This window comes from Myotis nattereri (assembly GCF_964212035.1).
Source record: "Myotis nattereri genome assembly, chromosome: 4".
Classification (NCBI taxonomy): Eukaryota; Metazoa; Chordata; class Mammalia; order Chiroptera; family Vespertilionidae; genus Myotis; species Myotis nattereri.
In genome coordinates this window covers 28,817,711-28,886,504 of record NC_138079.1, presented here as the reverse complement: position 1 = coordinate 28,886,504, position 68,794 = coordinate 28,817,711, and the positions used below count along the sequence as shown (strand labels likewise).

Sequence of the window (68,794 nt, the reverse complement as noted above, 5' to 3'; positions counted from 1 at the left end):
GAAAAGCTGCAATAATGATTATAACAGTTTCTCCAAGGAATGCCTACATGACCCACGTATACCTGTGGCCCGGCGGCTCGCAGGCCCCACCTGGAAGAGACCGCATCATGTCAGCATTCACCTGAGGGACCATGAGCTCCTACACTTAGCAACTTTACCAGGGAGCTCATTTCCAAGCCCTGGACAATGCCGTCGGGGGAACAGAAGAAATTCCACAGGGACAGCTGGGAGCAAGCTGGGCCCTTGGGGCCAAGAGCGGCTTCAACTTTGACTTCTGGCATTTGGATCCAGCAGCATTGCTGCAACAGCTCACGCACAGGTGTGCGCACATCCGCTCGCTCACATGCGCACGCACACCGTGGTTGAAGCAGAAGCATAACAGGATGGAGTTTAATGGGAGTATTTTCCACTGTCTCCACGTTTGAACAAGAGCTCACAACTTACGGTCTTTATGCACCACTCCTCTGTGGCCCCTTCCCCTCTGGTGACAAACCCAACAGCAGCTGTAGAGGTGGCAAATTCCCGCCTTTTTGCTCTGACAAGGGCCCTTGCAGTCCAGTCCGGCCACCCGCCAGGGAAGCCCGCACCCAGCACTTGGGGTGAGCTGACCCACTCCTGGAGCAGTGGCCTCAGAATCAGGTCTGCGTAAGGAAAGCAAAACGTGGTCTCGCAGAGGAGCACAGCTGGCTCATACATGGCTGTGGTTCCCCAGTCCGTCCCTGTCTGCGCCTGTAAGTATCCTGGGAGCACAGCTCCGAGCCCCTCCGCTCACCTTCAAAATCAAAGACAAAACCCTGCACGATGGAGCATTGGCTGCGAACATCACCCGGATCGGATCCGGGGCGCTCTGCCCAGTCGGATTCGCCCTGCACCGCGTCCGGCTCAACAGGCAGGAGTCCGTCACAAACAGCTGGCGCCCTGGTGCCGGCGCCTCAGGGAAGCCGCGCCTTCCCGCTATCCCAGGAGCCGGCGCATCCCCGGAGCCGAGCGCGGCCGGGGAACGGGGCGCTCACCATGCAGGGCCAGGGCCAGGGCCAGGGCCAGGGGTCACGGGGCGCGCATCAGCCCGCAGGCCCCCTGGTGCACTCACCTCTCAGCCACCGATCGCCTTAAGGTCTCCAGAGGCACTGCCTGTCGGGGCGCGCTGTGCACCCTGGCTGTGAGCCACTTTTGGAGACGCAGTCGTCTGAGGAACGCGGCGCCTCCTGACGGTGCCCGTCCCAGCCCTGTCCTCCTCGGCTGTAACCTTGGGGTCCAGGGAGCGAACGACGAGCCCGAGGATGCGCGGGGGCGCCCGTGTGGGAAGTCACCTCGGAGTGCCCGGGCCTTACATGCCCTCCCGGCCTCGGCTCTGCTCTGGGGTCCTGCCTCCAGGCGCCCGCGGAAGCTCTGGCTCGGGTCCCGCTGCGCTGGGCGGTCTCAGCCTCCAGGCTCTTATCTTGTCGCCGCCCCGCCCCGCCCCGCCCGCTGTCGGGGGCGCACGCCGGCCCGGCTCGTTTCCCCGCTGCCCTGGGTGGGCGGGGGACGAGCCCTGCCTCACCCTCAACCCGCCCCTAGACATTGGGCAGGAGCCGGTGCCCACATTCCCTGTCCGCAGAACACTCTGCTCCAGATCTTGCCTGTCCCGGAGCCTCAGATGTTTGGGGGCCGGGACACCTGTGGGTCCAGGCATGGCCAGCAGGGGGGGTGGGGGTGGGGGTGGGGTGGCTGGGTCTGAGCCTGGCCAAGACTGTGCTCTCCCTCCCCCGCAGCCCTCAGCGGCCCAATCCCCACTTGATGCTACACTTCTCCCCAACACCCAGCTCCATAGACTCCTCTCCTGTGGGGGTCCCCTTCCGAGATCCAGCGCCCAGGGGACCTCTCCCATGGAGTCCAGGCAGGTGAGGTCCTGTCTGCATCCTCAGCCTAGCTGCAGAGATCTCTGCCTTGCCCTGACCTGCAGCTGAGCGCCGAGTCCCCCAGCCTGCAGGTACCAGGTACCAAGCTGCAGAGACCTGGTCCTTCTGTGGCCGCACTGCCTGGGCAGGCAGCATGGGGTGAGTAGCAGGAGGTCTTGGCGGTTTGTGCCTGCAGCCATCGATTGGCACCAAGGGGCTCGACTCCTGCTCTCGTTGCAAACTGATTTCCCCCGAAGGTCTGGTGGTCAGTGCTAGTTCCAGAACCGAACAGAGTCGGAACCTTCCTAGCCCAGATGCCCTCTGCAAGATTTCACATCATGACGCAGAGGAATGGAGACCCCAGGCCACCAGGCCAGGTCCAGATCCCCCAGGTGTAGGATGGCTCCAAGGTGAGTGGTGGCCTCCGGTATGGCAGCTGGCTGGTGACCTAAGTTCTAGGCATTAACAGTCCTGGCGTGTGTCCTTTGATTGTCCCACTGTGCACTCACTGTAGGGGGACATCTACATTCCGTCTAGACTGCAAGTTGCGCTCAGAACTGTCATGGAAGCAGTGTCTCTTAGTCACACCCTGTCACATTCTCAGTACCATTTCCCCCACTTGTTCTTGGCTTTCACTTGGAAACTAGCATCACTGCCTTACCCACAGCCTCAAGCTGGTGACAAAACAGGGCTGATACCCAGCCACAGTGCCTGGAACTTGTCTGCCGGCTGATTAGAATCAAGGCGTTAGAACTCATAAGGTGGTGTATCAGTCTCCTCCAGCTGCTATAATAAAAATGCCACAGACAGTGTGACTTATAAACAATGGACATTTCTTTGTCACAGTTCTGGGGGTTGGAAGTCCAAGAGCAAGGCAGGGACATACTCAGTCTCTGGTGAGGACCCACTGCCTGGCTCACAGGCATCTCCCTGCTGTAACCTCACAAGGCAGAGGGCCAGGGGCTCTCTGGGGCCTCGTTTATAAGGGCACTAGTTCCATCATGAGGACTCTACCTTCATGACCCAATCACCTCCAAAAGCCCACCTCTTAGCACCATTGCATTGGATGGTAGGACTCAATTTAAGGATTGGGGGGATGTACACAGTGCAGTCCATAGCACTCGGGGTTTCAGGAGATGGTGATGTGCCACCTTGTCTGTACACACCAGCGACCCTCACACAGGCTCTCTCCTCACACATGCTCATCAGCACAGGTTCCCTGGGACAGGAGTAATCAGTGATAGGACCTTCAGCAACAGTGTCCAGGAAATAAGTGGCCATCAAGGAAACCATTGTCCTTTAACCAGTGGACACAGGGTAGAACTCATGAGTTCAGATATGTATTAAACACACAAACACAAAGAGAGAACAAAAAACATCAGGCAGGAATGCAAGCCAGGCAGGGGTGCAACTGTGTGTCTCCAAGTGTCCCTAGTCCTATTGGATCAGGGCCCACGCTGACGCCCTCATTTTAACTTGGTCACTTCTGTAAATACCTCCAAATGAGGCCACATTCTGAGGTCCTGGGCTAGGATTTCAACATATGAATGGGGGTGGGGGCACAATTCAAGCCACTCTAAAGAGGAACCTTAGCAGGCCTGCTCTGGAGGGAGCAGCTCAGAACATGACAGGCCCCAAACCATGCTCTGCTGCTTGGCAGCCCCTGTCTCTGTGAAGGAAAGCCACCAGCAAACCAGGCACCCCACTGGTTGGTGCTCCTCTGCGAGCAAGAGGCCAGCTGCTGTCTTGCTCTTGGAGTCCAGTGCAACCCTGACTGCCACGTCCAGTGCATCTTAGGGCCGTCCCGTCGGTGACTGGGCTCTACTACACTGCATCCCCCGCCACAGGGCAGCTGGAGGCCCGAAGCTGCATTTCCCAAATGCCCTGGCCAGCAGGGCTCAGGTCAGGGTCTGCCACTAGTGGGCGCACCTGCTGCGTCTGAGGGGGAGGAGACCCAGGCAGCCGGATTGGGTTCCCTGAGGCTCCTCAGCGCTGGGTACCGACACCCCTCCCACCTTTGTCCCTCCAAACCATCTAACAATTTTTAACCGAATTCTCTGCATGAAATCCCTCTCTGTTTATAATTTGTACAGTGGCTGGTGTTCCTTAGTCAGCTTGGGCTGCTGTAACGAGCGCCCCAGGCTGGGCAGCTCAAACAACAGATGTTTGTTTCTCTCAGTCTGGAGGCTGGAAGTCCAAGAGAGTGCTGGTACGGTGGGGTTCTGGTGAAGACCCTGGGGCTGTGTCCTCACACGAGGGCGGGGGAGGGGGGAGGGGGGAAAGGGTAAGAAAAATGGGGGGTAGGGGAAGAGAGGGAGCCAGTACACCGCTGATCTCTCCTTATAAGGGCACTGATCCCATGGGGAAGGGGCACTCTCTTGACCTCTAAATGGAGTCACCTCCCCAAGCTCCACCTCCTAATACATCCTCCTTCGGAGGGACCCTGGGGGGAGCACGAACACTCAATGCACAGCAGTCCCAGACCATAATGTTTCAAACTGAGCTATAGTGTCCTAGGACTTCATTCTCTTACTTGGAAATCTTTTTGTTTTCTCTTGAGTTAATAATTGCCTGTTTTTCCATTGGTTAATTTTCTATGTTCCAATCATCCATTCATCTCCAAACTCTCAACAGAAGTATATATCTTCTCTCAGTCTGGAGGCTGGAAGTCCAAGAGAGTGCTGGCACGGTGGGGTTCTGGTAAAGACCCTGGGGCTGTTAGGAACATCAGTCACCAACACGCAGGCAGAGGCTCAAATAGCAACAACAATAAAAGCGAGCAGAGTGCCGCCTGGGCTGTAGTGCATCCAGAGGAGATATATACTTCTGTTGGTGAGCTCTTCAGAACCACTCACTCTGCCTGAGGGAGGCACTGGCTGGGCAGCCCTCAGCTCTAGGTTCAGCTGCTGGTTTTCTGACTGGAGAAAATCAGCGCAAACCCTGGTCTATGCCACAGCTGATGCAGTCAACACCCACTTCCCCACCACCCCTGCCCGCACACAGCTGTCTGGAAAGATCAGAAGAGACGCTTTCCATTAACGGACAGGGACAGCAGCACACCTTCACGGTCTTACCTCAGCACTGCGTCAACTACCCTGCTCCCTGCTGCCATTTCTCGTCCCAGAAACCTCTGTCATCCTGCCACGCCACCGAGGATCCCATCAGCCCACTGTGTGGACATGCGGCTGCACCAAGCTGGTGGGCAAGGAATACAAAATATCAAGATAATTGGTGAGACACCTGCTTGCTAAAGACTGAAAAAAGGAAAGATAAAAGGCCCAGGCTTGCCATTGGTGAGGCTTCGGTGAGTGCACTGGTCTGTGACCCGTCCACATGGAAGGCAAGTTGCATATCTGATGATCCCACTCCCAAGAAAGGATGTTTATCACATGCATTTGAAAACAATGTGTGTTCTGCTATTCTTGGGTGGACAATGGTATAACATCGAATAGGTCAGCTTAGCTCATATTGTTTCCAGTCTTCTATGTCCTTACAAAGCTTTCATGCTTGTTCTCAGCTACTGGGAGAGGCGTTGGTATCTCCCAGTATAAGAGTGTGGACTGGTCTCCTTCTGGTCTATCCTCCTGCTTCACCCTGTGGAAGCTGTTTCCAGGGGCATGTGCACTTAGGATCGCATGTCCTCCTGGGGACCTGAATCCTTATCATGTAGTGATTTTGCTGGACCTGCTCACAACCTGTGCTCTGAAGTCAAATTTGCTGTTAAAACAGCCACTGCATGTTTCTTTTGATTAGAGCGAGCACCCATTCTTTTCCTTTTAGCTGATTTGTGTTTTCATATGTAAACTGTGTTTCTTATGCGCATGATATAGTTGGGTCTTGCTTTTATATCCAAGCTGACAGTTTCTACTATTTGGGGTGGGGGTGGTGGAGGCGGTATTTAGACCATTTACATTTAATGTGAATATTGATGTGGTTGTGTTTAAATCTAAATTGACTATATGTTTTCTATTTTTCCAATGTGTTCTCTGTTCCCCTTTTCTCCTTTTCTGCTGTCTTTTGGATTGAGTTTTAAAATTTTTAGTTCCCTCTTCTTTTATTAGCCAAATCTCTGTTGTGTTATGTTAGTGGTTGCTTTTGACCTTTGACCAGCATCGAACCCGGGACCCTTCAGTCCACAGGCCGATGCGCTATCCACTGAGCAAGACTGGCTAGGGCTCAATCTTCTTTTGAAGAGATTTAAATAATGCTCAGTCAGTGTGGCTCAGTGGTTGAGTGTTGATGCACAAACCAGGAGATTATAGTTTGATTCATGGTCAGGGCACATGCCCTGGTTGTGGGTTTGATCTCCAGTAGGGGGCGTGCAGGAGGCAGCTGATCAATGATTCTCATCATGGATGTTTCCATCTCTCCTTCGCCATTCCTGTCTTGACATCAATAATTAATAAATAAAAAATAGATTTAAGCAATAAGAAAAAGTGCTTATATTTGCCTATGTGATTACCATTTCTGGTCCTCTGCATTCCTAGTGTAGGTCCAGATTCAAAGTGCTATGATTTTCTCTCTGCTTTAAGGACTGATTCCAACATTCCTTGTAGTGAGGGGCTGCCAGTGATGAGTTCTTGCAGCTTTTGTATGTCCAAAGCAGCTTTATTTCTCTTTGGAAAAATATCTTTGCTGAGTAAAGAATTCTAGGTTGGCAGTTGTCTTTTTCTCTTCCTGTTTTGTAGATGTTGCTCCACTGTCTTCTAGTTGCTCTCATTCCTAATGAGAAACCTGAATATTTTTGCTCCTTGCATGAAATGTGTCTTTTCTCCTCTGATGTGCCTGGTGTGGTTTCCATCATGGTTCCTGTGCTTGGAGTTCCCTGAGCTCCTTGGATCTGTGGATTCACGGTTTTCATCAAGTTTGGAAAAGTACTTCTCTAAATATTTTTTCCAGTTTGTCCCTTTCCTTGGAGAAAGTTCCACAGCTCACTGATGCCCGGTTCACACTTTCATCTTTTCTTTGTTCTGAATGGTTTGTACTGCTGTGCCTTCAAGTCCACTCACCGTCTCTTCTTGTGATGTCAAACCCACCCCTATTCAGCCTGTGTATTTATTTTTTATTTTTTAAAATACATTTTATTGATTTTTTACAGAGAGGAAGGGAGAGAGAGAGAGAGTTAGAAACATCCATCAGCCGCCTCCTGCACATCTCCTATTGGGGGTGTGCCCGCAACCCAGGTACATGCCCTTGACCGGTATCGAACCTGGGACCTTTCAGTCCGCAGGCCGACGCTCTATCCACTGAGCCAAACCGGTTTTGGCAAGCCTGTGTATTTAGCATTTCAAACATTGTAGTTTTCATGCTGGAATTTCAAACATTGTAGTTTTCATGCTGGAATTCATTGATCCCATAAAAGACCTCGCATGTCTCTACTGAAGATATTCAATCTTGTCTCTCACTGGCTTTCTAAACAAGGTAATACAGTGACGTTGTATAACAAATGGACTTCACCCAATTCCATCATCAGTCATTTCTGGGTCTGTTTCTACTGATTACTGATCATTGTTTCCTGCCTTTGTTGTTGTTAATGCATCTAGGGATTGGATGCCAGGGATTGTGACTTCTACTTTGCAGGGTGCTGGGTAATTTTGCATTCCTGTGAATATCCTCGAACTTGGTTTGGGGCTGCAGGTGAGTTACTGATATACAGCCTGGCCATCCTTTCAGGTCTTGCTTTGAAGCTGTGTTCAGCTGGACCAGGGCAGTGTTTTGCCTATTTCCTCGCTACTGAGAAAAATACCCATCAGTTTCCCACTGGGGGGGGGGAGGGTGGATCCAATCTCTGTTCCTCCATTTTGATTGGAAACAAAATTTTGGATTCTCACTCTTTTATTACATGTAAGAGAAATAATCAGAACCTAACCAGCTCTTGACAATATTAAATGGCAGAGATGGCCCTGTTGTCAGTACTGAGCCAGCCCGTGTGCATGGGTCCCATCACAGCCTGTTCCAATCAGAACGCAGGAGAGCTGAACACATAGAAGCGACATTCCCATCCACCTGCAGCCATCATGCCCACTTTCATGCCATTCAATGCCCATGGCTGTGGTGACCTTTAGTTTCGACTGCAAAGCTGTGTCCATCTCTGGATGTAAAATGTCCAGATCCTGTCTTTGCTTTATCCCTTTCCTTTACTTAAAACAATTAAATCAATTTAACCAATTTCAAAGGCAAGACTCATTTATTATGTTAAAAAGGGCCTACCAAGCACAAAGAAGCAACAGCGGCTGCTGCGTGAATGTAGTCCCTGTGCGTGTCCTCCTCCTGTCACTTCTGTGAAGAAACCTCGTCCCTGAGTGTTGCCCGAGTCCGGAGCCAGTGGTCACACACCCTCGAGGTTCTCATGCACAGTGTTTGGGATTGTAATACAACAGTTCTACCTGCTTTCCTTCTATTTATAAATCCTTACGGATTTAAAAGAAGGACGGCAAAGTGTGTTTAAGGTGTATATGCTCAACATACAGAAATTACAGAACCAGGGAGACAGCTACGCAAGTCTGAGTTCTAGGAAATGCCACCACTGCCCACAGGGTATCGAGCCACTCCACAGTGCCCCTTCGCTATCGAGAAACTGCTTCTACAGAACTTCAATCACTGTGCTTCCCAAACATGCTAGAATCTCATCTTGACCGCCTCTGCTGTCACAGCCTAAGAAATGTTATCTTTCTAATAAAAAAAATTCACGTAACTAAGAGCATCTTCAAGTACATAGGACTACATTTTATTCATTCCGTTACAAACCCAAAGTTCTTCACATGGCACCCTTTCCAGCAGGGCCCCACATTCTAGCAGGACCCCCCATCCCAGCAGGACCCCCATGTCCCCACAGGGCCCTGCAGGTGGAGGGGCCAGGGCTGCACTTGCCCGTGTCCTCGTCTCATACTAATGGGGTTTATTCCGACACTATGTACATTCACAGTTCCGAATGCCATTGAGTCACTACAAGAAAGAAAAGGGATCAGGAGGAGCAAACATCCATTCAAAGTCTGCTTATCAGAGATTTTTTTCCTGAAAACGCACTGTGGCATTTCATTCAAAAAACCCTTCATGCACAGACCTGGAGGATGGAGGCCAAATTCAGGCCCCCTCCCTCAGAACATCTTAGTTTATTCACCTCCTTCATTGGTCATTGGTGGGTTTTTCTCTTTGAAAAATGAATCTTTATACATTTTATGATTATAAAATTAACCACCGTTAGCCACCGAGGCTGCATCTGAGTTTCTGTGGTGTCCAGCAGCCCGAGTGCCCCGGATGGCCCTCAGCACCCGCCCCTGTGTGCGTCCTGGCTGGCAGTGAGCAGCTGGAACAGGGGGAGGGGACAGCTGAACCGGAGTTAAGGGTTTTCCTGGCGTCTACTGGTAGAAATGCACGTCATGGATGCCTCGGGAAATCAGTAAACATCTTCCCTGTGCTTCTGGCCCTGGTGGTCACTTTCAGTAGAGATGCCCCAAATACAAAATTCAATTCATTTTAGAAAAAAACATAAATTCCCCCAAAGGAACCCAGAGGCTTTGCTTCAGGACACCAACTGGAGTCTGTGGTTTTGATTGTGCTTTAAGGACAGGTTCCAATTCTGTCCTAAACAAGTGAACCAAGGGGATTTCAGGAAGAACAAAGGCACCACCAGCACAGTGTCCCCCTTCTGGTGCCAGGAGACTGCTCCTCCTCTGACCCAGGGCGGGACTGGAGTTGGTCCCTGACAGACCTATGCGGCCTTGTGACCCTGACAGGCGGGGCATCAGCCTGCTCTGCTGCTCTCCAGTTTCCGCCCGTCCGTCTGTCCGTGCAGCTCATCTGTCTGCAGGGGCAGCTGCTTTGTCCACTCACCAGAGCCGGAGCAGGGGAGGGATGGCCACCCTCCGAGCAGGACGTGCTGCCCCAGGGCTGCTGGAGGTGCACAGCCAAACATGCCACCCATGTTCAATGCCTCGGAGCTGACACTACAGTGAAGTAGATGACGTCATATTAAAACAGAAATACCAAGCTGGTAACGTTTATAAAAAAAAGAGGGGGATTCAAAAGGATTAAGGATGGGAGATAGCAGTTCTGGGCTGGAACTCCTGGTGGCCCAAACAGGAGGGAAACTGACCTGGTGGAGAGGCCAGAGAGAGTGAAGTCAAAGCCACAGACAGCCTCAGAGTCTATCAAAAAAAGGGCCTATAAATAAATATCCTCTGACCCTCAAAGGAAAATGAAGTAGAAAAACAACTTTCTTCTTTTAAAAAAAATGCTGAATGTTTCCTGTAGTATCTAAATGAGGTTTATAAAATACTCATGAACTCCCACAAATATAAAAATGTTTAAAAACCGCTGGCGGGCCAGCCACGCTGTGACTCCACAAGTCGACACAGGGTTTGTCTGGAATTGAACACATGCCACATGCCCCGCTTCTTGAGTGTGCATGGAAGCTGCCCGCCTGTGCATGTGCCTCGAACTGACCAACAGGGGCCGCGTGGAAAGAGTGAGATGACAATCTGAACCCAGGACACTTGAAAACAAGCCACACCTGGTGTCCACCCACCCCCTGAGGACCTGCCCGCAGGGAGACCCCTGAGCCCCGCCAAGGTGGGTAGGACATGCCCCACGCGGTCTTGCTGTGAGGAGTCCGGGTGGAGTGAGCATAAGGTTTCCTTCCAGATGCCCCGCAGGCGCCCCTCAGGCCGGTGCCCCACAGAGGAGCAAAATGGAAACACCCCAGCCTCTGGCACTTGGGCCTGGGGACAGTGACCGAGCAGCCGACATGGAGAGTGGAGCCCGGAGATGGTCACAGCAGAGGGCTCGCGGCCATGCGGAGGTGGGTGGCGACTGCCGGGGAGCAGTCTCGTCTCTCCAGCACCCTCAGTCCTAGTCCAGTTTCTTCCGCACAGGCTTCCTCCCAGCATCCGAGTTCTCGGGGCTGAAGTCAGCACAGAAGCCGTTGGGGGTGAGAGCGGGAGGCGTCTGTGCACAGCTCTCGAAAGGCGGCTGGTCAGGGTACAGATACTCCTCTGCAAAGTCGGGGTATGTTTCTGCAAACCTGCCGAAGTCGGCTGGAGAGACGAGGGCACACGGTTACAGGGGCTTCAGGAGCAGACACCTAGAGTCTGGAGCTCTTCCCTGGGCCTACGTGACTCTCCCCCCCCTCCCCCCGTACACCCCCCCCCCACTCACCACCCCGCCACTGCTCTGGCAGGGGTGGGGTTTATGTTCATGGTCTTGGAGGTGAGGACAAGACCCACACTCAGTTTTTCTCTGCTGCGCATAAAATCATAGCAAAAGCAAAGGGGCAGCCACTGTATCCACTCAGTTACTCTTGCTTGGGGGAAAGCTAAAGAAATGGCACAATTCTGGGTACTCTGGGGACTCAATGCATGTGAGGGAGGTGCTGCTTATCACAAGAGCTGGTTCAGGGTCAGGACGAGTGTCCGTGTGGTGACTGATGCCATGAGGCAGATGCTACTGATGGATGTCTGACTGGAGACCATGAGTGCATGGAGGGTCACCCTGCAAGCTGGTCACAGGGCCTGAATGCCTCCCTGCCTGTGCATCTCCCAGTGGCCAGGGCTGGTGTTGAGTGGAGAGCACCCTCAGGCTTGCACTCAGGCATCCTGAGAGCAGGTGATGCTCAGAGGCCTTGGGTGTAGGAGCCTGCAGGCTCCAGGGTCATCCATGTCTCCTTGTAGGAAACCTGGAACGGCTTTTACTGGAAAAGTCTGCAGCTGATCAGGCTCATCACCAACCTCACCAACAACCCCCAAATCCACTGGGAAGCAGGGCCTACTTTAATGCAGACACACACACACACACACACACACACACACACACACACACAAATAACAACCACCTCCCACCCCACACCCGTGCCTGACATTTGGATGCAATTTTAAAACATGTCCAAACAAGACGTGCACGATGACCTTTCTTGAGCAAATGTCTGCTAGTTTTTCAGCAAGAACACTTACTCATTGTGAAATGCGCACTCTGGCCAGTGCCCTGAGCAGAACACCTTCCGAGATCCTATTGCCCAGCCCCCCAGCCACAGGTGGGTTTCAGGTCCTGGCCCCCCAGGATCCGGGCCAGCCTGCTCTGTGCAGCCACAGGTGATGAAGCCAAACCTTCCAGAGAGGAGCAGTCCAGCAGAGTCCTCAGGGCAGGTGACTCGCTCCGGCACTGAACCCTGATGGCAGAGGCCCTGCCCTGGCCTGGCACACGTGCCCACAGCCCCCAGGACGACGTTCATCCTGGTCCCAGGTCTACGGGGCTTAGAATTTGGCTCTATTCATCACCAGCAGAAGTCAGATTGAAAGCTCCCACCCTTCCTGGCTAGGTTTTAGGAAGAACCTTCCTCCTGATAATCTCTGTTGCAAAAGACACAGGGTGACCTGACAAGCACAGGTGGGTGGGGGCTCCATGTGTCCTCACTTCTGGCACCAGTGGGCCACCCTCCCTGCTCCCGGGCCTCTCACCAAACGTGATCCTCCCCTTCTCCTCCTGGTCGATGGCCCGAAAGAGGTCGGTCACGGTGAGTTCTGCCACCCCTAATGCCGTCTTGAGGATGCTGGACAGGGCGTCCTCGTCTATGCTACCATCCTCCTGAGACCCGTACATCTGCAAAGCAAGGTCACCCCGAGGTCTCCTCCTCCATCCTCAGGCCCCGCCAGGCCCACTGCCTCCCCAGGGTGGCCTGTTCCTCCTCCCGGAGGCCCTGACCCACCTGGCAGCATGGCCAGAACCAGCGTGCCGCCCTAGGGAGTGCTGAGCCCCTTAGCGTGACCCGCCCTCCCACCTACAGGTGTGCTCCACCTGTAACCCACGTCTCACTGTCCCCATAAATTAAACTCATGTGAACCCTGCACTTGCCTTGAAGGCCAGCTGTATGGTGTCCAGGGTCTGGGCAGGCCGGCAGACGACAGACAAGGCGACCACGTACTCCCGAGGGTCCATCTCGCCACTCCCGCTCTGCGAAAGAGAGACGCTCTGTCAGGGAGGGGCATTCCAGCACCTCCCTGGGAGCTGGGGTTCAACACTGGCTGCTGAGTGTCAACACAAGGTTATTTTCACACAAACTTGAGATCATGTGTCTACATGGAGAGAGCATCTGAAGAACACTCCTAACCACTGGCTTCTCCACTCTGTAGGCTGCTAGAATGAATCTTCAGTGTGACTGCCAGATGAAGGTGCACAGGAAAGTATGTGCAGCATGATGACTGTTGCCTGCCTTCCAGAAAAACAGACCTGCCCACGAGGCTCACTTCTGGGCTCTGAAACCTAGCCTGCTAGTGACCACACAGTGGCGTGCAAATCAAAGGTGAGCCCAAGGTGATGACACCACACAGGCCGAGCACACTGGGTCCCATGCCTATGCCCCCGACTCTGGGAAGGTGTTTAATCTTGGGTCTGAGGCTCTCTGTGAAATGGAGGATATTCCTACCTTGTAAGAACAGTGCCCTTGACACTGTGAAAAATAAAAATGAACCCACACACTGTGGCAAGATGTCCGGTGCTCAGTGATAATGCATCACCAGGATGTCACCAGCGAAACCATGCTCACTCTTGTATTTCAAACCTGACCTGTTGTCACAGTGCCTGAGTGAGATGTAGCCACAAATCCACCCCACAGCTGCTTTACACCAGGGGTCGCCCAGATGGGCCGCCTGCTCAGCTGCACACTGTGGTGCCACAAACCTGCACACTCATGGGGTCTCTAAAGCCCACATCACTCACCAGCTTCTTTGAGTTCCACCACGTTGCACCTTGTGGCCACACAGAACATGCAACGTTGTCACACGGAACATGCTGTGTTGCACACACATGAAATTCTAAGTGTTCACACAGAACACACTATGTTGTCCACATGCAACATGCTCCATTATTCACACAACATACTACGTTTTTCACAGGGAACATTCGTGGCTGAAGGAGCCCCTTCACGCACACTGTGCCACGCTGACTGCTCCTACAGGACGTACCGCACAGGGGTCTGCACTGCGACTCAAACGTCCAGAGTGACCAGGCGTGGGTGGTTGCTGGCTACATGGCAGCCTGCCCCCCTGGTTCTCTGTCTCCCCCACTCCCAAACATGAAAGGCCACTCCCATTCCCAGAGCTGCAGTGACGTGTTGACTCTGTGCAGCCAGCACATACGACCGACTATGATGTGTGTGGTGGACAGGGTAGAGGTTGCTCTCCAGGGGGAGACTCCCAAGCTTTAGACAGAGGCGATGGGGAACCACTTAGCCAAGCATCCAGAAAGAGGCCATGCTTAGAAATTCTGAAGGCCTGGCTGGGCTGGTCAGTGGAGGCCTCTGGGAAGGGACACGGCAGGGGCTAGGCCAGCACTGCTGTGTGGTATCACTCAGCCTTTTAGTGATCTGATCTAAGGAAACACAAACTACAGACATGTTTATCAGCACATGCTAACTGAAATGGCAGATTCTTTGTGCATTTAAAACCATGGGAGAAAATACTCCCGAGGACAGGGTAGGCTGGTAGGATGGGGCCACTGAGGGGTGGTTTTTCCTTCTCTACTTCCAAAACTGTCTACAGAATGTTTATATTACAAGGAAAACAATGTATACTTTGAAGCCAAAGGTTTTGCCACCCCCACTGGGTGATGTGCTACCTCGTCAAACAGGGAGAACATGTCGGCCAGTGGGTCGGAGACAGGCACTTCCAGGTAAGCCGCAAACTCTGAGACGTTGATCTTTGCCCCCCTCTTCATTCCAGCACTTTCCGCATATCTATCGAGATCTTTTTCAAGTTTTTCTGGTTTTAGGCTAAATAAAGAGAGAGGAAGTTTTTTTTCAATAAAATCACAGAATGCCAAAAATAGGAGGCTTACGGTTTTAAGACCCAACAAATTATCAGCATGACTTATAGACCAAGCTGCTAGTTTTCAAGAACAGGCTTCTAATAACTTGAAGGCACGCAATGCTCTGCCTAAGCATGTACACCCCTCGGCAGGGCGGCCTGTGAGCAGGACGTCCTTCGGGGGCAGCTCCAGAGAGCGTGGCACCAGCCATGAGGGGCTTTTTGGGACTTCAGTGTGGGCTGAAGTTGGCACAGAAAAGAGGAAAATGACCAGACTGCCAGAACAAGCACTCCAGCTCTCCTTGATGCCCTGTCTCGAGTGACATCGGGCAGCCCCAGGCGCAGCTGCGACCTCCAGCTTGGTCCCCAACACCTGCAGGGTGGAGGTCCCTGTGCGGTTTGCCCGGAGTTTTGGTCCAGCACAAAGCTCTTCCTCACTGCTGAACACATCGCACCTGCCCTGTCACACATCACAGCCCCAACGCTTGTCACAGCATTCGAGGGATTGCCCTTTCTGACGAACTGATCATGAGTAAAAAAACCCAGGCACTCACCCCAGGCCCCGCACCAGCCTGGCGAATTCCAGAAGGCAGGTGTCTGCAGGGAGCCGAAGCTGTCCTTCCGCCAGGGCCAGCTGGCAGTCCTCAAAGGTGTAGTCGGTCACGGAGACGCCCAGGGCCCTGCAGCAGAGAGGAGGCCCTGCCGTGAGCGCCCTGCATGGCAGCGGTCCCAAGTCACAGGAGCCCCTGTGGTCTCTTTGAGTCTGCTCCAATGGCAGACACCCTGGCAGAGGCAGTGCTGCATGCGTGTCCTGCACCCTGCTCTGAGCCCCTGGGGTACCTCCTCACACAGCAGTTAGTACATGAGGGAGGACTCTGAACGCCGAGATGCACAGAAGGGCAATGTGGGAAGGTCATGTTTAGTACTAAACATAAATGCCTAATAGCTGACCCTAAATTTCAATTACTTAGAACTTGGGCTGCCCAAGCTTGCACCCCATTAGGAAACAACCATGCATTTGGGCCTTAAAGACGACACCACCACCCCACGGGGTGTTTATTGGAGAAGCTCAATTCTTCACAAGTGACCAGGGATCGCTCTTCTCAGAGCTGACACCTCCCTGAAGCTGGGAGAGTCAGAACTTGGCCATTCTCAGAGCTGCATCAGGGTTCATGAGAAATAACCCTTCCTGTTAAAGAAAATACTCGAGGTAGGAAATCTACCAAGTATAGAAAACTAAACTTCTCCCCACCCCAATAACTGAATGGGCTTCAGTCATTTGATAAAAGTTCCTGTTGCAATCACATGAGAAGGAAACAGTGACTTTGACATTCTCCTTGACAAACTCAGGTATAATCCTTGGGGGACAGAAGCCAGAATTATTCCTCAGGAAGGGGGATGAGGCTGGCTGAGGGGCTGTCCACAGAGCCCCTGGGGATCCTGGCCCCTCCCAGGTGCATTTGAAGGTGAGAACTAGAGATGAGAGAGGTGACAACCCACTGAAATTCTCCTGCAGCCGCTGAGGCGAGGGGGTGACCCATGGGTTATCTGTCCTCTTCCTTTGAATTAATATGGACAGTTTCTTTAGGATACATATCTTTAAAAATGTTAACAGGTAATTTATTTCAGTGTGTACTAAGAATATTTATACCCAACCTGTTGAGCCTGCAATTCCATGGATGGACATTATTTTTTTTTTTTATCAAGAGGTTAAACAAGGGTGTTACTGAGTACCCTGACTTCTCAAAAGTTGAGGATCAAGCACATCCTGGTGGCTAGTGTGAATCAGAGAGGGAAAAGAAGAGGGAGTTTTTCGTGTGTGAGGGGGGGTGGGGGGGGAGCGGGGAGCCCAAGGCAAGGAGATGAGTGTCTCACTGCACTCTATCCCCAGCGCCCAATTTCCTGAGGAGCCCGTGGACAAAGACAAGACAGCTTGCTGAGTGTTAATTCATGTATGTTGAGGTGAGATGCATGATTTTGCTCAGTGAAGTCTTATAGAATGCATTAAAATGGGGTGCAATGTGCATACCGAAATGCTTTATCTTAGAAGTCTAAGCCACACAGGTCAGCAATAGCAACTGTTAAAGCCCCCTCTGCAGCCGCGTGGACCCCCAACGAGTGGCACTCACTGTCAGAGCCGCTGAGCTGCTGAGCCCCCTGCAGGCACCGAGGTGGCCAAAGTCAGAGGCAGCCCCTGCTGCCCTGGAACAGGAGAGAGGAGGAGAGGGGAGAAGATGGGATGGGAGGGATGAAGGCGGTTAGAGGGGCAGGTGTAAGAGCTGACACTACCACTACCTGGAACAAGCTGGGAATGGCCAGAAATAGGAGGTGAGCATGTTCCTGACTGTGGCACGGGTGCAGTACAAGTGGGAGGAGATACTGTACAAGCTTAGGTGCACAATTACCACACTGAACTTGGTGAGATGGAGCAGGAACACTAATAAACACTGCGTGGGTAGATGGAGAGAGAAGCTTCGAGAACATTCCAGCCCAGACAGACCCTGAAATCTGCAGAGGCCATTGCTCTCACTGACAGCTCTGCTGCCCGTCACACTGGGGCGCCCACAGATGCGGCACCTGGGTAACTGATGGCTATGGGCACACCTGACATGAGTGAAACTAAGTGATGTTTAAGGATCTTCCAAATGCTGAACAAGCAGAAATGTCATTTGACAAAAACAGGAGACATAAAGTGTATGTCCAATAGGCCGAGTCCATGCTGCTCACTAGCTTTTGCAAGAACCCATCTTCCTAAAGCTACTGGCTTTCTTGTTTTTAGCAGCACTGAGGAGGAAAACAGCTGGTAAACAAGAGTGCTGGGTAATACTTAGGGAAAGGAAATCAGGAGGCCAGGAGGAGACAGAGGGTGCACTCACTCGGCCATGACGTGTCGCACATTGCTGGCATACAGGGCGGGGTCCTTCTTTTCCTCCTCTGAAGGGTTGTACACCGGAAGGAACTAAGCACACAGAGAAGGCTGTGTTACTGGCACAGTATCACAAGGCACCCCCCTTACCAATGCCACTATAGTGACAACTGTGAGTCTGAAAAAGTTAAGATCTGTCAAAGCACTTCCCGCTAGAATCATCTTTGAAGTGGTCACACGTGCACATATATGCCCGTGTGTGTGTGTGTGAAAATTCACAACTCGCCATTCCTCACTAGGAGTACCCACTCCCCGGACACCGCAGCTGTGGCCGGTACACTGTATTTGTAATTTCACATAGGGGCTTAGTTTTTAGATATAAAAGAATGACATGTGTGCTTTTATTTCTAAAGGTCTCAGTTTTGTGTTGAGGATAACACAACAAACTATTTTTACGTAAAAGATTATTAGCTTTTGGACATCTATCCAATGTTTTAAATAAGTCCTACCATGCAGAAAAAGCAAACAATCACCACTGAGCCCGTTTTCTTTAACACTAATATTTAAGAATCAAGGAATATCCCGAAATACTATCAATTCTCATAACTGAACCTTTTGCTTACAGCTACATTGAAAAGAAGGACGCAAATTGCAACAGTTCCTCACATTAGCACCAGCGTCTCAGAGGAGAAACACCAGGAATTATGTTTAGAGGGATTTCACAAGCCACGAAGCCTCTTTTCAATGCTCACAAGAAGAAGCCAGATCTGAAATAGAGCTGTTTCTACCAGGTGGCCCAGGGCAGGCCCAGCTTGTCTTTCTCAGAGCCTGGCTCCACTGTGCTCCGAGCCACCAGCAGGCAAGCCACATAAAATGTCCTAAGCTGTGGGGCTGCTACCCTTGGCTCAGCCCTGAGTATTAAGTGGCTTACATTCTACTGAAATGAAAAACCTGGCGGAAAGCTGGCTCATTTGTAGTCAGTATTACTCTGCAAAATTGATTGGAAGGTAGTAAAGTGTTTCATTAAATACTTAAGTTGCATATGACTCATCTTTAATTTTCAGGTGCAGGAGTAGCCTGGTAATTCCCTTTTTAAGAAAATAAACTCTATTCCTCATCCACTCAGATTAAATTTACAAGTTGAACAAATATAGCTGTATTTAATTTAGATGAGAGGATGGGTGTTGTGACTTTGTCTGATACATCCAGTGGGATGCAAACTCAAAGGCAGACTACATGATCTGACCAAGTATCAAAGAGAGGATGACAGTATGACAAATTTAGCAGTGTGAATTCAGCAGTATTAGTATCAAGTAAAAATAAAGCTAAAAAATTTATTCATTGCATATGTGTCAATTTTATATGCCTTAAGCTGCACTAACCATAATAAAAGCATGACGGGGTTACCTTCCTTGTTGATTTAAAAAATTGTATCTGAATAGATTAAAAATCACCCAAGAGACACAAGTGATTGATGCAAAACTACTGGGAAGCACCTCTACTAGTAAGGAGCCATGAGACATGGCAAGGGTTCCAAGAGAGAGATGACATAACATTGTGTCTGTAGAGATATCAATGTAACATTGTGTCTATATAAAACCCAAGATACCACTAACACCATATCCACATAGACACCTATATAACATTGTATCTATACAGACAACATAACATTGTATCTATAAAAGACCTTGATACAATGTATTTATAACCCCAATGTAACATTGTGTAACACTATATTTATACAAACCTCAATTTCAATTTGATTGTGAAACTGACACAGGGTGAGCCACAGGATTTCTAACCTTAAAAACAAACAGATTTATAGCATTGGTGAGAAGATTCCGTTTAGCAAAATCTTCAACCCCCTTGCCCTGCAGAGGGCAGTACTGGGCAGTTAATTCTCCTTCAGGAGACAGATGCTGAGCCTTCTTCAGCCCAAACCTAAATCTTAAAATACAACAGTGAGAAAAAAGGCTACTTTTATTACATAGCTGTCTTCACTGTTTTTATTAAACATGCCCATATCTGCAGCTTTAGTATGCCCTGCAAGCCAATGCTTCTCAAGTTTGTCTTCCAGCTCAGGAAATCTTGCCCATCGGTCCTCAGCCAGTCATCTCACGGCAGCGCAGACTGGACAGGCCCTCGCTTATGCCACTCCCATGCCTGGCTCCCAGAGTTCCTGACTTCAGAACCAGCATTTTAAATTTTTTATTTGCAGAAGTTGGAAATGGGGAGCCATCCAGAATCCCACCCCTGGGCCTTCGCTTGCTACTCCCTGGATACACAGTCTCCCTTGTAACACTCTTACACACCTGACTTCGGCCTCATCGACAGCCTCAAGCCCAGGCCACCAGGAGCCCCTTCCAGCCCTTCTCCCAGCTTCTCACCACCCACCCCCACACTCCAGCCTCAGAAATGTGAGGACCACCACTCGGACAAGCCGCTCCACATGGCACCTCCCACGCATTCTGTTCCAAACACTGGACAAGGCCTGGGGGCCGTGGGCGGGCTCTTGCTTGGCCTCAGCACCCACACTTCATTTCCAAAAACCAGCTCACATGGCAGCACCCTGGAGGCCTAATGTGCCTGGATCCCATGTTCCACCCTCCCACCCACCCCCACCCCCCAATAGCTGAGCAAGAGGAGGGCAGCCCCTGGAAGTCTCGTGTCTTTTCCAGGGACAGGATGGTAATCACTGAGCTGACAGACGCAAGGCGGGAAGAGAAAGGTTCTCACAATTATCTTCCCAGTGGGGCTGAAGGCAATGAACTTAAGTCCCGGAACCCAGGGTGTGAGGACATACCAGATTTTTACATTCAGTTTCCACAACAGGGTGAACCTAACTGCTGTCAAATGGCAGCGGGTCACGTGTTCAGGTTTCACATTTGCTAAATTAACTGGAGCACTTTCCCGGGAGGACAAGACAAATGAGACAGCACAATGTCTGACTTACGCTCCGGGGCCTTGCCACGTCCACGTGATGGTGTCCTGGGGGCAAGAAATGAATGGATGAAACATGACTGGGAGGTGGGCATCAGAAATTCCTGGGGATGCCACACGGGTCCCTCCCTCCCTGCCCTTATCCTAACTTCCTCTGCTGCCCTCCTCCCTGCCCTTATTCTAACCGTCCTCTGACTCCAAATGCTGAGCTCCTCATCCTCCCAAGTCCATTCTGGGGCAGAGAAGAAGGTGGGTGCTCACCACCTAAGACCCCCTCCAAGCTCCTTTTCCTGCCCTCCCCCCCTCCCCCCCAGGTGTCCCTGGCAACCTCAACCAACAACAAGGAGACGTTGTCCATCTGCTCCCTCAGACTTGCTCATGAGGGCCTGGGACACCCAGCCAAATTCCAACACCACACCTGCCTGCACCCCTACCTCTAGCAGGTTGGCCCCAGGTTTGGGAAGGGGTAGAACAAGCCACTGCAGAGCCGTGTCTCCCGCACTCCCGTGCCAGGCCCGACCCCCACTGGGCATTTCTGACGCTCTCCATTCTCAGCCTCAGCAGTCACCGAGGTAGGACACTGGAGGACAGGTGCCTGTTTCTACCCTGACAAAGGTCACCTATGGAGGCTTTTTCCTTCTGTAATCCTGACACCCATGCACACCTCTCACAGGCTCCAAAAACCCCTGGCATGGGGTTCCCTGCCACCCATGTGGCCCCCTCTGTGCAGGTCTGTGCTCAAACCTGCCAGCAGTGGGCTATGCCTGTGGCTATGCAGCTGAACACAGGACATGGGCCACAAACAGGCAAAGCAGGTGTCTCTGACACCTGAGCTGCATGCTCTGGAACCTATAAGAAACCTTGCTTACAATACGTTCATGGGACAAACTAAAAAAATGGAAAATCTAGAATTCTACACACCAATGACAGATTCTCTTATTTGCAGAGACTGACAAACAAACACACCTCTTCAGTTTCAGCTGTGCTGCGAGAACAATTTTATCTGTCAGTCTGCGTGGCGACCAGTTCTGACTGACATTTATTTAATGGCCACTCAGACAGCCTCCACTGCGCCTGTCTACACCCTTAGGCCCAGTGTGCAAATCTCAGACCCTATAGGCCTGGCCCAGATGTCACATGTAATTCTGCACCGTCTATACCAGGGACTCCAGAGCCCACCATGTCCTGGCTGGTAGGTTTCTTCCTTTGCTGTCATAAAGATACTGCAACGGAGAGAAAGCTCCATGTTACGAGCAGATCTGCCTCAGGTGCCTCAGTGGAGAACCACTCCCGTGTGTCCAGGGCCCAGGCAGGGCGGAGTGTGTTTGGACCTCTCTCGGCTGCAAAGGCCCTTAGCCCATCAAGGTGAGATGACACCCACGGACGGGGTTACAGAAGTGAGACGCAGCCAGCATGAAAACCGCTCCCACAGGGCACCTGGGAGAAGGGGGCAGCCATGGCTGCTTTGCAGATGTCGACGCACAGACCAGCAGGGCCCTGGCTGAACCTGCTCTGAGGTCCTGTCCCAGCTCTGCCTCAGAGCTGGGGATCCATCAAGATTGTCTGGGAGCTCTGAGCCCCAAACACCCCTTCTTTTATTTTGTTCTCTTGGAACAAACAAAACCTCTGCACACAACAGAAGCAAGATAAAGGCACATGAACCACAAAGTCACCTAACTCCTTTCTCTCCTGCTGCCTCCAGCCTTTCAGAACTTGAATATTCTTAATTTATAATTTTCCTAGAGTGTGAACTGGACAGTGACAGCTGCTGAGGACACTGGGCAGAGAGGGGGGACGTTCACATGAAAATGTCAGGATCGATCACATGAGAGGAGGACCACTCCCTGACCTATGAAGGCAGGATTCTGTGCGTGAATATTTGGGAATATTCGGCATAGCAGGGTTGACTGGAAAACCCGTGTGTTCAAACACCTTGCAGTTCTCACTCCCAGGGCTTCCGCCTGAACACAGATCCGCAGAACACACTCACCAGCTTATTTGGGTACCGCAGGACCACCGGCTGGACAGGAACTCCCGGGATGAAGGCACCTGCAGAGAAAAGGGACACAGGAACCGTCTTACTGCCAGGGTGGCAGGTCCTGTGCCTGCGTGGCTCATGCTGGCCTCAGAATAAAATGGGATTTCCTGCCAGGCTTTCCTGGTCAGCAGCAACCCAATGCCTGGAAGGTCCCTCCCCATCTGTGCTGGTGGAAAATAGAGAATTCCAGGGTCACAACCCTGCTGGCAGGAGGCAGACAGGAGTGTCTCCAGGCTGAGCTGCACTTTGATAGGACAACTGGAAGCACTGGTGGGAGTGAGGGTCTCCCCCACTTTTTCAAGGAGAAAAAAATAATTAAGAAAACTACAGCCTGGCCGTGTGGCTCGGTGATTGAGCGCTGACCCATGAACCAGGAGGTCACAGTTCGATTCCCGATCAGGGCACATGCCCAGGTTGTGGGCTCGATCCTCAGTGGGGGGCGTGCAGGAGGCAGCCGATCGATGATTCTCATCATTGATGCTTCTATCCCTCCTTCCTGCTTCCTTTCTCTCTCTGGAATCAATAAAAACATTGGAAAAAAACCTACATACCAGGTTTGAAGGTAATTAGGCAGGTCCTGTTGGTACAAGTTCCCTCTGGAAAAATCATTATCTTGAAATGAAAAAAAGAAGAGAAAAAAGAGTTCAGCAATAAAGAGACATAATTCAGAATTCACAGGTGCCAATTTTCACAATCTATTTCCCTACTGCTGACATAATTTAGATACTTTAATCATTTTCAGTTGAACAAGGTAAAATGCATTTTGGAAGATTATGCTGATTTCTTCTCTATGAAATTTATTAAAATCTGGAAGCAACGCAAGTAGACAACAGCATGTGCCTTCTTAGACCAGGGAGTTGCATATGCTAACTGTGGTCCCTGCCTCCTGGCTGCTTCGAGGACCAGACACAACTGCACAGAACAGGCTGTCAGCGGGAGCAGGCGTCCCGAGGCAGAGCGGGACAGGGACACACAGATGAGAGCGTGTGGCTAAAGGACTCGGGACACGGAATGGCCCTGGGGATGGGGGTGCTGGCCAGCAAGTGGAAACCCCAAGAGAATCCACAGTAACACCTTCCCCATAGCTGAAAAATACCACCTGTGTGGGTGCTTTCAATTCTGGTCCCTGAAGGGCAGACCACCTCCAGGTAACAAAGAGCCACCAGGGGTCCAACCCTGGCATCCCCGAGGGTCTGGCAGGTAAGCTGAAGGAGGGGCAGGAATGGCCTGCACTGGTAGGGGTGGCAGCCAGGGAACCACTCCAAGTGGCTGCCCATGGGTACAGGTGCTGGGAGCCAGCCCCCCTTGTGTTTCCTGAGCAGCCAGAACCCAGAGTCTGGGGGGATTTCTAGCTTCTGAATGTCGGCACAGTTTAAAAGAAGAAAATTACAGCTTGGGTCAAACACTTCGACGGATAACAGCAGCTGAGACCTGCGCCTCACGGCCTGGGTCAGAAACCAGATGCACGCAGGAAGCTCAGCCCATGACCCCGAAGCAGTGGGCACCTTATAGACGAATGCTCTGCTCAGAACCGAGGTCCTGCCGACCCCGCGGACCGGGTAGCAGCTCTTTCTGACTCAGAACTTATACAAAGATTTGTTGTCAATAAAGACGATTGTGGGAACTTGAGATACAAGTCTGAATGGTTTCTTCTTCTTTCTTTTAATTTTAAAATTCCAGAATCAAAAGTACCTGATATTTAGCAGATTCTTGGATTTACACTCATCAGAAATAGAAGGAAACTAAACACAGCCAGTCCCTATGGAAGGCAGGTTCTGGCCCTTTTATTTCTTCTCCCCTCAGTCTTTAAGCTCACAACTTCTGGAATAAATCCACTCAAACGCAAGCAGGGCCCGGTTACCTGTGGCCACTTGCCGTTTGACTGCGCCCGTCTCTTGATTTCCTCCACGGTCCTCCTGCGAGAATCCTGGTCTGACCGGGACACAAAGACAGGCCGTATGTACTTGATCAGAGCTGAAAGGGAAGGGGAGATGTCATGTGGGGATACACCACTTCCGCTGAGCAGGATCTGGTGAGAGGTGAGACCCCTAGAGGTCCCAGGGGCTGTACCACGGGGTGGGTGGGAGTCCATGCCTGGCCACAGGGAACTGGGAAACAACCAAAGCTTCCAGTAAACTTAGAGGACAGCATGAAGCCTTAGTAACAACACTGAGAGTCCACAGGAGGTTAATCAGGCAAAGAGCAGAGCAAGGCTGACCCATCAGGGAGCAGACAGCCTCTGTCACTGTAAATAAAGAAGGGTGTGAGGGCCATGAACTCAGAGTCGCAGGGCCCAGGACACGTGGCTCCTGTTGTGGGGTGAACTGTGTCCCTCAAAAAGATATGCTGATGTCCTAGCCCCAAACACCTGTGAGAGTGATCTTATTTGGAAAGAAGATATATTTTTTAAAAATATGTATTGATTTCAGAGAAAAGGGAGAGGGTGAGAGGGATAGAAACATCCATGATGAGAGAGAATCATTGACTGGCTGCCTCCTACATTTCCCACACCGGGGATCGGGCATTTGCGCTGACTGGGAATCAAAATGACTGACACTTCCTGGTTCATGGGTTAATGCTCAACCACTGAGCCACAGCGGCCAGGCAGAAAGAAGATACTTGCAGGTGTACTCAAGGTACAGGGAGGTAGTCTGGATTGAAGTGGGCCCTAATCAGTGACTGGGTTTCATAAGAAGGGGTAACAGACACAGAGGGAGAGAACCATCGCCTGCCTCTGCTAGACAAGCCCTGCTCCAGAACCCACGTGAGGTTTAAAAGGCAGCCTGTATGGCTTAGTTGGTTAGAATGTTTGTCCTGCGCACTGAAAGGTCATGGGTTCAATTCCCAGTCAGGGCACATACTCAGGTTGTGGGTTCCATCCACCAGTCAGAGTGGGTACAGGAGGCAGCCGATCGATGTTTCTCTCTCACATGGATGTTTCTCTCTCTCTCTCTTCCTCACTCTCGAAATCAATAAAAATATATCTTTGGGTGAGGATTTGGAAAAAAAAAAAAAAAGGCAGAGGCTGGTTGTCGAGGAGGAGAGGAGAGGCAGGGCCCAGGCAGAGCAGCTGGAGGAACCACGGGGGTGCAAACCTGGCACAGGCTGGCCAACCCTCCAGGGGCACCATGGGCAGTGCTCCAGAAGGGCTGGGCCAGGCTTGGCATGAGAGTGCTTTCATCTGTGAAGTGAGGGGACCATGTAGAGCACCCAGGGGGCCACCTAGAGTGCCCAGGATTCCTTACAGCCTCCACAATAATGGTGAGTGTGCTCCACGGTGACCCCAAAAAGATGTGCCTATGTCCTAGCCCCCAGAATCTGTGAATGTGACATTTTAAAACAGGTAAGGATCTTGACGTGAGCTCACCCTGGATTATAAGACACACAGAGACACAGACACAGGCAGAGGCCCTGGGACAATGGAGAAAGAGGTGGAATGACTGGACCGCAGGCCCAGGGATGCCTGAGCATCAGGAGCTGGGGAGGCAGGAAGGCCGCTCTGCCCCCCAAGTCCCATCGGAGGCTCAGTCTTGAGATAATGTGATGAGGGCCTTCTGGCTCCAGAATGAGAGCAGACAGTTCTGTTGTTTTAAGCCACAGTGATCTACCATGAAGTCTAGGGACCCTCCTGTGCCTGGGTTTCGAGAACAATAACTAGTGTGCTGGGACGGAGCCCTGTGCTGTGCCCAGACTTTTAGGATCCTCGGTGATAGAACCTGAAGTAATTCAACAAATTATATTTAAGGGCAGTAATGAAAAATAAAACCCACAATGACTATTGCAGAGGAAATCACAACAAAGGAAAGATAACAGGGACGCAAACCCAGGGCCTATTTCACATGGGAGTGACCTGCACCGAGGGCGGGCGGGGAGGGCCTCACTCACTTCCCCATATCGGGATGTCTCTGCTCTCGGCCTTCATCACGATGGAGGACATGGTCATGGTGACGGGGATGGCATCGAAGTAGGAGGAGTGTGGTGCCAGGGTGAGGATGGCTGCCTCGGTAGGCAGGGCCTGCCGCCCCTTCACGGTCACCCGGTGGAAGCCACCGACGAACCACATGGTCCGCATGATAGCCTTGAGCAGGAAGTCCACGACCCTGCAAGAGAGGGTGCAAGTCAAACAGGAGTCTCCTTCTTCCTGCGGACAGTCGTGGACATCCTTGAACCAGATGAGCTCACCAGGAGAGCACAGGGACTCGCTGCAGCCAAGGCCGGGGAGAGGTAGACGCAGCCAGCAAAACAAGAAGGGGCACATGGTGGGTAAAGGGTCACAGAGGTGGGGGGATAACTGGACACTGAGGAGACAGTGTGTCCAGGTGGAGGGAGTGTCCTGACATCGAACCCTGGGTGTTGGTCCCTGAACATACAGGCGTGTGAAGAGTGGGACAAGAGCCCAGTCCACCTGGGTCTTTGAGATCCATGTGGTCCTGGAGACTGCTGATCTGAATGTTACAAATGGTTTTGCTACAAAAGGGAGCAAGCACCCGGACAATGGGAGAGGTGAGAGCTGGCCCGTGTGTTGATGGAACACTCCACCTACTATTCCCCTTTCCCCCCACCACCATGAAGCAATGACAGCTGACGATGCACAGGAGGGGCCTGAGGCCACATCCTGGGGCTGCGAGGACAGGAAGGGACTGGGCCATGTCCTGGAGCTGCAAGGAGCTTCAAGCTCAATGCAGGGCCAGTCCCTGGGCAGCAGGTCTTGAGGCAGCTGGGCTGCATACTGGAGGGCAGGTGGGGGCTGCTGGGCTTCTCCAGGGCAATCCCAAGCTAAGATCTCGGGGTGGGGGATGTTTTCAGGATAGCAGAGAAAAGCTGACAGTAAGTTCAAGTCCAGGCCCTGGTCTCCAGTGCACACATGGCACCAGGCTGTCATGAAGATGGACTTCTCAGATCTGAGAGCAGAGTCCCCACACGGAGCACTCGGGACTGAACCATGTCCCCCAAACTCCTATGTTGAAGCCCTAATCCCCAATATTTTGAAATAAGGTGAAATGAGATCATAGGGTAGGGCTGGCATCTGATAGGATCAGTGCTTTATAAGGAGAGGAAGAAAGATCAGAACACTGTCCTGTGAGGACACAGGGGGAAGGTGGCATCTGCAGCCAGGAAGAGACCCTTCCCAGAAAGTCAGCCATGCCCGCACCCTGGCCTCCGACTTCCAGCCTCCAGGCATGAATATCTGTTGTTTTAGTCCCGGCTGGTGGTACTTGGTTAAGGCAGCCTGACAGGACTAAGACACCCTCTTTCTACCACATGAGCTGGGTGTGTGTGTGTGTCAGAACCAAGACGACCATTACCACAGCCTGCCTGGCTCAGGTGTCGGCCTGCTGATCAGGTGTTGCAAGAAGATATTAGTTTTTACAACACTGTGTGTTTTGAAAGTAACTTAGACTAAGTGACTTTTGTGAAAGGGGGCACTTCCTTTCATTAACAAAACCTAAGATTTTTATTTTAGGAACTTTTGAATGACACTAACATACATTGAACAAAAAGGCTCCCTAACCTAACATCGGTCTACTCAGAGCCGCACAGCTGTGCACAGCGGGGAGAACCCACCTCCCCACCCACTGCACAAGTGTGCTCCCCATTGTGCGCGAGGACGAAGGGCATATGCTCTGAGCCCTGTTATTTCAAAACCTGTTTCCTCTTGCCTCCCTGGGTCCCACACTTGGGCACAAGTCATTGTGTGTTCCTCTCAGGAGTTCAGTGTGCAGTTTGTTCTCCCGTTTGTTTTAAATATATTTTTATTGATTTCAAAGGAAGGGAGAAGGAGAGAGAGATACAAACATCAATGATGAGAATCCTTTATCGGCTGCCTCCTGCACGCCCCACACCCCACACTGGGGTTTGAGGGCTGGGGGACATGGAAATAGCAGCCATGTGGCTGGAAGGACCCTGTTGGAAGCTGGAGACCATGGCAGGGGTGTGGCAGGAGCCGCAGTGTCCCAGCCCGGAGAGCGCAGCCCTGGCACACATTGCCCCGGGAAGGGGAGGATAAACACTGGGTGGATAGAAGCTGTGAGAAAAAAGACAGGGCCCTGTGACTCCCCACATCAGAGCACCACTGACAGGACTTACTTCCGCCACAAGGCCAGGGGCTTCTCCGGGTCCCTCTCACCGGGTCCCAGGGAAGCGACGAGCGCGAAGGGCCAGGCGAGCAGCATCATGAAGGCGGCAAGCAGCAGCCGGATGGGAAAGAGCGTCAGCGTCATGACCGCGATCTGGGGAGACAGACTGAGGTTGTTCCAGAAGCACGGTCATCAGGGAACCTCTCCTCTGGAATCCTCGTGTGGAAGCTACCAGGCACGGGCGCTGGACCTGCCCTGGCCAGAGTACTTTCATCTCAGGAACAGTCAGGTGGCTGGAGCAGCAGCGACACCTTACCCAGGTTACAGGGGACCTGCTACACCTTTCCCGCTCCATCCTAGTCCTAAAGTCACCCCTGTGGGAGGCCGAGGACCGGAGTTGGGGGACCCTCTCAAGTAGTCAATAGTGCTCCGCCCCAACTCCCACACCTGCAGGCAGTCTGAGCCCGAGCCTTATATGACACGAGGACACTGTCACAGCACTAAGATGTCATCTGTGAAATGGCAAGATGGCAGGGGTGGGGCTGGCAAGACTAGGCCCCAGGAAGACCAGGGAATTCGGGGGGCTTTGCAGCCCAAGGAAGTTATAGGGCACGAGCCCAGCAGAGAATGTGCCACCGCGGGTCTAGCTGGGAGGACGCCAGGAAGGTGGGTTGGGGCTCTGTGGGCAGGGGCAGGCCCTGCAGGTGAGGGGATAGTGCAAACACGGGGAGTGGGAATGATGGACACATGGGTTCAGCCGAGTGGTCGAGTCCAGGAGAGTCCAGGTGGAAGGACAGCTGTCACTAAAACACAAGCACTTCCATGCACAACGACATGGCTCTGCACCAGCCTATACTCAGGTGGTCAGTCAGAAGAGGACCGGGAAGGATGACAGAACTGAAACTTATAAAGGCGTATGACCCATACTGCAGTGTTCGGTTACCTGCAATACTACACACTTCAAATATGCAGGTTTGGTGCAGAGAAGACAGGAGGTCTGTGGTGAGGTCTCATGCTCTCGGCTGGCCAAGCCTGAACAGCCCCACCCGCCTCACCTTGCTGGGCCTCTGTCACCTGCAACTGAGCGCATGTGGGCTGTTCCCTCAGCCTCTGCAGATTCCCTTGGGCTCCCTGTCAAGACCAGCACAGCCCAACATGATATTCAATGCCAGCCATTTAATGTGTAATTATTAATTTCCCAGTGGCCACACTTTAAAAAATATAAAGATGATGAAATTTATAGTTTATTTAATCCAATATACCTGCAATATCACTTCAGCATGTACTCAACATAAAAAATTACGAGGTACTCCATGATTTTTCATGTCAGAAATCCAGTGTGAGTTTTATGCTTATGGGGCATCCCAATTTACACTCATCTCGTTTTTTGTTTTTTAAATATATTTCTTTATTGATTTCAGAGAGGAAGGGAGAAGGAGAGATATAGAAACATCAATGATAAGAGAGAATCATTGATCGGCTGCCTCCTGCACACCCCCAACTGGGGATCGAGCCCGCAACCTGGGCATGTGCCCTTGGCTGGAATTGAACCTGGGACCCTTCAGGCCACAGGCTGACACTCTATCCACTGAGCCAAGCTGGCTAGGGCCACTCACCTCGTTTTAAGTGCTCAATAGCCACCTGTGGCCGCGGCTGCCTGTTGGACAGTGCGGATTTGATAACCATGTTTTGCAAATGATGGAAATGTTTACTGGCCCTCTTCGCCTCCTCTTGCAGGAGCGGGGTGGGGAGAGCCCAGCGGGAAGCTCTAGTTTCAGCAGAGGCTGCACAGAAGCGGCAATCCCAGACCTGCTGTCCTGCTGTCCTCGGTGACCATGCTTCCCACTAAGTGGTGCTGGCTCGAGGCTGTCAGGAAATGTCTTACTGGTGAGAACGCACCTTTGCACTCCTGGCTTTCTGAAAGCTTGGCTTTGCTTTACATTGTGACTGGGTGCTGAACTTTATCACAGGTCTGTGTCCAGTGGGTAAACCTGTGCCTGTCCTCACTCACAAGTGATGTGTTCACAGCTTGTCTCACATTAAAACCTTCGCGACAGTGCTGGGAAGTGACACTTAGTTTCTTTTCTTAAAGCAGGGGTGGGGAACCTTTTTTTTTGTCAAGGGTCATTTGGATATTTATAACAACGTCTGCGGGCCATACAAAATTATCAACTTAAAAATTATGTTGCTATGAAAAAAGCTCCTAGATTTATTGAATTTCAAATTTCAACTAATGTTGTCTTGGCAGGGTCAGGTGTCCCTGTCTTAAAGGAATTGCTGGGGAAAATAAACAAATGAATGAATGAATGAATGAATGAATGAATGAATCGCTGGGTCTGCCCATGAATACACCTCGGAGACCGAGTCGAGATCCTCGGTGACCCTGACCCCTGGGTCTCCTCCCGTGCTGCCTCCTCTGGGTGAATCCTCTGGGAACAACATTAGAATTCCAGCCAGCTGCCTCTCTAGAGAAATTTCTACGGAGATTTCTGACTGCTGTTTCCATGTTTCTAAGACTGCTGTTTATCAAGCTTTTCTCTTTTCTCTTGGTTTCATTTCAGTACTTTTGTCAATGAGGAAATCTCCGAAGTCCTCAGACTTTTCCTCCCCACCTAAACTTCCTGGCATGAGTGATTTCAGGATAACCGAAGCTGCCCATGACATTCGTCGTGACTTTTAGATCAGTCCTGATCTACAATCTCATTGTTTATATTATTTGTGCCTTCTAGAACTTTTCAGCCAATACTGAGATATTCTTCTATTTTATTCATCTCCTCTAGAACCAGTTTGATACTGATTCTGGCTCTTACCAGAGTGACTCCTACTCTGAGTCTATGCCAGCCGTGGGCAAACTGCGGCCCGCGGGCCGGATCCGGCCCGTTTGAAATGAATAAAACTAAAAAAAAAAAAAGACCGTACCCTTTTATGTAATGATGTTTACTTTGAATTTTTATTAGTTCAAACAAACACTCTATCCATGCTTTTGTTCTGGCCCTCCGGTCCAGTTTAAGAACCCATTGTGGCCCTCGAGTCAAAAAGTTTGCCCACCCCTGGTCTATGCTAACAGTCTAATTCACATCTTGCAGTAAAAACCAAGAGCATTAATTTCAGAAATACCTTCTTTCCCAAAATTCACACTGAGAGCACACAACTTTTTCTTAAGTACCTCTTTAATCTAACCCCATAGGTTGATTGCCTTTCCTTTATTTTTAACATTTAGTTTAAAATATTATGTCTTTTTCCATCCTCTGTGATTATTTTAGAATTCTGTTGCAGAGGGAAAAGAGGTCGCAGTCTGTAGGTGACACTTCCCTCCTGTTCCTGAGATGTAACCCCACCTCCCTGCACCCTTCTCCCAAGCCCATGGGCCACCCTCACTGTTGGGGTGCCCTCACTTTTGGGGTGCTGGCTGGGAGCTAGCTCAGCAATCCTGCTCTGCCATTAAAATTGACAGCTGGCCCTTCCAATTTGCAAAGATATCATGTTACAGGAGAGTTTACTATTTGTTCCCATAAATCACCCTTTGTCTGGTGCCTGTGCTGCAGACATGTGAACAGGCAGAGAACCTGAAAATCCCAGGAAATCGGCACTTGGATGGTGTGGCATTTATACCACACCCTGCTCTGCAGGCATTTTGTAGATTTTTTTTTTCCCAAGCATGTTTTTATTAACTTTAGAGAAAGAAAGGGAGAAGGGGAGAGAGATAGAAACATCGACGATAAGAGAGAATCATCGATCGGCTGCCTCCTGTACACCCCCTACTGGGGATAGAGCCCGAACCCAGTGCCCTGATTGACAATCGAACCAGTGGCCTCCTGGTTCATAGGTCGACGTTCAACCGCTGAGGCACACCAGCCGGGCTGCAGGCATTTTCTGTTTCCAGGATAGTTCCTACTATAAATCATGGTCTAAAACAACTGTATCTCATGGGGTAACAGAAAGAGCATGTGGTTCCCAGCAGATTGGGACCTGCAGACTAGGATGGAGGCAGTGCCTCATTCCATCTTGACAGGGAGAAGCTGTCAAGACCTGATCAGGGGACCAGAGCCTGCCCAGCAGCCTGACTTGAGGCTGGAGTGCTGTTGTCCAAGTTATTTGGTTAATTAGCAATACATGTTCCTGTAGCCAGCAGCCACGGGGTCCACTCGGCCATTCCACATGGGACACAATATGTGAACCTCAGGGGATGCATTAGTGCTCCTGCTCCTGTTCTCGTGGCATCAGGAAGGACACAGTCCTGGTTTCTGAGTTTCGCAGCAAGCAGGGGAAGGATAGGCTCTGACCCTCCGCAAACAGACAAGCCTCCAATGACATGAGTGGGCGGTGGGACATAAGGTATACCCAGGGTGAACCACCTGGCTCCGCCTGGAGGATGAGGAGGAAGCGGTTCTATTGGGGTGTGTGTGTGTGTGTACTAAGTGTGTATGTACTACATATGTATAGTGTTGTGTAAATTGCACCTCCACAGGGTGCAGGGGGTTCCCAGCATCCCAAGCTAAGAGCCCACATGTTTTCCGGTGCTCCACCAGGTCCCCATGGCCCGGCCTTCACCTCACCCAAGCATGTGGCCTGTGTGTTCTCTGCCAGGTGAGAACTCAGGTAGGGCCTGTGTGAGTGCACCTGCCAGCTGGCAGCCCAGGCCCGCTTTCCAGGAGCGGGGTGTGGGCACTCGGAGAGGCTGCTGATCCCAGTGTTGCTGGGAACAGAGCTGGATGCACCAGGGACAGGTGAGCTGAAGACCACCTGTGTGTGACAGACCCAGGGGCAGCAGAGGGAGGAGCTCTGACTTATGAGACACTGAGGACAGGTTTCGAGGTGGCAATTCGTTTCTTTTCAAAGATGGTAGGCTTAGGTGAGCACATAGGACATGGACAAATACTAATGAGTGTGGGACCTGGGTGTGGGTAGAGCCTGGATTAAGGGGGTTGCTACAGCAAACATAAAGATGGGACCCTAGGGCCCAGAGGTGCTGGGGCTGACCTGCTGTGCCACCGAGGGGAAGTGCCACAGGCCAGGGTCCCACCCTGCTCCCAGCCCACAGGGTACCTACCACATGCAGGCAGGAACTAAAGGGGGCTGCTCACCAGCTCTAGGGGTGCCTTTCAGAACAAAGGGAACAATACAACAGACAAATCAACTACCCCAATCAGTTAACCCACAAACCCCTGCCTCTCCACAAACCAAAAACAATACAAACAAACCAACAATGGTAGCGTGTGCACCAGGGGCAGGGCATGCTGAATGAGATGCAGACTGGCAGGGCCGCTGCTGGCGGGGGGTAGGGGGGAGGCAGGGAGAGTCCTGCCAGGGAATGCAGGGTGTGGTCCGTGTCCCAGAGAGAAGGTACCCACAGTGGATAGGCAGGACAGAGAGGCAGGCAGCTTCCCAAGATCAGTCAGCTGATCAGAGCAAAAGCCAAGGTTCAAGGAATAGACGAGGTGCCCTGAGGGGAAAGTCCCAGGCCCAGGACTCAGTCCTTCCTCCATGCACCTCCTGCCCGTGGACCCTGGCCTGACATGGGGACAATGGCTCTGATGTTGACACCCCACCAGGTCTGCTGCCCAGGGCTCCAGACATGCGTTGTCAACAGCATAACTGAGAACCCACAGCCATGCGAAACCACCACCCAAACTGAGCCCTGCTGGCCTGCTCCTCTCCAGCCTTCCCCTCAAACAGGCGACTCGTCCTTCAGGTCCTGCTTGGGCAGCAGACACACACTTCGCAGTCATATCTGCCATCTCTCTTTCTTACCAATTCCTAATAGTTCCACCTCCGAAACAAATCCAGAATCTGAGAGCCCCACTCCTCCGAGGTGCAACATGGCAGCCCCCACCCTGGTTCTCCACACACGGCCAACCCCGTCCCTTGGTGCTCAGAGCTCTGCATGGCTGCCAAGTCACCCTTTGACCCCAGGCCCCTCGCATGGCCTCTGCTGGATACACTGGCCTCCCTCTGTTCTCCTACCACACCGGGCATCCAGCACCCCTGCAGGACGGGCCTTTCCCCAAATCACTGGAGGGCTGGTACCAGAACCCTCGCTCACATACCTGGCCATATAAGAGGGCCCATGTTGGACGTCCAGAGAAGGAATTGAGCCAGACAGGTACACCAAGCCTTTTCCTGGGAGGGGGACTCCTGGGACAGGAGCTATGAATGAGGGCAGATCAGCTGGAGACTGGGGGTGGGAGGACAAGGGCTCATCTTTGGAATGAAGCATGCACTAGGGTTCAGAAGTTGTTGGAGCAGTGGTTTCTGGGGCTGGGTCTTGTGCACTCCACTCCACAAACACACCCTGGGAAGCTGGCCTTGGTCATCTCCAAGCTTGTGTCACGAGGAACAGGTTGGAGATGCAATGCATTCATCCCGCAGGAAGCTCTACGGGGCAATGTGAGATAAACAGGAAAGCCTTGCCCAGGGAATTAATCTTGTTTTTACTGTTACTTATTAAAAAATAAATAAATAAACCAAGCTGTTCTTGCCAATCCTGATTTAGAATAGACAGAATATTCTACAACTGGGAAGCTGACGCCTGGTGCCCTGAGAAGTTGGCGGTCCCCACACCTCAGCCTGTCCAGGCAGGAGGTGGTCCACAGAGCCACGTAGAAACAGTCAAATCTACTGGGGCCACTTTCTCCTGATGCAGTGAGACGTCTCATTTTATTTTTCTTTTTAAAGAAAAAACAACTTAGAAAAAGTACAGTAATCCTCACAGGAGTCCCACCAGCTGGCACAACCCAGCACTTTCCTTAGAAAACTCCACCAGCCACAGCAGCCTGGAGCCGAGCCTGGAGGAGCTTCCGAGGTCAGCCCTGGGCCCAACGTGGCAGATGCTAACCCAGCAAACCCGCCCGAGCTCTCCGCTGTGCTTCCCCGTCACCACCACATCCTTGATAGATACAAAACACTGCTGGGCCCAACTCTCTGCTGCCTTCAGTATGGGATAAACGGGAGCGTTCACACTGATTCTAAGAGTTAGAATACGTGAATGCAAAAGGGAAACAAAAAGCTGATGTCTCAACAGTCGGGGTCGGTTTTACTTCGTCACATACAGGCCTGCTCTTAGGAAAAAGCTTCCTCTTTACAGAAAGAAGCATGAAGGCGGCTATGAGCCAAGGTGTCAACGTGGGAGATGGGGTGGGAATGACTGCTGGGGGGCCAGGGAGTGCAGGTCACATCCGAGGGCAGCTTCAGACGGAGAGTACAGAGTGTGTATTGGGTACCTGGACTTTTGTGACTTGTCCAAATTCACATGGACTATTTGCCTTTTTCTTACTAACATGTGAATGCTGACTGTCTTCCTGACCCTAGGTGTCAACTGTATCCCACTCTGAGGCTCCCTGTCCACGGACCTGCGTGACCGTTAGGATAACCTGTACCTCCAATGAAGAAAACTTCCAGCACCCATGCTTACTGCTACATACGTGCTATTTCTTCTTAGCTATCCCACTCAAATCTAAAATTAAATGCAGCTTTTCTAAAACAGCTATTTTTGTCTTTCAAACTCTTAGCCAACCCCAACATCCCTGCCGTCCCCATCATCACTATTCAAGAGCTCTCAACTCAAATCTTAGCACTCACTGCCCAATCTGGAGGTGTCCGCAAAGTGTCTCAGTCATTCCCTTGGAGTTACACTCTGCCCTGCAGTCGGTGGCCAAGCAGTCTTCCTGGATGGCCGCACTGACCACTCTAGGCCTGCAGTGATGGTGGGTCTCCTGAGGCAGCAATGGGCATCCACAACGCTCCTCAGAGGTCAGCACCTCTGGTATACAGCAACCCTCAACATGACACCCTATAATAGGAACCGCCCCCTTCCCCCTCCCCCCAACCAAGGAATCCCACCACCACCACTACCAGACAGTCCTTGCTTGCCTGCCATTTAGCCAGTGCCCGAGGGTCCAGCCAGAAGGCCAGCTCAGGCCTGAATCTGGCTCCATCAGCACTGATGGTTTCACAGGCCCAGGGTGTGCAGGCCCCTGGCACTGGGAGCTGGGGGAGAGTTTGAGGCAGTGAGGCCCACAGTCCAGCTGGTGAAGGAAGCATGAAATGAACCCCTCAGTCAGCAGTCAACACAGTGGGCAGCATGGGGCTTCCAGGTGAAGGGTGCAGGAGTGCAAGGCACTGCGGTGTAGGTGGGCCCTTACTGCTGGGGTGCTCAGCAGAGCACTGGGCCCAAGGACATGCGGCAGCAGGTGAACAAAAGAGCCTCCACACGAGGCCAGGGAAGCAGACCCTCAGGGACATCAGCAGCCACCTGCCACATGGACTCAGGTCTCCAGGGAAAACTACCACCCAGACACCAATGGAGGCTCACTCGTCTGTGGCTGGGCTCCAAGACAGAGGAGGAACAACACAAGTGAGCAGACAATAGGTGTCCAGGTGTGGTGGGCACACCTGGAGTGGGGTGGGGGTGGAGGGGATTATCTCTTCTCCAAGGGAGTTGAGGGAGGTCTTTATAATGTCCAGTGGGATTCAAGCAAAGACTGAGAAAGTGCAAGGGGGGAGGGGCATGGGAGGGGTTCCACAGGGGGAAGGCTAGTGCAAAGGCTCTGGGGCTGGAGGCCAGGCTTGTGGGAGGGGCAGGTGGGGCCAGACGGCTAGGCAGGCAGGATGGGCAGGGGTAAAGCACACAGGCAGGACAGTCACATGGGACACTAATGCTCCACTGGTTCAGAATGATGGCATCCTCGTGGTCCCCCCCGCCCTCCCCCCCCTTGCCCCCCCCCCCCGCCCCCATGCTCTCCCTGTCTTCACTCCTCCTACTCCTCAGTTTCTACAAAATCTCATTTACCTGGGTTTTCAGGGCCCCTTGGCTGGAGCCCAGAGTCTATCCCTGTGGCCCTGGGATTTGGGATGTGAAATTCCACAGTAAACCAAAAGGCAGGTGGGGGTCCTGGGTGGGGGGCAGAAAGGCTGGGAAGTGTAGCTTCCTGGGCTGGACATTCCACTCTGGGACGAGGCTCAGCTCCCAGGCAGGAGCTGGCTCCACATCCCGTCTTAAAGGCCGCAGGATCCCAGCAACACCTGACCTGCTCCCACGGCACCTCACTGTGGGCAGGACACCCTGTAATTACATGAAGAACACAGAGTTCCACTTGCAGAAATGGACCCAGGAGGCTGGGAGCCCCACAGATGGGTGTAGAAGCCCAGGACAAGCGAAGCTGGATGACAGCCCCCAGGGGGTGGGGCAGGGCCCCACAGAAGTGGCCTGGTGAAGGGCCAGGATGCAAGGGCCACTCTAAAAGGTGCTGGCTTATCTTTCAGAATGTTCCTGAGGGATAAAAACTTAGGAGGAAGCCGAGGGCAGTGGGGAGGGGAGGGCACAGGCCAGGCACAAAGAAGACCTCGTCCTGGTCCACTGAAAAGTGATGTCCAGAAAGAAATGACAGGGTCAGAACACCAGTGGTCCCAGTATGGCACCGGGAGGGGCCGGCAGAACTAGAGTGCTGCAGTAAGCACCAGAGACAGACAAGTCTGCTCATCTGACAGGTGGGTCCCTACAGGCCCCTGGCTGTGTCCCAGATAGAGCAGCAGGTCTCTGTCCTTGGGGCTCACAGGCCAGAGAGGCCTCAGGTGAGAAAGTGAGGCAAAGGCCCCAGTCCCTGCTCCTAAGCCAGAGGTTCTCAACCTGTGGGTCGCGAACAATGAAAATACACCCTGCATATCAGATATTTACATTACGATTCATAACAGTAGCAAAATTACAGTTATGAAGTAGCAACGAAAATAATTTTATGGTTGGGGGTCATCACAATATGAGGAACTGTATTAAAAGGTCGCGGCATTAGGAAGGTTGAGAACCAGCGCACAGCCCCCACAATTTAACTGTCTGAAGTCGGGTGTGTCCCCCCTCAGGCAGCAGGGCCAGGGTCAGTGGGCAGCTTCATGGGTCATGTACCGGGGGAGCCTCTGGCTCAGGGGGGGGGGCAAGCAGGGGCAGGAAAGGTAGGGGGTGCAGACCACAACACACGGGAGGCAGGGACAAGGATGCTGTGAGCACCCCAGCAATAAGGGCCCACCTACACAGCAGGCCTGAGGGATTCTGTCCCCAGCTCAGCTCAGCTCAGAGTTGTAGCTCAAGGAAATCCCTTATCTCTAGGGGCCTTCATGTCCGAATAAAAGAATCTTGAAATTCAAGAATCTTGAAATCTAGCATTTCCAGCCACTTTTATTTGTTTAGCAAATACCTGCATAGCCAGCAGGGCCCAGGTGACAGGGTGTCCTAAATCTCCCATGGTGGGGCCCTCCCCAGAAGTCCTGGGCTCCCAGCTATGGGGAGAATGCCTCCAACTGCAGGCAGCCCCCCACCTGGGCACCTACTCATGACTACACCCAACCTCAAATACAGACAGTGACCCAGAATATCAGGGCTCTGCTCCCCAGCTTCAAAGAGTCTCCAGCCCACCAATAACATTGGTCGGGTGAGGTTGGGCCTGGCACTGGGTCCTTGGTGCCAGTCAGCACAGGAGTGGAGAGGACCCCAGACAGTCTGTCCCCTGGCCAAGCACGGTGGGGAAAGACAGGAGTGATCGGAAGACACAGGGTCAGCTAGGGTGGATGGAGGGTGTGGGGGCATGGTGGCTAGCTGGTGGTGGTGGTGGGGAATTCTGCTGTTTGCTCTGTATATGAGACAGTCACCCATGCCCCCTCCAGGGGGAGCCTGGGAGAGTAAATGCGCTAAGTTAGAAGACCCCCATCCCAGGGTGGGCATCCAGGGTCTGATCCACATGGGGCCCTTTGCCTGTCAGCATTCCTGGCTACCTTGGGCACCAAGGTCACCTGTGAGCAGCTCAGGCTCCGGGGTAGCCATGGAGCACCAGGCCTCACTGGGTGTCAACTGCTGGTCTTCACCCCCCAGATCTTAGGGAACCTGCATGAGACACAGCATGGAAAGGCCCAGCTCTGTGTCACCAGCCTAGGGGGTTGAAATATTAAAATTGTGAAAAATTTTTAAAAGAAGGTTTTATGTGGCAAATAATTTTTTAGGAAGTATCACTCTTTGGGCTCTGAGATGGAAACCTGACTTTTAAGAGGAAAAGGGCTGTGGTCCCATGGACACCTGCATGTGTGGTAACACAGGGCGAGGCCAGGGCTCTGTCCATGATGGCCTGTAGTAGCTAGTGGACTGTCACCAAATGCAACAGAGCCCAGTAAACGTGCCCAAAGGAAGACAGGAAGCCGACTGCCAGTGGCCGTGTCTGAACAGCATTTCAGCACTTAAAACACCTAAGCTCATAAGGCTGAAACATGGTTAAAATGCCAAGGAACAAAGAACTAGCTTTTGTTTTTTAATCTGTATTGAATTTATTGGAGTAACATTGGTTAATAAAATTATATAGGGTCCCAGTGTACAATTCTATAATACATTATCTCTATATTATATTGTGTGTTCACCACCTAAAGTCAAGTCTCCTTCTGCAACCAGGTATCTCCCCTTAACCCTCTTCTACTTTCCCATCCCCCTTTCCCTCTGATAATCACCACACAGATCTGTGTCTATGACTTTTTTACTTAATCCCTTCACCTTTTTCACCCAGCCTTCAACCCTCCTTCCCGCTGACAACTGTCAGTCTGTTCTCTGTATCTATAAGTGGATAAAAAAAGCTCTGGTTTATTTACGAAATGAAATACTACTCGGCCATAAAAAAGACGTAAATCTTACTTTTGTGACAGCATGGCTGGACCTGGAGAGTATTACGCTAAGTGAAATAAGCCAGTTGGAGAAAGACAAGTACCATATGGTTTCACTTATATGTGGAATCTAATGAACAAAACAAACAAACAAACAAAACAGAAACAAGGCACTGGCTTTAGTCCTGCAAAACATGGCCCGGGGGCTGCACGGTGACTTGGGCTGTAGAAGGACAAACACTATGACCACGCTCAAACATGTTATTTCCAAGCACATACTTTCTTCTGGGCTCATTTTCAAAATAATGCACTTCACAGCTAGGCCACGGCTAAGTTCATAGAACACTAGGAATGTTAGAAACTAACTCAGGCCAGGCCAGGTCGCCCTAACCCAGCCCCCAAAACCCACAGGAACTCCAGGGGATCGATGGGGGCTCTGTCTGCTCTGGGGATGGTGGCACTTTGTCCTGCACTTTGCAGGCCCAGGGGGCAGGACAGGGGGCAGGGTTGCCAGCAAGGCTCCAGGTCTCTGGGCAGCGGGCAGGGCAGGGGTAGGGCTCCTTGGAACATGGAGTGTGGAAGCCTTGCTCAGGCTCACCTGGAAAGGACAGTTCAGGGCTCTCCTTAGATCATCTAAATCATAGGGGGAGGGGGTGGGGGAGGGGGAGGGTTTCCCCTCTCAGGGCCCTGACACTTGTGGGCCTGGCAGGGTGGGCAAGGTGCCCAGCTCCTGCAGCATGGCTTTTGTGTGTATGTGTGTGTGTATGTGAGTTTATACTTCTGTGTGTATGTATGCATGTAATGTGTGAATATGCTTCTGAGTATATGTGTGAGTGTTTATATACACACATATAAAACATACACACCTGTTAACAATTCACATTTCAGGACAGAGGAGTATGAAACTAAAAGACAAGCCTTTTGAATCTCCCTTCCCACCCTCAGCATTAGCCACAATTCGGTGTCACGTGTGGACCGTTCCAAACATTAGAATGGTGAGTTAGAAGAAAAAGGCAGATACCCATGGACGGGGCTCCCTGGAGGGCCAGGGCAGATGTCTGCATGCAGCAGCCATCACTGCCCTGGACGTGGGGACAGCACTGTACTTGGGCCTGTCTCCTCACCTGGGATGTGGGTATATAGTACCTGACCCTCCACTGACCCCCTGCTCCCACGGCTGCACTGAGTGACCAGTGCAAGGACACTGGGAATTCCCCTGGACCCTACTGGGCTACAAATGTGCCAACAGAGGCATCACCATCAGAACTCCCAGGTGGTCAGAGGTGGCCAGAGACCCAGGGCCTGGTGTCCACTTGGAGCCTCAGCCTCCTGGGCCTTCCAGGCATCTAGGGAGGGCGCAGCCTTCTCTGTCCTCCCATGGGACACACACTCTCCTGGAAATCCTCCATTCCACGAGGGGCTTCTGGTCTCTATTACCACTTTCAGACTGGGTCACCTCCCATTTAACCACTCCCTAACACCCCTGGCAGAGCTGGGGTTACAGGAGGGCCTGGATAAAGACCTGCTCATTATGTCTCAGGCATGGAGCACCCAGATACAAGGGGCGGCAGGGTGGGTGTGATGGGAAGGGCTGGCAGGTCACTGGAGCAGGAGGGAAATGCCAGGCCTGGCCTGTGTGCATGGGGATGGGGGCACTGGGGCCAGGGTACCAAGACCACGAGTGGCCCAGAATGAACAGAGTGTGGGCTTCCCTGCTCCAGAATGGCCACACCTAACCCAGGATCCAGGCTGAGACCAACCAAGGCCACCGCTGCTGCTTTTTTTTTTTTTTTTTTATCAAAACTAAGGACTTGTAGAAAAGACCACCCATATTGGGTGAATTCCACAAAGGGCTGCTATCAGCCCTGGACTCCACCCTCCTGGTAATCCTCTCTAAGGATTAGGCAGGGGGAGGGGTGTGCTCCTCAGCTTCCTCCCTCCCAGGACTCAGTTCCAAGGTACACAGGAAGCCAGTCAGCTTTCCAGGAAGTAAGTGCTCACTGACACTGGTATAGGGAGTTCAGAAATGGGGAAACTGCAGAGCTGGAGGTGGGATACACTCACACTCGTGGGCTCCAGCGGGAAGCACCCAAAAACCCAAGTGATATAAAACCACTTCATGATTTCAGAAGCAAGGAATCACCATGTGACTAGCCCATATTATACTATTCCCAGTTGTCAGCTCTTACTGTGCTGTTTTCTGTCCAAAGAGTTGCTTAAGCTCCTTGCTAAATCTGCAGTTAAATGACAGATGGACCGGTCATTAATCCACATACAATGGTTCTTCCCTGGCAGCAAATTCTAGCATATAAATACAGGTCTCCTGACTGGTTTATCTTAATCAGAATTTAGGTGAGTTTCTGAGCTCCCACCGTGCTACATCATTGCTGAATCCATTTACTTATTGATTTGGGAGGCAGGCTTTCTTTGCTTGGATAGTCCAATTCACTCTGTGGAAATGTTACCCTAAAATTCAGTAGATAAAGGTAAAAGGCTTGGCAGACAGAGCACTGCTTGATGAAAAGCAAAATATGTCTGCTGAGCAGGACTTGGAACTTGAGAGCAGAGCTACACACCCTCATCCACACACTGCTGACATCTGAGCAGTAGCGATGACTTTGTTACAAGTACACGTGATTATTCTGACTACGGTTTCTGAAACATTGTGACAAGGTGTACACAAGGTATCCCGCCCTTCCTTGGAGGCTAAGACATCCCACCCACCTGTTCTTTTTCTGAATGTCATCCAGATGCTGCCTGCCAACATCTAAAACCAGGATCTGAAAGCGGTCTCAGGGAAGAACAGCCCACAGGCACTGCTCCAACCCTCCAATTTACAACCCTGTGACTCCTGGGGAGGGGAGCTGAGGATTTCTGACTCTGCTCTGACATCCTCCCTTCCACTTGTTTATTCATTCAACTAGCTGAGTCTCTGCAGTGGACCTCACCCACCTCTGCAGTGAGCACACAGTTTGGGACAGGACAGACGGGGGGGGGGGGGGGGGGGGGGGATCACTGCAAACGTGACAGGGATGTGGAGGTGGCCCTCTGGGAACCTCCAGGGAAGAAGAGCTTCTTCCTGGAGGTGATATTTCACCCAAGAGGGAGGAGCAGAGAGGCAGGGACAGAATGCCCTACGGCAGCTGGAGCCAAAGGTGTGGGGCAGGGCCCAGAAGGGGCCTTGGAAACCACCTGAAGGGCTCAGGGCTGGCTTGGTCCCCAGGGCACCTCAGGGGATTCTAAGCAGCAGAGCAGTGGGAGGAGGAAGGCCTCCTAAACCAGTGGTGGCCAACCTTTCAGACCTCACAGACCACCAGTGGTCCGCGGACCACCAGCTGGCGACCGCTGTCCTAAACCGCTAGAGTCAGGGGGGGACCTGAGAAGGGGGGCATTCAGGAGCACAGAGGAAGTGACTGTGTCCTAACACCCTAGTACGCTGGGCACAGCACCTAGTAGGTGGTGAGTATGAAACTACAAGTGAAAGAGGCACCGGAAGATACCGGTGTCTGGCTCTGGACACACAGGGGCAGGGACCAGGAGTCAACTGGTGACAACCTTGCCCTTTCCTATCATCAGGAGGGACACCACCCTCTCCGTTCTCTTCTCTCTTCTCTCTTCTCAATCTCCGCCGGTTTCCTCTGCCACCCATGCCAACTGAACCAACCGAGAAAGCGCTTCAAGAAAAGGCGGGAGTCCCAGAAAATGACAGCTTTAGACTGACTTCAAGAGCGTTCACTTGAACGTTATTTCAGGTGAGTTACATTACACATTAAAAAATTCTCAATGTCACGCCCACCCACTGGACAGCCACTTAAGTCCAACATCTGCGCCTGCTTCGGTGTGTAGTTTTGGAGCCTGAAGAAAGGCTGACCTGTGTGCGATCTTAAGAAATCCAAACGCCACCACTAACAGAGCCCGAGACCTCACGGTCAGGGAGTCATTCCACCTGGTCAGACCCCACGCGACACAAGGAACCAGTGTGGAGGCCCCCGGCGTCCTGCAGCCGCCCATCCCTCAGCCAGGACCAGCCGGCCGCACACATAAAACCGGATGGGGGGAAGCGCACACTGTTCCCTCCCAGGCTGGAACCGAAGTTGTGTCCAACTGCTTCCGGTTACGGACTAACCCCCAGGGGAGCGTCCCTCGCGCACTCCCCAGAAAACAACTTGCTAACAGAGAAGCGCAAATCCTCCCGCTGTTCATCTTCAGGGGACACCACACGGCCCGCACCCCAATATTTCTGGCACTGACTCAAAGGATCAACTAGGTCCTCACACACGACGAAACTCATCAAGTGACAAAGTCACATCCAGGGGGTCCTCTCCAGCCCCGCGCGAGTCCTGCAGGAGTGGACAACCGGACCAGGGAACGAGCTGCGCGGACCGAGCTGGGGGGAGGGGTGCGGGAATCAGGGGAAGGGGTGCAGAGATCATGAAAAGGGGTGCAGGGATCAGGGAAAGGGCGTGAGGCCGGGTTCGAGGTGCGGGGGGCTGGGGAAAGGGAGGAGCCAGGTTTGGGGCACGGGCGGCGGGAAAGTAGGAAGGAGACCTGAAATGGGGTGAGGGCGTCGGGGATGCGGGATGCGGGCCGCAGGGCAGCGTGGGGGGCGCGGGCGGCGGGGGCCTGAGGGGCGGCAGCCGGGCTGGGCCGCGCCGGGGATCCCTCCCCCGAGTCCCTCCTCGGCGCGGCCCAGGCCACGGGGCGCGGGGCGCGGGCGGCACCGACCTGGGCCTTCTGCAGGGCGCTGAGGCGCAGCTCGTGCACGAAGGGGTTCCGCCCCGGGGGCGCCAGCCGCCGCGCGTCGCCGGCCCCCGCGCTGGAGGCGGGGGCATCCCGGGGACCGCGTCCCCGCATCCTCATGGCCGCGCCGCCCTCCGCGAGGGTAGCCGAGGAGCCGGGCGGGCCGGGCGCGAGCCGGACGCCGAGTGGAGCTGAGCGCAGAGCGGGCGCGGGGCGAGGATGCGCGGCGCCAGGAGCGGCCCGGTGTGCGGCCGCGCAGGCGCGGGAGGGGCGGCGGCGTGACGTGGGCGGGGGGCGCCGGAGGGGGCGGGTCCGGGGCGGGGCTTCGCCGCAGACCCCGCCCACCTCCGTCCCCGAGAGTCAGCCCGACCCCGCCCCCTCCCGGCATCCGGAGGCTTTGTGGGGCTGCGCGGGTTGGAGGAGCGCTGGCCGGACCTCCGGGACGTGCAGGCCGCCTGGTCCCGAGAGGAGAGGAGGACGGTCCGGCCCCAGGTGCGGCGAGGGCCGCCACATCGCGCCTTCCGCCGCTCAGCGCATGGCGGGGGGCGCGGCCGTGGTTCCTGAACTGACCCACGCGGGGGCAGGGTCGGGGGGGTGGGGCCCGCACCCGCCCAGCACGCGTGCTCCCCGGCCCTCCCGACCCCGGTCTGGGTGGGAGGCCGCCCCACCTGCTCAAATCCCGAGACCCCGGAGGAGCAGGGCCTGGCCGCAAGCACGTGTGAGAGGCCACAGCATACCGTCCCATTAGGGCTCCCACACCCCCTTCCCCCTGCTTTTCTTAGCTCTCAGGTTACTGGGAGGCGGTTTTGGGGAAGGAGGTTCTCCTGGCCTCTTCGTCCTTGCCAATTCTGGCTGTTAGGGCAGGCCTCATCCAGACACGGGGGGCCACCCAGCCCAGGGGCCCACCCGGGACGGTGGGGCCAGGCCGGAGGGGGTCCATGGATGCATTTGCTACCTGAGACCCAGTGTTTTGAATCAAATGATTCTCATTCCCTAATTACTCTGGTTCATGGAATTACCCCGTGAAGGGGAGACATTTGGGGATCCCTAATTTATGGCACAGTATTAACTAGGGCAACAATGAAATAGCTCCATGTTCAACATAAATTTCAAAAGTCCTCCTCAAACCGTTTGTAGTGAGCACGGCTAACTTTCTCGGCACGCCTCTCCTTGTGGCCCAGTCAGTCAGGAGATGGAGGAGCAGGCCTGGTGGCGCGTGAGGGAGGATGCTGGGACACAGTCTAGTCTAGTCCCTTTGTTCACAAATGGGCGTCTGACATCAGGGGCAGGAGCCCAGCTCTGCCTGCATTGCTCTAGGGCTGCAGGAAGGTCAGACCTCGCTGGGGCTTTGTGATCTGTGAGGGTCCCCGGGCGGGGGTCAGGGAGTAACTTGACCCTCTGAATACCCATCTGAAGCCCTGGCCTCTAACACGGTGAAGTATCGCCATGCTGGGCCCTCTCTGTGTTTTGATGGAGGGAGAGAATTGGAACCAGACAAGAGGCCAGTGGTTCTGGCCTCCTACACAGCAGCGCTGGTGAGAAAGGGAAGGCCAGGGCTGGGTCCAACACAGCTGCAGAGCCATTACGCTTGGCCTGGGCAAGTGAGCGCTCCTGGAACCTTGGTTGGCACACCTGTGAAAGGCACTCTGTGCTGTGAAGACGTGAAGGCCTGGGAATGCAGTGGCATTATTTGCTGGTGGGCACTGGCAGGCACCAGCCTCTGTGGCCATCAGCACTCTGCTGATCTTTGGGAATTTGGTTGGTAATTGCTCTGACCTCAGACACCAGAGCCCAGCTGGGAAGGCTGACGGGGCAGTTTGAGAGGAGGAAGAGGGAGAGGAGAGAGGGGAAGGGGCTGGGGAGGGGAGGGGGGTGCTCCACTCTTTCACAACCAACAGCCGTGGTGGACCCTGGGAGGCCAGCCAGAGCCAGAGGTCACCAGAGAGCAGGGTGGAGGAATGAGGGCTCAGAATGGCGGGTCCAGGAGTTGCCCCCTCAGGAGGACTGGCCAGAATAGAATGGAGAGGTTGTCCAACTGTAGTAGACAGCAGTGGAGACCACCCCACAGTGAGCCATGTGGTGGACAGGGAGTGGGAATTCCAGGAGTCTCTTTCTGGCAAGCTGCCAGGTGAAGGAGGAAGGAGGGTAAAAGGGAGGCGTGCAGATGGAAATGCAGGGTGAGGAGGTGTGGGGGAGGGGGGCAGATCCAGGGCCTTTGCTTTAGGGAGGGTGCTCTCAGGTGTTCCTAGGTGCAGGAGCAGCTGAAAACCCTTGGATGGCCCCATCTCAGTCCAGAGGACCCAGGGTGGGACCCCTTCCTGCTACAGCTGCAAAGGAGAGACAGCTAACAGGGTGGGTTAGCCACTGTGGACAAAGGTTCCTTGTGTGTGAGGAAGTGAGTTGTCTCTTGGAGGCTAAGTGACAGGTGGGGGCTGGCAGGTGGGCTTGTGGGGAGAATGGTGCAGGCTGGAAAGTTGGCTGGCGGCACTGGTTGTTCACTGTTAGGCTTCAATGTTGATAGTGTGATGGAATGTTCTAGAAGTCTCAGGGGATTCTGAAAGCTTGATTAGGAGAAGTTGGTCTTCGATCTGGGGTTATAAGCAGTTTCTTTCAGAAGAGGGGAATAGGCTTCCATTCATCTCTGGGACTTAGTTTCTCAGTTTTGGAAAAACCACCAAACAGGCCCTTTAACTGCTAAGGCAAGTCCCACATGGTTCTCCAGGAACCTTCTGGAATGCAGATGCTGGGAGCACAGGAGCTGCTGGCCTTGCTCGGTCCCTGTGGCTCCCTGCTCTTTTTCTCGTTTAAGCAGGTAAATGGAGAGAAAATTCTCTCCCACGGCCTAGATGAACTGAGGATGCAGGTGCCTGCTGACTGCTGTGGGGCTGGGGATTTGTGGTGTGTTTAATTGTTGAATTTTAGTCTTATTTACAGAAAAGGAAGATGTTCTTCTTCATTTCTTTCTAATATTTATTTTTAGTTCTGCTTTTCATGGTTATTTTTATTCTAAGATTTTTTTTTCTCTACATGGCAACCCAATATTCTCACAACCATTTACCAGTCTCTCTCCCACATGTGGCTCCACTTGGTACATGAGCAGAAGTATTTATAAAGCTATTTCTGGGTGTTCTATTTTATTCTATTGGTTTATTCGTTCCTGTGCTGGCCCCACACTGCGGTCACTTCTATCTTAGAAATAATCTGCCTTAGTAACCATAGGGTGCGTTCCTGTTGGCACTTCTTTTCATGAGTTGCCTCAGCGATTCACAGGACTTGTTATCCATCCAAATGATAGAATCAGTTTGTCTTGTCGCTAAAGGTTTTTACTGGAAGTTTTGTTTCAAGTTGCATTAAATGTGTAGATTGTTTTCATAAGAATGTGTTGCTGGGTACCTGGAGTTTGGTGTAATCAACTGTGGAAAGACACAGACAGGGGAGTGACTATTATCAAGGGAGAACTTTTACTCACAGCTCCCTGCACACAAGAGGCACACAGGGACATGGGGCCATAGGGCAGCGGTTCTCAATCTGTGGGCTGCGACCCCTTTGGGGGTCGAATGACCCTTTTACAGGGGTCACCTAAGATCATCGGAAAACACATATATAATTCCATATTGTTTTTGTGATTAATCACTATGCTTTAATTATGTTCAATTTGTAACAATGAAATTGGGGGTCACCACAACATGAGGAACTGTATTAAAGGGTCATGGCATTAGGAAGGTTGAGAACCACTGCCATAGGGGGAAGAACCAGGAGAGGTCAGGGGGCATAGAAAGTGAGGGAAAACCATGGGCCAAATCCTTTATTTGTGATTAGAGGCCTAGTGCACGAATTTCGTGCACTGGTAGGGTCCCTAGCAGCTGCCGGCTGCCAGCTGGGGCCTCCCTCCCTTCCCCTGGCTAGCCCTACCCCCTGGTCGAACTCCCGGATGAACTCCCTGTCCAGGGGACAATTTGCATACTACGCTTTTATTATATAGGATTTCCACAAGAGGGAACAGGCCAGAAAGGGTAAGCAGGCTTATGTTTGGCTAGTTTGAATAATTTCAGTGAGGGGCTCAGGGTGTAGGGCTGCCCCCTATTGTCTGGTTTCTGCCCTGAGGTGATTAGGGCAGGGACATTGGTCTGGAGTTTGAGTGCCTGATTGAGGAGAGGGTTGGTTTGCATTTGAAAGGTGTGCTCCCAGGCAGGTAGCCCTGGGAGAGGCAATCAGTCTGCAAGGCTCCCAGATGTCAAAGCATTAGAAATACCGAAAATAAAACATGTTTCATACAGAATATATGATACTTTGCAATTTTAAGCATTGTTTTTCACCAACATGGTTATTTTTTTCATTTATTTAAGTCTTCTTAAGTTCTTTAAGAGCATTTAAAATGTTTCTCCGTAAGGATTCCATATTTATTAGATTAATTCCTGGATATATTATAATTTTGTTGTGGTAAAATAAAGGAGTCTTACTGTTTGCTCATGGCTCGTATGGAGGAATACTACTGGTTGTGTTGATGTTGTTGAGGTTGTGTAAAGACAGACTGTGGGAGACCAGAGGCCATGGTGGATGTCCCTGTCCCAGGTGGCTGTCCCTGGCCCACGCTGCTGTCTCTGCTCCAGTTGGACGCAGCCCCAGGGGGATGCAGCTGGATGAGGGACCCCAGCACCTGCAATGGACCAACCTCCCAGGTAAGCCACAGAATAATGAGAAACAGTAAGTCCTGTGCTTTTCAGTAGCTAAGTGTTGGCATGTTTTGTTAAGCATCAATAGTATCTTCCAAAAGGCAGGTGTTTTAAATTTTGATGAGGTCCAATTTATCAATATCTTTCTTTTATGGGTCACGCTTCTGGTATCCTGTTTTAGAAGGACTTACGCACACCAAGGTCATTAAGATACTTCTAATAAATTAAAAACAATTTTAAACTTTTAAAAAAGATGTTCTTATTTCAGAAGTTTTGTGGTTTTAGCTTTAACATTTAGATCTATATTCCATTTTGAGTGAATGGTTGTGTGTGGCATGAATTGCTGGTACATTTTTTTCTATCTGGATATCCAACTGCTCCAGCTGCATTTGTTGAAGAAAATACCTTGCCCCATACAATTACCTTGACAACGTTGTCAAAAATCAAGTGATCATGTCTATGTGGGTCTGTTTTTGGACTTTGTATTGTGTTCCATTTACCTGCAACATCGACCTATGCCCATATCACACTGTCTCTATCACTGAAGCTTTATATTAGGTCTTGAAATTAGATAATGTAAGTGCTCCAACTTTGTTCCTCTTCATCAAAATCGTTTTGACTCTTTTAGATACTTTCATTTCCCATACAATTTTATAATTAATTTGTTAATATCCCCAAAAACATCTGCTGGGATTTTTAATGAGATTGTGTTGAATCTGTTGATTAATTGGAAAAACAATGGCTTACCATTATTGAGTAATTCATGCTTGGTTATTTAGGTTTTCTTTAAATTTTCTTAGCAATCTATATATATATATAAAAGCCTAAGCGACTGAATGACCGGTTGACTGGTCGACCGGTCACTGTGATGCACACTGACCACCAGGGGGAAGACGTTCAATGCAGGAGCTGCCCCCTGGTGGTCAGTGCACTCCCACAGCCAACCTCCTGTGTCTGGCCAACCTCCCGTCGTCCCTCCCCCTGGCCAGCTGGGTGGTCAGTGTGCTCCCATAGTCAACCTTCCCTGGCCGGCCAACCTCCTGCGGTCCTTCCGCCTGGCCAGCCAGCCCTATTTGGCCCCGATCACAGGCCAGGCCGAGGGACCTCACCCATGCACGAATTCATGCACTGGGTCTCTAGTCTATATATATAAAAGCCTAAGCAATGCAGGAGCTGCCCCCTGGTGGTTAGTGTGCTCCCATAGTGGGAGCACCGCTCAGCGAGAAGCGGCACTCACAGCTGGTTAGCGCAACTGTGGCGGTGCAAGGCTCTCCTGCCTCCATGGCAGTGCTACCTAGTGGCAGCACCAGCAGGCGCAGTGGGGCTGGGATGAGCGGGAGCGGTGCCCGGCCCCCAGCTGCCTGCTTCTTCATGCACTGCTAATCCCTCAGGGGATATCAGACTGCTGGTTTCAGCCTGATTCCCCACGGGGACTTATTGTGAGAGGGCACAGGCCAGGCTGAGGGACCCCACTGGTATATTGGGCCTCTAGTGTTTTATAATTTTCGCTTATAATTTATTAATCTTATCTTATGTCTCTCTAATTCTGTCCCTAAGTATTTTGTGTTTTCATGTTGTAAATTGTAATTTTTAATTTCAACTTCCAGAAGTTTGTTGCTAGCACATACAGGCACCACCGAATGCTGTGTGTTTACTATCTATTCTGCAACCTTGCTAAGTTCACTCATTAGTTTGGGTAGCTTGTTTGCAGATTCTTTAGAATTTTCTCTGTTTGTAATCATGCTACCTGTGCATATAGCTTATTTTTCCAAGCTTTTGCCTTTTGTTGTCTTTCTCCTCTTTCATTTCACTGACATCCTCTACAGACTTGAGCAGAAGTGGTGAGAGGGCACCCCTACTTGTTAACAACCTTGGGGCAAAGTGTGAAGTCATGATGTTTGCTGCAGGTTTTCCATAGGTTTTCTCAATAAGGTTTGGGGTGTTCCCTTCCATTCCTTGTTTGTTGAGAGTTCTTGTCATTTTATTAAAAAAAAAAAATCTATCCTATAGTTTTTCTCCTTAATCTTGTTAGTATGTTGAATGAAATTGATGGATATTCTAATCTCAAACCAGCCCGTTTTTCTGGATAAGTGCCCACATGCCTGGTATTAATTTACAGAGCACGATATTTATTTTAGTTCTGCCTTTCATGGTTGTTTTTTAATCTATCATTTTTTAAATGAGTTGTGTTTTCAGTGTTATATCTAAAAAGGCCTTGCTTAAATCAAGGTCACAAATATTTTCTCCAATAAGTTTTGTAATTTTAGATTTTGCATTCAGGTCTATAAGCTTTGTGAGCTAATTTTTATATGGAGTGAGGTATAGCTACAAGGCTTTTTTTTTCTTTTTGCATATAGATATACAATTGTTCCTCCATTTGTTGTAAAGAATATTTTTTCTCCATTGAATTACCTCTGCACCTTTGTCAAAACTCAACTGACCACATACACGTGCTTCTCCTTCTGGAATGTCTATCCTGTCTTGTTGATCGGTTCACCAGTGTTGATGTCAGTTCTACACCACCTTGTTTGCTGTCGCTTTGTAATGTGTCTTGGAATCAGGGAGCATTGCTTTAGTTTTCCAAACTAAACTCAGTTTTTCCTTTTTGAAAGGTGTTCCAGCTATTCCAGATCCTTCTCATTTTCCACAGGAATCTTATAATCAGTTTGTGATTTTCCACAAAAAAAAAAAGTCTCTGCAATTTTGATTGGGATTATGTTGACTCCATGCATCAATTTTTTAGAGAAATAACCTCTTAACAATATTGAGTCTTTTGATTAACATTGCATGTCTTTCAATTTATTTAGTTTTTCTTTAATTCTCTCAGCAATGTTTTATAGCTTTCAGTGTACAAATATTATACATCTTCTGTCAGATGTATCACTATTTAATTTTTCAGTGCTACTGTACATGTACTTTTTTTAAAAAGTTCATTTTTCATTGTTCATGGGTAGTATTAGAAATATGATTAATTATATATAGATTTTGTGTCCTGAAACCTTAGTGGAATCACTTGCAAGTTCTAATAGATTTCTCAGAGGTTCTGTATTTTCTAGGCAGAAAATCATGCTGTCTGCAAATAAAGACAATTTTAGGTTTTCCTTTCTGATCTGATGCCTTTTATTTCTTTTTCTTGACTGATTTTATTGGTGAGAATCTTGAGGAAGTTTTTGAACAGAAGTTGTGAGTGGGCATCCCATCTTCCTGCCTGGGTGTGATGTATTACCCTGTTACATTGCTGTATTCTGTCTGCAAACATTTTAAAGGATATTTGCATCTATATTCATAAGGGATAGTGCTTGACTGGTTTGGGTATCAAAGCAAGGTTAGCCTTCTAGAATGACCTGGGGGTTATTCTCTCGTCCTGACGTTTCTGGAAGAGCTTTTGTACAACTGGCACTATTTCTTCTTTAAACATTGGTGGAATTTCCCATGAAGTCATCTGGGTGTGCAGCAGTAGTCTTCTTTCTAGGGGGAGTTTTTTTTTGTTTGTTTGTTTGTTTTTTAACTTAAATTCAATTTCTGTAATAGATTTAGGGTGGTGTCTGTGGGTCTCCGGCCTCCCTCTCCCTTCTCTTATAAGGACATCAGCCATAGGCTATGAGGCTCCCATCTCCAGGTCTTACCTAATCACCTCTGCAAATAAGGTCGCCCCCACAGGAACCAGGGGTCAGGACTTGGGCCTTGACTCAGTGGTGGCCTTGTGGGAAGCTCAGCTGCTCAGATCCCTGGCTGCCCACCATCTTCGGAGGCTCTGAAGAGGGGTGTCTGGGTTGCAGTGTTCCCAGTGAACCATGGGAACAGGGACTACCCTGTCTGTGACTCCCCCAAGTCCCTCCACACTTCAGGGAACAATTGCCAATGTGGGCAACAGGGGATCATGTGGGTGATGCGTTTCTAAGGAAAAACAAAATTGAGGAGCTGTGCATATACCACCCCCCTCCACATTCTTATTCAACTCAACGCTGATGCAATTTGGAGAAAAGAAAGAAAATATTACCTATTTTGGGACTTAAACACGTCAAAATACCATGTTGATAAATGTCAGCTAGTTGAAAATTATTACATAGGAGTGACAGTTGGCAGGTTTTATGTAGCACACAGTAAAGAAAGTGATTTTCTGTGTGCTCAGCTTAGTTTTAAGGTGAAACTCAAATAAACACAAATAAAATACTGTTTTTATACCCTGAAGAATTTACATGACATGCTTCCTTAAAAGACAGAAAATGTGGGCATCTCGGTATTTCGTAAGTTGTCCCAGCTGGAGCTCATGTTACCTGTCTGTGGGCACAGGCTGCGCAGGGCGCGGATGAGGTCAGCCTCTTTGTCAGGGTCCCTGCCTGGGCTGCAGGGCACTGGGGTCGCCCCAGAGAGATCAGGTTGCTCTTAGGGCCTTTCCTCCTTCCCACGCCTGGTGGAATGAGGACTCCACCCATTAAGTCCCCAGTAGAGGAATCGGGTTCTATGTAGCATCCTGACACTTCACAGCAATGCCCTCTGTAGACGGGCTGTACAGCATCATCCTGTGCATGGTTAGGTGACCCCCCCAGTACAGGCTGTGCCCTGGCACCCTGTGGCGGATCCAGAGCACCTAGAGGCTGCAGTGCTGTAGTCACAGGCCCAGAAAAGATGCCTGCCAGCACCTGAAAAGCCCAGCGACCACCTTGCATGGAGAACTCGCCTTGCTCTTCTCCTCCCAGGGCTCCAACGCCTTTCTCCTCAGCCTCCCAGATGCCACAGAAACCTCGCTTCCCTCCTGCTCACCCTCCTCCGTCTTGGCCAGTGGTTCTTCCCCACCTTGTTCACTCCTGAACAAACCTCCAGGGCTTCCGTGTCCCTCCTTCGTCCCCCCTCCCCACCCTCCCTCCATTTTTCCTCCACCCTCACTATTTTTGCTGGGGCCATTTTATAGACAGGAAAATTGAGGCACAAGAGACTGTGCCAGGATTGCAGCTAGGGCCAGTGAAGGCTGTAGCCTCGTTTCCAGAAGTCTTTCTTTTTGCTCAGGGTCTGGATTCCCCGGGGCCGTTGCCCGTGGTCATTATTTCTGCAGGTGGCCTTCCAGAGAGAGGCCCTAGTTTTACAACCCTTGGATTCCAGATAAAATCATTTTCTTCAAATACACAGTATTTGGCATCAAATAAGAATCTAAATACTTGACATTATATATTTTATTTGTAAATTTCAACTCTTATTCAACATGCAGGTCAGCATTTAAAACACGAGGTAGTGACGTCAACAGCACAGCCAGCAATCTGAAGCCGCCATGAAAACACAGGGTTAAGGGCTGCGAGTGATCTAAAAATGCATCATCCGCACAGGGTCTCCCTCAGCTGTCATCTGTTTTATTTTCCTTGACATAAAAAAAAAAGCACGATCCTCTTTCCTATGGGCCTTTATGCAAACTAAAAATATTTTTGAAATTCAGAGGCATGGAAACAATTTTTTGGTGTTTGAGTACAACTTTCTTCACACGTTGGATTTGCAGAACAAATGTTTGCATGTAATTTTGCTTCCTAAAATGTCAAAAAAGCACAAATATGAAGACGATTATTCTCAAAGGAGTGATCTTTTATGAAAAAAATGCATATAGTAATTCTTTCCAGTTGGTTTTGAGAAGTAACGTGTGGAATTATATTTGCAAAGTTGCAAAGACAGAGATCTCATTTTGTGGCAGGAGGGAGAATTCCTTGAGGCACGATTCATTGTGAGGAAGGGGCACTGGCCTGGCCAACAGTGGTTATGTTCTGGCTGCAAATGGTCATGTGATTATATTCTGACAGCTAGCTGTGGTCATGTGATTATATCCTGGCAGCAAATGGAACACAAGCACAAGATGGAATTAATGGGAAGTGCCCTTAAGGGGAGGGTCCCTGCCTGATGGCTGGAAGGTGAATGTAATGGCTGGAGCTACAGCATTCATTTTGCGCTATGAGATAACCTGGGGTATGTAAGTCATGCCAACAGAACAATCAGAGAGTAGGAGCCTGAGCATGAGCCCATGGAGGATGCTCCCAGGCCTGGATGACTACCTTTGACCTTCATGAATGTGAAGAAGAAGTAAATGTCTATCTTGTTTAAGTTGTTATCATATTGGATTTTTCTGTTCCTACTTGCAAGTTAACTTAATCCTAATGAATATACATACCACTGGTATGCTTGGACTGAAAAAGCAAAGCTGGGGTGATGTGGTATTGATTTTTGCATATTGAAATTGATTTAGAAAGCCCTTTTAAATTCCTCTGAGTATGCCTGTCTGCTGCTTCCTCTTCAAACCCAGGTTGTTTCTCAGCCCAATTTCTACAGGACCTTTTGGCCTGGCTCCCTTTACCCCTTCCCACACCATGTCACTCCCCCAAACCCACCCTGTGCTCCCTTCAGGAGGGTCTCCCCAGTCCTCGGTGGTCTGTCACCTCCTGAGCCTCCTTGTTCGTCTCCTCAGTGGGCCTGGAGCCCAGCAGAGCTCTGGAACATGGTAGGAGATCAGGATCAAGGTGCCACCTTTGCTATAAAGTCCTGAGACATTTTTAATTGTATAATATTCATTGTAAAGAGAAAGAGAATCAACTCATTTGGAGAACCAAAAAGTTTATTCTAGAAGGATACCTATATATAAAAGCCTAATCAACCGTCCATCGTTCGACTGTTAGCTATGATGTGCACTGACCACCAGGGGGCAGACGCTCCAACCAGTAGGTTAGCTTGCTGCTGGGGTCTGGCTGACTGGGACTGGGCTAGATGGGCCAGACATGCCCTGGAGCCCTCCCATGGTCCCTCCCTGACTGGCCAACCTCTCTGGTCCCTCCCTGGCCCCGATCGTGCACCGATGGGGTCCCTTGGCCTGGCCTGCGCCCTCTCGCAATCTGGACCCCTTGGGGTATGTCAGAGAGCCGGTTTCGGCTTGATCTCCATAGGCTAGGTGAGGGACCCCACTGGTGCGCGAATCTGCACTGGGCCTCTAGTAGTGACATAAATCTTCATATTCATTATCTAACCCTTAGTATGTCCTAAGCTCTGTCTGGGATGGGAGGACTTAGGGTGACAGGTGGGCTCTGCTCCCAGCTGGAGGTGAACACTGACATTGACACAGTTGGGCCCCTAGGAGTGTGTGGGAAAGGAGGTACTGGGAAAGGTGGAGGAGCTCTTAGGAAGAGAGAAATAACTCCTACTGGGAAGATCAGGAAGGTCCCGGAGGAGGCGGCATTTGAGAAGTTCTGGGAAGAGGCCCAGGAAAAAACTAGTGAGTGAGGAGGTGGAAACATACATCATCAATGTCATTTATTGGAGGCTTGTCTTGTAAAGTCCCAGAGCTAGAATCTTACCTGTGAAGGTGGGATCAGTCTGTGAGCCTGCTCTCTCCCCCTCCTTCCTCTCTGGGGACATGACTGCTATTGACTGGCTCCTTGGCAAGGCCTCTCACCCATCCCCAGAGATGAATGGGTGCAGCAGGTGTGGATGGGATTGGCAGGAGAGCCACAAGCACCCCTGAGTGTGCTGCTCACAGCCACACCTGTATGCCCACCTGTACCTGAATGCCCACTGCACCTGCACACACACCTGCCCCTGTATATACACCTGCACCTGAACCCACACATGCAAATACATACCTGTGCACAAACCTGCTCCTCCTGCACATACACCCTCACCTGCATGACTACCTTCCCCTGCACACACACCTGCCCTCTTCACCTCACATGTGCACTGACGCCCCACCTGCACAGCCAGGTAGGGTTGCTTTGTACCAGTTCTGGCTTCAGCAAACAGGAAGTCACCCTGAGTGGGAAGCACTTGGTCTCTGCTAACAGATGCCGAGAACCCCCTGACCTGCCCCTCCACTCCAGGATGTTTGTCATAGAGGTCCTTGTACATATTTTCAGTACTTGAATTGATGAGGCCAGGAACTCTAACTGGCTTGGAGGCCTTTTATAACCCACTTGAGTTTAAAGATTCAATAAAGAGGGTGTGTCTCATAAAACAAGGAACAGGAAAGTAGCATTTGTGTTTTGGGAAGGACTTTTTGAATGTAACTGGGGGTGCAGTCCTGGACTCTTGGAAGTGTGTTTAGCATGTGTTTCACTTCATCATGTTTTTCTTTTTAATATTTTTATTGATTTCAGAGAGGAAGGAAGAGGGAGAGAGAGAGATAGAAACATCAATGATGAGAGAGAATCATTGATCGACTGCCTCCTGCATGCCCCCTACTGGGGATCAAGCCTGAAACCCGAGCATGTGCCCTTGACTGGAACCTTTCAGTCTACAGTCCAATGCTCTATCCACTGAGCCAAACCAGCTAGGGCTTCGTCATATTTTAGAATGATCCCCATTTGGGACACACACTGGTAACCCAAATGAACCTAATGTCTTTGGCAGTGGTGTTCTTCCTGAGTGGAAGCACTTGGTCTCCGCTAACAGATGCTGAGAACCCCCTGATCTGCCCCCACTCCCCCCACTTCAGGATGTTTGTCATAGAGGTCTGACATATACACTTACATACCATTCCATCGTGCCAGCCCCTTCCTATATGGCAAATACTCTAGTTTCTGCCTGGCTGAGTAAAACTATGCAGACAAGGCTATCTTCTGCCATTCTCCTTTCCTCTGTGCTTGGAATTAGAGGATTCTCCTAGAAATTCATTTGTTACAACAGTGATCCGATCGCTCTGATGAGCTGACACCAGACACGGGTCTTTTTTAATTCCCTGGAGTTATACTTCATGACATGGAGAGGCGATAGAGAAGGGTTAGAGCACGGGCCCTGTGTGACCTTGGGGTGACAGCTTGTCTCTGCCTCAAGCTCTGTGCTCACCTGTGATATGGACGAGGTAGAACCTGCCCGAGGTTTTTGTGAGGCTCAGAGTGCGTGCAGGGAAGCGGGGAGCAGAGCGCAGCCCGCAGCCAGTGCTCGCTGAGCCGCTGTCTGTCAGGTGCCTGGCCATCGCCTTCCAGGACAGCAGTCCTTTCACGAACACGGGGGATTGGGTGAACAGGAGCACAGCCCGAATTCTCAGTTCAGCAGAGTTGACGTGGCCGGGTAAACACGAAGATGGGCTCTTAGCAAGATCAGGGAATTAGTCACCTTTCCCTGAGAGGTGGGTCCCGGATTGCAGGTGGGGTTTTGTAGAAAGCCGGGTGTGATCTCAGCCACTGACCACATCACTGGGGAAAGCACTGCCAGTTCAGCAAATCTCAGGAAAACTCCGAGTTTGAGCGTTTCCAGTTCCTAGAGGAAAAGTTGGAATATTCCGTGTTGGGCAGTTCACCACCTTCTCTCTGAACACATGGTTTCTTACACACTCAAGATGGGTAGTGGGCTCAGCTTGCCGAGGTGCCCTCCATTCTTCATCGTAAAGTGTGAGCTCGTTAGTACATCCCATACACGTATTTCTCTGGGTCTGCGTCCCTAGCCCATGTGCACAGAGACATAATTTAAAAGTGTAATATCCCGGCCAGTATGGCTCAGTGGTTGAGTGTCCACCCATGCACCAAGAGGTTGCCCGTTTGATTCCTGGTCAGATCACATGCCCAGGGTGTGGGCTTGATCCCCAGTGGGGGCCATGCAGGAGGTAGCCGATTGGTGTTTCTCTCTTATCATCGATGTTTCTATGTCTCCCTCTCCCTTCCTCTCTCCCTCTAAAAAAAAAAAAAAATCAATAAAATATATTTAAAATAAAATAAAAAAAGAAAAAGAAATAAAAGTAAAATGTCTCCCCCTTTTAAAAAAAAAAAGTATACATATCACACAGAAAAGGACCAGAGATCCAAGGCTGTCCCCGTGGCCCCTCCCCCAGGGCTGCCTGAGGTTGGTGGGGCAGGAAGGGGGGGAGTGGGGACAGGGGTTGGGGGGAAAGGCATGAAGACTTGGCACCATCATGGGAGGGAGAACATTGAACAAGTTCTTTCCACTTCTGAGCCTGGGTTACCTGATCTACAAAGAGGTGTTTATGATACAACCCATCTCTAAGGTTTGCAAATAGCATTTGCTGTGGAACCTTAGCATAAGCTGGCCCATAGGAAGCTCTTAAACATAGCTGTCAGTGTTAACATGAAAAGCATGAGCCACTGTCTCTCACCTAAATATTAAATCCTGGTATTTCTCACTCACTGCGCCAGCTGAATGAACAGACTTCTTCGCCTTCTTCCATTAGGTGTAAAATCATGGCCTTGTATTTTTTTTTTCGGTTTGGGGGTCTGCTGGGTGTTCATGACGGGTGGGTCCACGTCCTCACCTGACCTCTCAGGAACCACATGGGCTGATGTCCTGTGGTCTTATAAAAATTGTTATTATTATTCTAAGTCAGAGTGTGTTTTCACAGTTGGTTTCATGTCTTAAAGGCGCCGCTTAATTTTATGAGAAAACATGAACTCACACCTTTGAGGGTCACAGCCACGCTGTGCTCTGTGGAACGTTAAAGGCGCCCAGGCACTGCAGGAAACCCAGTTCAAAACCTGAATCCTAATCCTGTCCCTCACTCACCAGAGTCCTGTGGGAGCGGCTGCCTCTAGATCTTGTTTCTCCTTTGGTCACTGTCCAAAGAGCTGTATGGAGAAAATCACGAAGTAAACGGTCCAGCCCCTAGGCTTGGCCTGCGTCCCGAGGAAGTCAGCTGGGCTGGACGGCACGTGAGCCTCTGCTACAGACCAGAGTGACCCTGCTCGCCCATATAGAGCCAAGTGACACAAACGCCAAGAGGCAATAGATCTAAGGAATCTGCCTTTTCATTGTTATAAAAAAACAAACACCTGGGAAAATGCTGCACACAATGAAACAATATACTTTGAGGGGAACTCATAAAGTCTTTACGATGTTGCATTTTGTGCTATAGGGTTCCTGTGATTTATAAAGTGTCTCCAATAAACTGATGTGAGGGCCATTTCCTCCTTCCAGGCGCCCAGCACAGCCTTCCCCTGGGGCCCTCGGTGGTTGCTCCGCAGCACTGTGGGCAGGGGACCCCCTCCCACCGGCTGAGAGTCACAGAGGGTTCCTGCAGCGCCCCAACAGGAGGGACAGAGACAGAGCCCTGGCTCTCTGAATCAGCACGGCTAAGCACACAGGAGCACTGGGGGCCCCTGAGTGTGCTCCCCACAGCTATTTCTGCGGCCATAGTTGTACTTAACGGGTGGGGACTGTGAAACTGGGGTTCCCTGTATAGAAACCCACACTGGGAAATGGATGGATCCCCTAAAAGGTGTCGAGTACATTTCCATTTCCGTGATGTAAAGCAGGTATTTGCTCGTTCTGCTATCTGGCCAATTACATTTGCAGGGTTAGGGCCAAGGAAATGCAAACACCCCCTTGAGGAGACGCACCCCCGCCCCTGAGCTGGCAGCATGAGAGGGTCGGCCAGGCCACCTGTCAGGAGTCTGCAGTGATGCTCAGAGGAGATGAGAGCAGCCCCTGGGGCGGCAGGGTGCAAATATCCAATAAACGACACACACGCCTTGTGATCTAGGAATTACACTCCTTGGAACCTGTCCCAGAGGAGTCTCACGCATGAGGAGAATCTTTATTTGGAACTGTGAGAGACTGGCAGTGCCCCTCCCGGAGGGAAGTGACCAGTCGAGTCTGCAAGGTCCTGTGTGGAGCACTGAGCAGGCCCTGCAAGCGGCCACCAGGATCTGCCGTCTCCGGGCACAGCCTCGGCGCCGCTGCGGAGCGGGCTTTTTAAGAAGCGCTGGATCATCACGAGACCAGAGGCGAGCGGCACAGAGGGCGAGGGGCATTCTGAGGCAGCACTTGGACCGTCACTCGGGACCTCTCCACGAGACAGAGTAGGTTTCCACGAGTGTGATGGCAGGTGCTGAAACCCCATTCGAACGTCGAGGCAGCATGGCTGAGAGTGGGGACAAAGTCGGCGCAGAGGGGACAGTGTGAGGGGACGATGTCCAGTGGGGCCAGGGTGGCTGAGGGTCTGCTTAGACAGTGGTCAGCAAACTGCAGCTCGGCGCACCGCGGCTCGCGAGCCACATGCGGCTCTTTGGCCCCTTGAGTGTGGCTCTTCCACAAAATACCGACTTCTGCGCATGGGCCACGAAGTTTCAATCGCACTGTACGTGTGTGCCCCACGTGGTATTTTGTGGAAGAGCCACACTCAAGGGGCCAAAGAGCCGCATGTGGCTCGCGAGCCGCGGTTTGCCGACCACGGGCTTAGGAGAGCGACCTGAGGCGGGAACCAGACTGAGGAGTGAGCGCGAGGCTAAGAACAGTTTCAGCTGCTGCTTTAATCATGAGTGTAAATTTAATGTAACTTGATAATGAAGCTATGGTGTTTATATTTTTTACTTCAGTCTCAGTTTTTCCGTTTCACTTTATGTTTGAGAGTAGCACGCGGTCTGAATAGTAAGTTCTCTCACTGCTAGCAGCATTCACAGCACCCTGGCCTGACATGCGGCCGGGCAGCCAAGCCCTTTCGCTTTCAGATGGAATGAGGAGGGCCGCGCCTCGTTTGCCCGGCCGGCCGGGCGTCTGGTGGCGTCAGCACTTGCCAGACGGCCTTTCATGGGCTTCTGCTGTCAGCAGAACAATTGTTTCTGGCTGACGCTTGGCACAGGCAGTCCTCAGCCAAGTGTGTTTTTGAAGGGTAGGGTTTGATCTTCATTCATTCGGCTTTGTTGAAGGAGAGTGAGAAAAAGGAATTCGCCCTAGCTTCTGATTCTGTCATTTTTATTTTCAGTCCAAATGCCGTAACCACGGCTGGCATTGAGCTTTCAGCACGACCCGGCATCTTGGCTACGTTGGAAAAAGCACGCCTCACTCCCACCAGCCAGAGTTTTACGAACGGCTGCCCCACTTTCCCGCTGAGGCTGTGCTGTGCTGTTGACCCAACACGACACACAGGTCCCTCTGTGTCCCACTGGACACTGGCCAGGCATCCTCGGTCTACGGAGCGAGATCACTCAGCCCTGGAAATCTCAGGGCAACAAAAAGCCTCTGTTCATTCATGACTTTGAATAGAAAGGGTCTGGCCGGCCACACTGCGGGGGCCGGAATCCCAGATGGGCGCCTGGACAGCTCTTCCGTCTGCCAGCCCATCAGGTGGGAGAGGCAGTGGCGCCCCATCCTGGCTCCGTGGGTGAACCCAGAGGAAACCCGCCCCATGAATGTCTCAGGCCACGTCAGACGGTCACTGGACCTTCACAGCCCTCTTTGTCGTCACTGTCCAAAGTGCACGGAGCCCATTTTTAGTTTTTGGGCGTGGGCACTGGCTCAAGTCAGCACTGCCTGTGTCGGTGAGAGGGCACCACACGGCCAGAACCAGGAAGGAGACGTGCGCTGGTGCAGATGTTGTGAGGCTGCTGTGGTCAGTCCCCAGCCACAGGCTCTGAAACCTGAGTTGTTTGGCTCCCTGGAAGGGAGGGGGGCTGATCCCCTGACATCTGGTGCCCGAGGGGAGGCTCTGGTGGGCCCGGGAGTTGGGCCAACATAGCCAGAGAGGCTGCTCTGCCATGATGTCAAGGTGGCACTTGGTATGTAGAGGCCCTAAATGCAGGGGTCTTGCCAGCCATGGTGCAATTGTTAAAGTTGGCTTGTTGTTCAGCCCGGCTGGTGTGGCTCAGTGACTTAGCATCTACCTATGAACCAGGAGGTCACAGTTCCATTCCCGGTCAGGGCACATACCCAGGTTGTGGGCTCAATCTCCAGTGGGGGCGTGTGCAGGAGGCAACCGATCAATGATTCTCTCTCATCATTGATGTTTCTATCTCTTTCTCCCTCTCCCTTCCTCTCTAAAATCAGTAAAAAATAACAAACAAACCCCCCAAAAACAACAACAACACTATATATATATATATAAAGCTGGCTTGTTGTTCAAATAAATGCACCCCCATTCTTGTTAAGTGGCAGTGCTCACTCCCAGTGCCCGGTAGCTGTGGGCCATTCTCAGAAACCAGGGAGCAGAAAGAGGGAAGAGGGCACAGTGCCCAGCTTCACACTTCCCTGCACAGCCCTCAAAGCCACGCCTGGCCCAGGCCCCGAGGGGCAGAAACTGGGCTGACATAGCAGCTGGAAGTCAGCTCCGGAGCGGGAGCGGGGAGCTCTGTCCCCCTGGGCATCTGCTTAGCTGGCCTGCCCGAACAGGAAACTCCCCATGGTGCTCCACCCCAGCAGACCCCCATTCCTCTCCTCTCTCTGGCCAAGATTCCAGGGTGTTGCTTTACACTTTCATGCCTCTGGCCCAGAGAGCTTGTCCCCAGGGACACGCTGTACAGAGGGTTGTTGTAATGACTCCCCCCCATCTCTCCGTATCGACTCCTTTGCTCCTGTCCCTGACTCCTGAGGAGACTGCTCCTGGACATGTAGAGAGGGCAGTGCTGGAAAAGCAGGGTGCGTGTGGGCGGCTGGGCTGTGAGTGCCACGGCAGGGAGAGAGGGCACCATCCCAGAGGACACCCCCTCCCATACAGGCTGAAGGCTCACTGTGCCACAGGAGGGGGCGTGCCCTGAACCCCAAATGCCTAGGGAGGGAGGTGCTGCTCAGGTTGGCTTTCAGGCATGTTTACATTCCCACACACTTCAGTGGATGTCCAGGAAGCAGGCTGTGTTTTGAACTTGCCAGTAAGAGTCAGGTAAAGGGCGAGAGATTTTGGAGGCAGGTGACTGATCAGGGTCTGTGTGCCAAACAGAAATTCTGCAGACCCAGCCACGCGTGCTGTGGGTGTGGGGCAGGTGAGTGCCCTGGATCAAGACGGGGCACTCAGCCCCTCAGCTTCCTCCTCTGTGTCGTGATGAGTTCGGTTCCGCCACCCCAACGCTCTGATGAATTTTAACCACGTTTTCCAACGAGACTGGAAACACAGGTTTGTCCACTGCTCACGCTGAAGACAGCACCCGGAGTCCTGTGTAACTTAGCCCTGGAACGCACTGGGGCGGTGGTGTGGTTGATGATAAACCCAGTCCCTACTGGCCCATGCTGTGCCTGCTGCGGGGCAGCCTGCTGTGGGTGCACGTCACTCCAAGACGCCTCAGGATAGAACGATTTTCAATTGTGAGACATTAATTTGGAAGCTGACTTTCCTATTAAAACAAGGATTATTCAACCTCGTAGTAATGATTCCTTAGTTTTAATGTTTCTTTTTTTAATCGAAGGCTGCTCTTTATGTATCTCACTATGTCTGGATGGCAGGCGTCCCCCGTAGTGCATGGAAAGCAGGCTTGCCCAGTATTTGCCTTTCTGAACAATTTCTAGTGGTTTTGATGACACATGGTCGGAGCGGGGCAGGGCCTTGGGCTCTCGGCAGGCCTGACATCACAGAGAGAGCAGGACTCGGCACTTGCAGTGTAGACAGTGGCCCTGTCCTCAGCTGGGCCAGGTGGGGAGGGGGAGGCTGGTGTTGTCCCCATGGGCAGTGCCCTGGAACAGAGACGGTGTGAGTGATGCTGGGGAGGGTCCCTGTAGTAGGTGCCTCTCCCAACCGGGACAGGCTGACGTTGGCAGGACCCGTCCACATCAGGCCTCCTTGTCCATCTCCGAATCCAGCTGTGCCAATATTTACCAAGCCATCGAGTCCCGGCTTCCTTCCTGAAAACATCTCTGAGGGGCTCACCTCTTGAGAGCAGGTCAGCATCACCCTCACCTCCCGTGTCCTTGATCTGTAAACACCACTGAGCTTCCCATAAGCCCTTGAGTTTTCCACAAAATAACACTTCTGCTAGCTACAACCCTCCTGCCCTTATTGTCATTCTTCTCACAGTTGCCCAATTTGCGACTCTGCATGTGGGGAATACTGGGCAGGCCTAGGCCCATCGGGTAGGAGGAGGCCAGCCCAGAGCCAAAAAGATGAACCTGGCAGCACCTACACTGTCCCATGGCAGCTGTTACGGAAAGTGTGGTGTCAGTCCATCAGCCGAGGGTTTACACTGAACTACGCAAACCAACGACCCTGGCTGTGTTTTCTTAATGGAATGAAGCACATTAATTGAGGGTCACGTCACTGCAAGGAGGCAGGCAGGGTCTGGGTGACTTAGGGCCCTTGAACTCATGTAGCAGAAGATGTCTGGACTGCAGGCCATCCAGCTGGACAGATCATTTCAGTTCCAAGTTGTAACCCAGGTGTGGCCCCAGTCAAGCAAGCTGCAGTGTGGTCCTGGGAACAGGTGTCCATGGAGGCATCCCTCACCAGCTGCTGGTTTGAGGAGGAGTTGAGGGGGCGCGAGAGCCCCCTATTAATATCCTGGATGGATGTGTTGTAAATGCACATCCTCGTGGAGTCATTGTTTTCCTGCAAAACAATGACAGTGCCCACTGTTTCCATTGTTCAGGAAGAGCTAAGCACCTCCAGAAACCCTCCGGATGCTGTCTCAGGAGTGACCGACGGCCAGTGGGCATTGACAGATGCCCAGCACCTCTGCAGCAGCCACCTGGACAACCCTGACCATCATTCATGCCAGTTCCGGGCCATCCAGTGGTCTCCCAGGGTGGCGGTTTTCAGTGATGTTTCAACATGGGATATTTCAAGGATAATAGAGGGAAAATGGGGAGGCTGCCCGAGGACTGGAGGGGCCAGTATCTACATTTTAAAGTTTAATTCAAAGTGGCTAAACAAATGCACACTTCTACGCACCCATCACGAGGGAGAGTCCAAAGCAGGAAGAATCTGCCTCCGCTGCAGTGGACAGAAACCCAAAGAGCAGGGCCTTCCATTAAAAACAAAATCCAGGTGGTTGGTCCTGGCGTGGCTGCTGTGGTGGCTCATAGTCAGGCAAAAACTGACCCCTACATTTGTGGCTCTGCCATCTTCAACCAGGGGGTCCACTCTGCATGCAAGGCCCAGAGACACAAAAAGGCCATGCATTTTAAGAAATCATAATAAAATAAATGCAAACACTAAAAATATATGATGTAGAGACTACAGATGAGGACTCATTTGGAAAGATTAGCTATTTCTGTCCATGGTTTTCTTCTGTCTCTGGGGTGCCCTAGGGTAGAACCTCAGCATTTGCAGGGGACATATTTGTCACTTTGGCTTTCTTGCCTCTCACCCCCTTCCTGCCTTCATGGGACCAGGGCAGCAGATGCATTTCCTGGCAGAGTTCTTGGACCCACCCCTCTGGACCCCATGTTTAGACACTCCTGTAGGTCAGCGATCAGTGGAACGGAGGCCCTTCTCCCTCACTAGCTGCTCTCCAGCTGCATGGCTTGGGTGCCACAGGTGGGGGGGCCCTCAAGTCTTCATGTCCTGGGCTTTCACTTCTTATAACCGAGGGATGCTGTGTCACCCATGACTTGCCCCTGACCTGTGCTCTGCCCTGTTCCCTGAGAACTGGGTTCCACATATTTTGGGGCCAGGAAGCCCGGCCTGGAGGCTCCCATCATGAAGGGTTCTGCATGGCCGGGGGCTGCAAGGCTTCAGGTCCCTCACCAACAACCAGGTGCATGGCAGAGTCCATTCCACAGAGTGTGACCAAGTCACTGGGGGTCCCGTGGCCGAGGCAGCGCCCCTACCCAATCTGCTCTCGGGTCTGGATCTTGGCTGGTTTCTGGCCTCCTGCCTTGGTGCCACGTTCTGAACCTGCCTCTCCAGTGTCCCTGAGAAACTGGACCCCCCCCCCAGGCCCCCCATGTCATTCCGTGTCCGTGTCCTGATCCCTGGAGTCTGTGAATGTGACCTTTCTCCAAATAGGAGAAATGTGATCCAGCAGATGTGAATTAGTTAAGGATCTGAGATGATCCTGGATTAACTGCTTGGCCCTGAATGCATCACCAACGTCCCTACAAGAGAGAGACAGGAGATTAGATGTGCCACAGAGAGAAGCCACGTGAAGATGGAACTGAGGCTGGAGACTCGGCCACCAGCCCAGGGGCCTCTGAGCACCGGCAGCCGGAGTGGGCAGGCCCGTGGGAGCCGCAGAGGGCAGGATCTGCATGTCAAATTCTGGCCTCCAGGATGGGAGAGAACCCATTTCTGCTGCAGTGTGTGGTGGTTTGTTCCAGGGGCCTCAGGCCACGCAGACACTCACCCCATGGAGAGCCTGCCCAGCCCTCAGGAGGGTGTTCGCTCCAGGCCACTCCCTCCAGGCTGGGAAGGCCCCCTGGTCCTGCTCACTAGCCAGCCGGGCAGTTCTTCAATGCCAGTTACACAAGGACAAGTGGGACGGACATGCTGGGGTCCACAGACCTACAAAGCGAAATTCGGTGTTGGCCATGACTGTGCCAGGCCTCCTCGGACCCCTCTGTTTCCGACCCAGAGCCCCCCCAGGGACTGGTTGCTTCCCCACTCGCACCCTGGGACCCCATCCTCTGTGGGAGCTCAGAGCCCAGCCTGCTGTCTGCCCCTTGGGGTCCTGGGACACACCAAAGACCAGGACTGCTCTTAGGGCATCTGGACTCTGGGGTGGAAACCGGTGAAGGAGGCACGGGGAGGCAGGTGGAAGCCGCGGGCACCCTCTCCTGCAATCAAGGTTTATCGCTGCCGACGCCTCCGTCTGTTCCTTGGGGCCTCTCATTTCTCAGACGAGAATGTTATCTGTGATGACAGCGGCTCCGATGTTGCAACCGACTTTCTGACGGGCACAGACACGCTCAGCTCATCCTGAGCACTCCCGGGTGTCCCGGCGCATTTATGCTGGCTTCAGAGCATCAAACGGTTTTTCTCACAGCAGAAGCCCCATGAACATACCTGGGGCCCAGGGTGTCTGGTAGAGGGGCCTCGGAGGACGGGGTCCAGCTTCAGGGAGCTCCCCAAACCTGGTGGCTTTTCACAGCCATGTCACTGCACTCCTGATGTGTGTGGGTCTGGAATTCTGGACGGTCCTGGGTGGCTCTCTCTCAGGTCTCGGTGGCTGGGATTAGGTGTCGGCTGAGCTGGAAGCCTGTGGCTGGGCATGTGGAGCAGCTGGGGGCTGGCTGGCCTCTCTCCCTTTAGGTCCTGTCAGGCCTTCCCAGGAGGTCTCCCTGAGTGCCATCTGCCAGGAGGGTCATTGAGCTCATAGCCTGGGGTCCAGTCTCTGCACAGACTCGGACAAACTTTCCTTGCTCTCCCCATGCCCGAAGCCTTGCCTTCCTCCAAGGCTGCCTGACTCAGGGCCTCTGCCCCTCCGGTCGGGCTGTCCACGGGGCCCTTCACGTAGCCTTGTCACAATGTCACAGTGTTTATCACACTGTACGCTTTAATTTTTATGTCTTAAAGTGTAATTGACTTACAGGCAGTCAAGGCACAGGTCGTAAGCA

General features: G+C 51.8%; 1 protein-coding gene across 1 annotated transcript; it reads right to left on the bottom strand.

The window, feature by feature from the left end:
- Positions 1-8,584: 8,584 nt before the first annotated feature.
- Positions 8,585-45,201, bottom strand: LPCAT1 (lysophosphatidylcholine acyltransferase 1). The gene is made up of 14 exons (XM_081090219.1): positions 44,946-45,201; positions 28,603-28,745; positions 26,401-26,615; positions 24,377-24,489; positions 23,067-23,127; positions 22,468-22,526; positions 20,491-20,525; positions 19,285-19,339; positions 17,548-17,630; positions 15,226-15,351; positions 14,484-14,637; positions 12,723-12,821; positions 12,329-12,470; positions 8,585-10,912 (listed from the first exon to the last, which is right to left on the bottom strand). Exons 1-14 carry the CDS (start codon positions 45,078-45,080, stop codon positions 10,728-10,730), a joined length of 1,605 nt encoding a protein of 534 aa, XP_080946345.1. The 5' UTR covers positions 45,081-45,201; the 3' UTR covers positions 8,585-10,727.
- Positions 45,202-68,794: the final 23,593 nt, after the last annotated feature.

Bases quoted from the DNA above. Each gene is read 5' to 3' on its own strand.
- LPCAT1 (XM_081090219.1), bottom strand. From the start codon at position 45,080: ATGAGGATGCGGGGACGCGGTCCCCGGGATGCCCCCGCCTCCAGCGCG. The intron at 20,526-22,467 runs GTGAGTGTGTTC...TCTTGCCCCCAG, and splicing joins TGCGGTACCCAAATAAGCTG to GACACCATCACGTGGACGTG. The intron at 15,352-17,547 runs GTGAGTGCACCC...TCTCTGCTGCAG, and splicing joins GTGCGACACGTCATGGCCGA to GGCCCTGGGCGTCTCCGTGA.